This window comes from Heptranchias perlo, chromosome 23 (genome assembly GCF_035084215.1).
Source record: "Heptranchias perlo isolate sHepPer1 chromosome 23, sHepPer1.hap1, whole genome shotgun sequence".
Taxonomy (NCBI): Eukaryota; Metazoa; Chordata; class Chondrichthyes; order Hexanchiformes; family Hexanchidae; genus Heptranchias; species Heptranchias perlo.
Genome location: NC_090347.1, coordinates 31,250,727 through 31,309,136, shown reverse-complemented (window position 1 = coordinate 31,309,136; position 58,410 = coordinate 31,250,727). Strand labels below are relative to the sequence as shown.

At 41.4% G+C, this 58,410-nt stretch overlaps 1 protein-coding gene across 2 annotated transcripts; it reads right to left on the bottom strand.

Annotated features, from left to right (window-relative positions):
* Positions 1–5,618: 5,618 nt before the first annotated feature.
* On the bottom strand, positions 5,619–57,503 carry wdr45b (WD repeat domain 45B). 2 transcript variants are annotated; one of them, XM_068004299.1, is made up of 10 exons: positions 57,331–57,503; positions 32,298–32,393; positions 31,236–31,337; positions 25,414–25,501; positions 24,740–24,834; positions 21,106–21,296; positions 20,457–20,542; positions 15,635–15,736; positions 14,423–14,544; positions 5,619–8,086 (listed from the first exon to the last, which is right to left on the bottom strand). In XM_068004299.1, the coding sequence occupies exons 1-10, from the start codon at positions 57,395–57,397 to the stop codon at positions 7,980–7,982; spliced, it is 1,056 nt and encodes a 351-aa protein (XP_067860400.1). In that variant the 5' UTR covers positions 57,398–57,503; the 3' UTR covers positions 5,619–7,979. The 2 variants fall into 2 exon arrangements, with proteins under 2 accessions (XP_067860400.1, XP_067860402.1); XM_068004301.1 differs by having other exon boundaries at positions 32,319–32,393.
* Positions 57,504–58,410: the final 907 nt, after the last annotated feature.

Here is a 58,410-nt window from a genome sequence, read left to right as displayed (position 1 = left end):
GTAGCAGAATGGATGGTCTTATGACAAAGACTGTGAACTCCTCGCATTTGTTGAGGATGGAAGGACCAGGGAACAGAGGTTTAAGGAGACAGTTAGTAGTAAAATTCTGCAGAATGATGCTGAAGTAGTGGGTGCTCTTGGCAGAGGAGATTGAAGTGAGATGGCACTTGATGTGGTCTAGCCAGATCTGGTGTTAGATGGCTCATCCAGTTCTGCATCAGATACACTCATGCCTGCATCACTTGTACTTGAGGGAGCTAAGTTGGGGTAATGACTGGGATAGGAGAGAGTAAAAGTTTTGCTGGGGACAAGGGCATCAAAGATAGAGGTAAGGAAGTGGTTGAGCAAATCAACAGCTGCAGGAGTATCTTGGCAAATGGAGGGCTAAAGGTTACGCAGTTGGGAATTTGAATGTGCAGTCGTAAGTGACTTTGGGAAATATTTTTTTTCTGGGGCCGATATAGGATGAAATTGGGTGGGTAGGGGGATTTGAGTGGAGAAGGATACAAGGAAGTGGTCATTGATAGCCTTATCAGTGATAGAGACCATAAGCATAGAGTCCACAGGAGATAGCAAGATCAAGGGGGTTGTTGTGAATAGGGGTTGCAGAGTTTATATGGAGAGGATAGGTTTAGAGGACAGGAGGGCAGTTAATTCAGGGAAGAGAGGGCAAGGCGGGGGCTGAGATGGAGATTGTAATTACCAAGGATGAGGCATCACTCAGTGCAGAGGCTGAGGGAGGATGTCTTAGCAAAAAACACTGCGAGTGTCCAGAACAAATTAGAGATGCTCTGGGGTGCTATCAGAAAGCACTTCTTCACACAAAAGGTAGTGGAAATCTGGACCACTTTCCCCAAAAAGCTGTTATGGTTAGATCAATTGAAAATTTCAAAACTGAGATTGATAGATTTTTGTTACGTAAGGGTATTAAGGGTTACAGAACCAAGACAGGTAGATGGAGTTAAGATACAAAGCAGCCATGATCCAACTGAATGGTAGAACAGGTTCGATGGGCTGAATGGCCTACTCCTGTTCCTATGTTCCTATATTCCGAAACTAACACACACACACACATATATATATATAAATATGAACACTTTACCTACGCTTACCCAGTTATTCCCTATTTCCTGTGCTTTATTATTCTCTTGCTGTCCTATTTTACTTACATTTTTTTCCACTGGAGTTTAAATATTGGATTACCTTTATTCTTCTGTCTAGCTGCTCTCACCATCCATTTTTGGAGATAAAAGAAACATTCTAAAGGTTAGTTTTCCAGTCACCAAAATGGTGATCATTTCTGAAGATTGACATTATATTGGCAATGTGACCAGGTCAATCTTTGACATGGAAATCTCATCAAGACCAGGAAGTAGTTGCCATTGATGAACACTCCATAGAGCAACTGTGCCTGGACAAATAAAATTTGTGGTGCTCAGTGTTAAAATTCATCTGGTATTCCTTAGCTCAGCTGCTTGTTTGGGTTAGAGCTGTTTTTTTACTGTTTATTCTTATCAAGTTATGTGGTCAGCTGACAAATATATCAGCAAATAACCCACCTTTAAGCCACTTCTAAATAACAAGGGCCCAGTAAAAGCCCCTTTAAAACTAGCTGCTACCTCCCAATAAAGTTTGATCAGTCCCTTCTGTTTCCTATTTCAAGAACAGTTTACAATACAGCTAACAATACCCCTAATACACAATTAAGCCCATGAGCCTTCTGAAAATGGAGGGAAATTATATCCATTGAATAGCCATCATCTACTAAATTGTCCTACATAACAGTGACTACACTTCAAAAGTCATTAATTGGCAACAAATGCTTTGTCTATTCAGTAATTGCAAGTTCTTATTTCAGTTACCTGCTTAAAAGAATTCCAGCAGATTAGTGAAAAAGGAGCTTTTAGTTTCCAGTCCACATATTGTTTAGCTGAACAATGATCAGGCTGGAAATTGCTTGTAAAATAACAGTGAGCCTATCAGTGTTCACAGTTATTAATGGGCAAATAGAAGAGCAAGTTCCGGCGACTACACATGCAGTTAAATGCGGAAATCTGGAACGTGCTCTTCCTGATTCATCCGTGATGTGAAAGCTTCACGTTAAAGGGACCTCGCTGGCTACAATCAATGGACCAGTGTGAACTTGCTCTCTTGCCCAGCTGGAAACTAACTAATCTCACCACAAAAAAGGTACGGAGTTTTTTTTTTATAAGGTCTAAACTAAATTTTAACGGAGTGGTAGGTATTAATGACTTCCAAACAGCCTCTCTGGCATTTAAAATTAACTTTCCAAAATGTGGAGTCTCGTATTACTCCTGATTTTAATAATTTTTGGACATTTAAAAAAAGTTAATTTTTCTTTACATTTTCTTTGTCTCTTTTATCTCAAGTCTTTTAATCTTACCCTTACTTTAATCTCATTTTATAGTACATTCACTTCCTGGTTTTCCATCTGCATGGTTTGTCAGAGTTTCACTTCCTGGCTCTCACAGCGTGGCCTGCTTCAAGCTGATTGTTTGAGGGGACATCGAGCTCCTTTCCCCACTCACACAGCCCGGGAAAGAACGCTGCAGTTTTTTGAACTCTAATTTCAAGGAACGCAGTAACTTAGTGTATGAATTTAAATCTTATGAGCAGCGAGCACTATTGGTTCACTGCTCTGGAGCAATTTACGGGTCGATTAACTCCCATACAATCCTCTTGGATATTTTCCCCAATACCGATGTTGGACTAGCTGGTCTAGAATGTCTAGACATATGGCTCACTTTTGTTTTTGGATAGCAGGATGCAGAGACACATTTAATGCATTGAGGATTTTTTTTGATAACATACTTCGATTTCTATTTTTTATAGAATTTAACCAGTCTTAATTTGGTGACAACAATGTGAACAATTCTAACACATCACCATTTTCTGATCTGCTATAGTCTTTTTCAATATATTCCTTAAAGAAACTTTGTCTTTAACATGCTGTCTACTCTGACCTTTAATCGCTCTTGCTATTTTCTACAATCTGCCCTTCTAGTGCCGCCTTACCTCAGACCTCTCTTAGTTAACCGCCGATGACTTTCGTATAGGTCCACTTAACACTAAGTTCATTGTATCTTTTAAACTGTGTTCAGAAGTCTTCAAGAATATTTTCTTCCATATTGGGATAAGAGAAGCTGCAGGTTCAATTGGGAGTAAACTCTTACCATGTTTTCCCATTGGCCTAATGTCTTTAACCAGAAAACTCATGTTTGCAGTGGCAGCTTTTATTTTACTCTGACACCTTTTTATGTTTTTCTGTATCTCAATTATTGACTCATTCAAGTTCCCACTCCTGTTATTTCACAGATGGCATTCCAGCAGGGCCCAAACATAATGAGCCATGGGCACCTCCACCAGGGCTTGAAAAACAAGTGAAAAGTGGCAAATATCCTGCCAAGGTATGTAATATTTCCTTTTTACTTATTGTCCATCAGTCACAATAAACATTTCTCTATAGAATCGTCTTATGCACTAGTAGCCCAATGATTTATAATTCAATTTATCTTATATGACATTATGATGTCATTAAACAGATGTAAGGCACTGGTTGATATTTTCAATAGTTTAATGTGATGTGGGTTGGTTTGGTTCTGAGGAGTGGAGTGTCCCATTATCAATTAAGGGTAGGAAATTGGAGAGAATTACAGGCCAGTAAGTTCAATTTCAGTTGCAAGGAAGACATAACATTTTATACAGGCAATTGTAAAGATACATTGGAGAATACTGCAGTTATTCAGGGTGCACAACATTCCTCACTAACATCATGAGTGAGTTTTTTTTTAAGGAAGTGACAAGGCAGTAGTTGAAGGAAGCCTGGTTGAATATTATCTACATAAACTTCCAGAAATGTTTTTGATAAAACTCCACATAAACAAGTGTCATAAATAAATGTAGAGATTATTAAGAAATAGTATAGAAGATTAGAAATTTGTTCAAATTAGAGATTGCATATAACAGGAAGGTTTATATTGGGAACTAGTGACAAGTGCAGTCCTTCGGAGCTCTGGGGTGGGTCTTGTACTAATATTATTAATGGCTGACAGAAAAAGTACTGTCAAATTTGCAAATCATTGGCAATAAAGAAATTCTTAGGGTGTAAGCTATTCCATGCATGAGTGTCAATTAGAACAGAGCAGGAAAAAGACTTGAAGTTGTGTGGACCTTTATTGCTACTTCACATTAATTAGGCACTAGAGAAAACAAATAAGGATCTTGAAAGTATCACAGTCAATAAAATACAAAACTAAAAGTAGATTACTTTTGAAATAAGGTCTAATATATTGTGTCCAGTATGGAGCATCTGGAGAAGGTGCAAAGGCAAAAAGGATGAAACCTAAACTAAAGTGTAGAAGATATAAGGCTTTGGAAAAATATGGGGCATTTAACTGATTGAGATTTGTAAAGTTATGGAACAATTGTACATTATAAAGCAAGGTAACCTGTTCAAAATTAAGTGATTTTGAGAGAAGTCCTACCTATACAATAAGAGTCTGGATATAGATGAAGATCTTTTTCTCAGTAGGACGCCACCCTCCAACAGGTTAGCACTAAGTACGAGTCGCCATCGCTCTGCTCATTGCAATCGGTCAACAGGTTTCCATTGGCGGCTGCTACAGGACCATTTGAGGGCTGGGTGTCTTTACTCTGTAGTTGCTTCACTGTTGCATTTTTTTTTGGGGGGGGGGGGGGAAAAAAAAAAAAAGAGAAATCGTGCTGTGCTGTCGGTCTCTTCTGATAGTCGTGTCAGGTACTTGTCTCGCTAAACAGCTGTCTTTTTCTGTTGTCTTAGCTCCCTGAGCTGTGGCAGCTATTTAATTGAAATTTCTTACAATCTTAAAAAGGTAAATACAGTATGGCATCTTGAACCCACAACCTTCTGACAGAGGCAAGAGTACTACTAATGAGCCAAGGCTGACACTTTCCAGTCATCTCTTCCGCTGTCTAACATTCAAATGTTATCTTGTAAATCGATGCAGAATCTACCCCTCAAACTTGGGGTATTTCCCGTGCTGACATCATTTCCATCCTGTTTCTAGGAACCCAAGATTCAGAAACTTCACGCTTCTGAGCAACTAGTTTTTGAATCTTAATGTGCTTGTGCTTTTTTGTTGAGCTATCTAGTAAAGCAATTCAACTGCCATACACTAACATTATAGATGACTGCAAACCAGGTCAAACCAGTTTTTAGGCACGGTTGACCAACAAACCTAATCAGATTGAAAAGGTGCAAAGGTGACAAGTCTAGTTAAAGTGGGATTTCTGTGTGCCACACTTACATGCCAGTGGGAATTGCAATAAAAATGGGACTACAGAAATGACTATATTAAAACAGTAATTGTGAGTTGCAGATAAACAGGTATAACAATAACTCATGCATTTACTTAATTACTTTTTTCAATCCTTATGCTATCCTGCACTATCATCCAACTAAAACCATAAATGAAGTGTTAAATGATCTTTTAGTAATTAGTACACAAAGGGTGACTAAGCATTACAACAGGTAATTGGATCATGCATTGCACTAAATGTACTTTAGTATTAAAATGTTGCATTTTTGCTGTAATAACAGACCTAATTAGCAACAACTGTTCTTGAAGCTTACTACTTATGATATTTTATTAGTGCATTGAAACATCAAATAAAATACAAAAATGAATGACATGGGGCAAAGTTAATGTACATGTGAAAAAATTTAATACAATTAAACATTTTTAGTAAAAAGGACACAACTGTGAGCTTTTTTCATTAACAGAATTTACACACACCTGTATGTACATCATTTTTACTTGATTTTAATTTACAGCACAGATTTCAGAAGTGATTGAACAGAGGTGCTCAAAACACTAGTAAATATTAATAAAGGAAGGTGCATTATGAAAGTTGTTCTATTAAGAACTCATCACATGAGCCCAGTTCAATAGCTGTACAATAACTGGGGAGGGGAAGGAGAGAGAAAAAAGTGACCTGTTCAACATACCTATTTATCCTAAAAGCAGTAGTGCCTGTTGTTAACTACACATGACAGTACACTAACGCAATGCAGTTTCAATTGTAAATCGCCTGAAGGGTACGAGAAGCATTTTTCTTGTGGAAAGCTTAAGCTGAATTCTTCAATATGTCTACATGCAGTTGTCCTATTAATTACAATTTCAAACTGTTACATTTGAGGTACAGTGCTGCACATTAGATCAGATTTCAAAATCTGCAATAAAGCAGGAAAAGAGTATAATGTAACTTTTCTGGATAACAGTGGGTATGTCAGTTACATTTGTGTGCCCTCTGTCCATAAAATGTAGCACACAGATTACTGGACCACTTCCAAGTATGAACAGAATCTCCATACATACCAACAGAAAATCCTTAATAAATCTACATCAGTCTGGTTAAATAAATAGATAATGTTAGCACTTGAAAGAAAGCAAGTCAGTTTTCATTTAAATCTGCTCCAACAATCTCTGGGCAAAAGCCTGTGGGGTAACAATCACTTTAGATGATCCTTTCCTACAAGATAAATCACTGATTTAAAAACTGCCAGAAATATTTAACAAAATGGTATGCATTTAATGAGCTCATTTTTATTAAAATCTTTAGCCAGGCTGAGTGTTTGAAGAAAATATTTGCACAAAATAAGTTCTTACTGGCTAGCCTTTAATCAAATTAGAACTCAAACTGGATGCTTTTGTTAAATCAGGTCACTGGGAGGATTTTGCGAGAGAGTTTGTGAGGTTCCAGCGTGATCATTTCATACTATTACATGGATTAGAAATTAGACTTTTAAAAAATTGTCCAATTTAGTGGAAATTAAGAGAAGAAAACTTTTGAAATCAGAAAATTGCTTACCCTTTGAAAACAAGATTTAACAAAAAAAAGCAACCAATACAAACTTTGTTTTAAAGCACTCCATTTTATGTACAGGTCTGTACTGGTTTGTTCTGCAAAAAACTACAATGATTTGTTCCCTATATTTTAAATTTAATACAATGTTCTCAACCTAGATGCCAATTTACTCACTTAAGTGCACTAGATACAGACAAATACAAGTGTTTGAATCTACCCCATTAGACACAGAAAGAAATGTCCTCTTTCCTTTTAAAAAAACTATATCAAGCACTCTGGGAAAAAAAATGATCAGCAATATACAACTTAGACTTGTGTGTAGTTTACATTAACAGTATTTTGTAACTACAAATGGGTTTGTACTGTATATATATTTAGCACAAAACTTAATGCTAACAAACTGGGCATCTTGTTTTAAGCAGACATCACAGTTTATAACTTTCTGTACTCATGAAATCCAAACTGGAAAAAGCAAAATTCACTGTACATCTATTCCACAAACTGACCTCAACAGTTCAGCTCTTAACAGTGTTGTGCAATTTGATGTCTGACCCATCTAAGCTTTTATCACATTCACAGGCCTCAATACATAGTTAGAATGAAACAGATGTGATGACTGGATCATCCTTTGGGCTTGTGTACTTGACAAGCAATTGCCCACATTAGGCAATGATAATTTTCTCCACCAGAAAGAATACCAATCATTAAGGAAAAACCTGCAGCTTCAAAATTCATACTGTAAACATCCAGTCACAAAGAAACAAGTTTGAACAGGCACAATTAGTGTAAGAGTTCTTTTATAAAGCAAAGGTTTGACGGTTTGGTTACTTTCTTGTGGTCACTAAGATTAAAGTGTTTCTATTCATTTTAATAAGGAGTGGATCTCCCCCAACCCAAAACATTCCAGAACAGAATTAGAAAATGGCAAAAATAATATACGGAGCCATCTGTATGCTGTCCTTCCAGTGGTCCATCGCCAGAGGTCCATTATATTTCCTCAGTTTATCACTGTTTAGTCATGTAACACTTTGTCCTCTTGTAGGTGGCAGGCTAAAGCACAGCAACACTCAGATGTGTTTGAAAAGTATTATTTGCAATCATATCCCTCATAGTCATATCTTGTCATCGGTCATTTCCAGGAACTGAGCATAGACATCCCGGGTGCATTCACCTTTGGTGTTGAATAAAAATTTGTAGTAGCTGCCGTCTGCACAAATTGCTGTAACAAAACAGGCCAGGTTACTGAATTTTATTTTGAGAGAAAATCTGTTTCTGTTCAGTTGTTATATACTGAATGTACAACACAGAAACCAGCCATTTGGCCCAAAAGGTCCATGCCAGTGTTTATGCTCCACACGAGCCTCCTCCCTCCCTCCTTCATCTAACCCTATCAGCATATCCTTCTATTCCTTTTTCCCCTTGTGTTTATCTAGCTTCCCCTTAAATGCATCTATACTTGTCGTCTCAACTACTCCTTGTGGACAAATGTAAGGAATCTTACAACACCAGGATATAGTCCAACAATTTTATTTTAAAATCACAAGCTTTCGGAGATTATCCCCTTCGTCAGGTGAATGAGTGGAAGGTTCTCAAATCTTATATTTGGTGTGATGCTGTCCCAGCCTATCAAAAGGTGTCGTTGTCGTTCAAACAGGCCAGTCACGGAGAACAGCACGTCCCAGTACACTGGATATACATTGTGTCAATTACACAGACAGAAAGAAAGAGACCCAAATGGCAGAGAGAGAGAGAGAGAAAATATTAAAACGCATAACTTTTTTTCCCTTTTTGCTGGTGGGGTTACGTGTAGTGTGACATGAACCCAAGATCCCGGTTGAGGCCGTCCTCATGGGTGCGGAACTTGACTATCAACTTCTGCTCGACGATTTTGCGTTGTCGTGTGTCTTGAAGGCCGCCTTGGAGAACGCTGACCCGAAGGTCGGTGGCTGAATGTCCTTGACTGCTAAAGTGTTCCCCGACTGGGAGGGAACCCTCCTGTCTGGCGATTGTTGCGCGGTGTCCGTTCATCCGTTGTCGCAGTGTCTGCATGGTCTCGCCAATGTACCATGCTCCGGGGCATCCTTTCCTACAACGTTGGCCGAGTCACAGGAGTATGAACCATGTACCTGGTGGGTGGTGTCCTCTCGTGTGATGGTGGTATCCGTGTCGATGATCTGGCATGTCTTGCAGAGGTTGCCGTGGCAGGGTTGTGTGGTGTCATGGACGCTGTTCTCCTGAAAGCTGGGTAATTTGCTGCGAACGATGGTCTGTTTGAGGTTGGGTGGCTGTTTGAAGGCGAGTCGTGGAGGCGTGGGGATGGCCTTAGCGAGGTGTTCGTCGTCATCGATGACATGTTGAAGGCTGCGGAGAACATGGTGTAGTTTCTCCGCTCCGGGGAAGTACTGGACGACGAAGGGTACTCTGTTGGTTGCGTCCCGTTTGTCTTCTGAGGAGGTCTATACGATTCTTCCCCGGAGCGGAGAAACTACACCATGTTCTCCGCAGCCTTCAACATGTCATCGATGACGACGAACACCTCGCTAAGGCCATCCCCACGCCTCCACTACTCGCCTTCAAACAGCTACCCAACCTCAAACAGACAATCGTTCGCAGCAAATTACCCAGCTTTCAGGAGAACAGCGTCCACGACACCACACAACCCTGCCACGGCAATCTCTGCAAGACATGCCAGATCATCGACACAGATACCATCATCACACGAGAGGACACCACCCACCAGGTACATGGTTCATACTCCTGTGACTCGGCCAACGTTGTCTACCTCATACGTTGCAGGAAAGGATGCCCCGGAGCATGGTACATTGGCGAGACCATGCAGACACTGCGACAACGGATGAACGGACACCGCGCAACAATCGCCAGACAGGAGGGTTCCCTCCCAGTCGGGGAACACTTCAGCAGTGAAGGACATTCAGCCACCGATCTTCGGGTCAGCGTTCTCCAAGGCGGCCTTCGAGACACACGACAACGCAAAATCGTCGAGCAGAAGTTGATAGCCAAGTTCCGCACCCATGAGGACGGCCTCAACCGGGATCTTGGGTTCATGTCACGCTACACGTAACCCCACCAGCAAAAAGGGAAAAAAAAGTTATTCTCGCTCTCTCACAATGTATATCCAGTGTACTGGGACATGCTGTTCTCAGTGACTGGCCTGTTTGAACAACGACACCTTTTGATTGGTGTGATGCTGTCCCAGCCTAATATAAGATATGCGATTTGAGAACCTTCCACTCATTCACCTGACGAAGGGGATAATCTCCGAAAGCTTGTGATTTTAAAATAAAATTGTTGGACTATAACCTGGTGTTGTAAGATTCGTTACATTTGTCCACCCCAGTCCATCACCGGCATCTCCACATCACTCCTTGTGGAGGAAGAGTTCCACATTCTAACCACTTTATGTAAGGAAGTTTCTCCTAAATTCTCTATTGGATTTATTAGTGATTATTTTATATTTATAGCCCCTATTTCTGGTCTTCCCCACAAGTGGAAACATCTTCTCTACGTCTACCCTATCAAACCCTTTCATAATCTTAAAGACCTCTAGAAAAAGGAAGGCTGAGGGCTGACCCGATAGAGAAAAGAGCCCCAGCCTATTCAATCTTTCCTGATGGGTATAACCTCACAGATCTGGCAACCCGATGCAAAAAAGATTTACTTTCTCCAGTGCCTCTATATCCTTTTTACAATATGGAGACCAGAATGGTTCACAGTACTCCAAGTGTGGTCTAAGCAAGGTTCTATACAAGTTTAACTTCCAAGTAGTATGTGGCCTTGTTATTTTTCTTACCAAAATGTACCCCTCACTTATCTATATTAAAATTCATTTGGCCAATTACACACCCAATCTGCAAGTTTATTAATGTCTTCCTGCATTTTGTCACAGACCTCCTCAGTATTAACTATACCCCCCCAATTTGGTGTCGTCCCCAAATTTTGAAACTGTACTTCCGATTCCAAATCATTTATGTAAATAGTAAACAGTGGTCCCAGCACTGAACCTTGTGGAACACCACTTCTCACCTTTTGCTAGTCTGAGTAACCACCTTTAACCCCTACTCTGTTTTCTGTTTTGTAGCCAGCTTGCTATCCATTCTGCTACTTGTCCCAACTCCACATGCTGACCTGAGTCATGAGTCTACTATGCAGTACCTTATCGCAGGCCTTTTGAAAATCCAAATATATTACATCTACTGCATTACCCTTGTTCACCCTTTCTTTTACTTCTTCAAAGAATTCAATAAGGTTGGTCAAGTATGACCTTCCCTTTTGAAATCCATGCTGATTATTCTTTATTATATTTTCGGTTTCTAGATGCTTTTCTATTACGTCGGAGTAAGGATTCCATTATCTTTCCTACCACCATTAAGCTAATTGGTCTATAGTTCTAGTTCCCTTTTTAAACAAAGGAATCACATTAGTTTGGATGCAATCCATCCAGACCAGGGGTTTTATCCTCTCTAGGTTTGATTAGTTTATTTCCTCCCTTTCTATCTTAAATGTCTTTATATCATTTTTGATCTCCTCTTCTACTAATGTCATGTCCACCATCTTAGTCTCCCTGCTAAACATAGTGAGGCAAAATAATTATTTAATATTTCTGCCATTTCACTGTGGGTTTATCGTGTCTATCCCTTAGCGGCCCCATCCTGATTTTTGTTACGTATCTGTAGACTACTTTACTATTTCTTTTTATATTCCTTGCTAATTTAATTTTGTAGTTGCTCTTTGCCTTCCCAATTGTTTTTTTGACTTCTTTCCTAACCTTTTTGTATTTCCTTTTGTCATCCTCTCTGATGTCTATGTACTTAGTTTCAATTTTGCCCTTATTTGCCTATTCATCCATGGTGTCATTATTGGCTAGTTTGTTCTTGCTTTTTAGTGAGATGTATTTCTCCTGGACTCTATTGATCACCATTTTAAATGTTTCCCACTGCTGTTCTATTTCTTTGTTGGTCAGTAAATGTTTCCTGTTTATTTTCCCTAGTTCCATTCTCACCCATTAAAATCAGTTTTTTTTCCCCCCAATTTATTACTTTGGTTTTTGTCTTACTTATGTCCTTCTCAATCTTTATCTTAAACCTTATTATCTTGTGATCACTATTGCCTAGATGTTCCCCTACACTTAGTTCTCTGATCTGTTCTGGTTCATTTCCCATTACTAGATCCAGCAGTGCTTCCCTTGTTGGGAAAGAAAGGAGTCCTGCACATACTGCAAAAACTCCATTCCCTGTACCCCTTTACTGACCTCTTCTTGCCAGTTTATTTTGGGGTACTTAAAATCTCCCATGATTATTATTCCATGTCCTTTACTCATTTCATGAAATTGCTTACATATTTCTTCCTCCACCCCCTTTCCACTATTAGCGGGTCTGTAGTATACCCCTATTAGCAGGATCGATCCTTATTTTTTATTTCAATCCATATGGATTCTGTTTCTATCCTTCTCTGTCAGTTATGTCACTTTTTTCTACTGCCATTATATTATCTCTAATTAGTGCAGCTACTCCACTCCCCTTCTTCCTTCCCTATCCTGTCTGCTTACGTTATATACAGCAATATCTTGTTGCCAGTCCTGTTCGTTACATAGCCATGTTTCAGTTATTCCCACATCTGGTTCCTGGCTATGGATTAGTGCCTCCAGTTCCCCCGTTTTATTTCAGACGTTGTGTACCTTGCTGTACAGGCAATTTAATTCATGTTTAATAGCTGTTCCTTTTACTTTATTTTTAAACGGTCCTTTTATAATTCAGTTTTATAACTTTGTTCTTCGACCATTTATCTTATCTTTATTCCTCACCCTGGTCTGGCCTTTTCTCCCGTTTCTTTTATCTTTAGGCTTTTGTTACTGCTACCAGATCCCTCCCCCCATTGTGCTGGTTTAAAGCATTATGCACCGTTCTGTTTATCCTTTCTGCTAGGATTCTGGTCTGGTTCAGATGGAGCCTATCCCAGCAGTACAGCTCCATCCTGTCCCAGTACTGGTGCCAGTGTCCCATGAAATGGAACCCCCCCTTCCCACACCACTCTTTCAGCCACCCATTTACTTTTCTGATCTGCCTATCCCAATTAGCTCGTGGCTCGGGTAGTAATCCTGAGATTACCACCTGTGTGGTCCTGCTTTTTAAAATTTAGCTCCTAGCTTCGGATAATCCCTTTGCAGGACCTCCTCCTTGGTCATGTCATTGGTGCAAAAATGGACCATGACAACTGGATCCTCCCTCTCGTTTTCCAAGTTCCTCTCCAGTTGCTCGGAGATGTCCTTTACCCTTGCACCAGGTAGGTAACACACCCGCCTGGACTACTGGTCGCGACTGCAGAGGACGCTATCCATCCCCCGATTATAAAATCCCCTATGACTACAACCTTTCTCTTCTGATTTCCCCCCCCCCCCCCACCCCGCTTTGATTGCCTCATGCTCCACGGTGCCATGGTTAGCATTCTGGGCATCCTCCCAGCAGTTTTTAATCCTTATCTTCACAGTTATCAAGTACCTCGTTTAAAACTATTCGCAATGAAATAAATGTCAAAAATATTTATGATTAACCACAAAACATGAAATAGAAAATCATTGTTGGTTAATACTGCAACCATACATTTGTAGTGTAATTAGTTCAACTACAGATATTTGACTTTCAAAGAAACTTCTGATGTGAAATTGTAGCTTTTCCTAGTATGCAAACTTTGAATAGCTAAAGTATTTCAGTCTGATTACCGATCAGGTTTAACGTTGCCAACAATAGCGGCATCTATCTTAAAAGCTGTAAACTCAGCTTTGAACGTTTAAAAAAAAATCATGGTGAATGCAGGATAGTATCTAATCTAAAATGGTGTCCACATCTCCCAAGAGAGAATTTAGAAATAACTTCGGCATGGAGACAATAAGGCAAGTGTTTTTTTGATTGGTTCCTGGAAAGTAAATTACATCTACTGCAGCTGCATAAATCTTTCACATTTTCAATACAAGCAAAATAAAAAGCACAGGTGCTGTAATCACGTATACGTGAGATATGTAGTTGCTTGATAAGTCTGCCTGTGAAGCTACCTAAAAAAGTGCGCTAAAATGCATTCTCCAGCTGGTTTTAAAATAATTTGGAAAAACAAATTCAAATATTGTAGTGCAAGGGAAGACTTGCTTCAAATTTTGCATTGAGAAAACAACCTTTATGAAAACAAGTTCTCAGCAGAAACAAAGTACAGTGCACATGCTCTAATCATCCACTCATCTTTTTTCCTTATAAAGATTATAAAAAATAGCTGTTGAAAATAGTGAAAACTCAAATAAAATTCTAGCTTTTGATATTTAAAAAAACCCACAAATACTGCTACAGTTTGAGAAAAAGCACCCTTCTAGTTGTTTGAGAATTATACTGGCACAGGCTGGAATATTCTCCATACTGACACGCTCAGACTACAGTATTCTGGGAATTGGAGGCACAGGTGTAGTTGGTAACTCTACACATACATAACATACACACGCACGCATTTCAATAGTCACATAATTGACACTTGGATGGACTAGAACAGAACTTACCTATGACAGCGTTTGGCTCAGTACCAAAGGCACAGATACAAGGCGAGCCAGAAGGAACCTGAAACTTGGAGAAGCTCCACTTAGAGCTGAAGTATTTTGGAAGGAAGCTTGCAGATGCCAAACTGCAATTACAAGTGGAACAAAAAAAAAAAAAATTAACTACTGCTAAAGCTCATCTTTAAAATTATTAAATGCAACATTCCCCAACCATTATAAATTTTAGCAGCATCTCTTGAAAAGTATCTTGGATCCAGAGTTTGTAAAACATACCATGGCTTCGTGCAACGCTGGACGAGTAATCTGCAATTTGGGTAATCTCTGTCCAGAGTTTGCAACTGGCCCCAACATTCCTAAACAGGTACAAAAAGTAATCAAAAAGGCCAATGGAATGTTGGCCTTTATCTCAAGGAGATTGGAATTCAAAAGTGAGGAAGTGATGCTTCAGTTGTTAGACCCCATCTGGAGTACTGTGTCAGTTTTGGGCATTGGAAGGAGTATGGCGCAGATTCACCAGAGGACTACCCCCAAATAAAGAGGACAGCTTGCATAAACTTGGTTTGTATTCTCATAGATGTTATGGGGTGATTTAATCAAGGTATTTTATTTGATTAAGGGATTCAAGCACTATAGAGAATTACTCTGGTGAGAGAATCCAGAATAAGGGAACACTATCAGAACTAGAGCTAGGCCATTTAGGAGTGAAATCAGGAAGCACTTTTTCTACACAAAGGGCAGTGCAAATCTGGAACTCTGTCCCAAAAAGCCTGTGGATGCTGAGTCAATTGAAATTTTCAAGTGAGATCACTAGATAGGTAAGGATATCAAGGGATATGAAACAAAGGCGGGTAAATGGAGTTAAGGTACAGATCAGCCATGATCTAATTGAATGGCGGAACAAGCTCGAGGGGATGAATGGCCTGCTCCTGTTCCTATACAATACCGCAAATTCAGATTTTCTGAGCAAGTTCGATATTCTTAAATCAGAGCACAGGGTGATTCAAGTACAACAAGCTTTCACTCATTTGTTTGTGTTCAAAACAAACTTATTCTTAAATCAGCTAGTCTTTGCTCAAAAGAACTGAATTGGTCAATTTAAGCAAAAATAGTACAGGAGGTGTTTTATGTAATGATTTTGATTAACAAATAATTCAAATTAAGCAATTTCAAATGAAGAAGTTGTACAACCATTTTAAATCTCTACGTGTTATTTACCTGGATTGCTTATTCCTTTTGGGATCCTCAGCAGCAAAAATGTGAACAGTCCCATGATCACTTGACACACAGATTAAGGAAGCATCTTGATTAAAATTTATGCTGCAAGACAAAAATGCTCATTAGTGTTGCAAGAGAAGAAAATCTTTCAACAGAAATAAATGATTTTAAAAAAACCTGGACCGTCCCGAGCAAAGAGAGCAATTGCTGATAGCAAGCTGTCTATGACTAGTTGTGTGCTCCGTAGCTGAATTGCACAGAGCTTAAAAAGGAGCAGGAGGTAATCATGGAAATGAATCTGAGGTGGAGATAGAATGCTCTATAGCTTCTCTCCTAAGATCAGAACAGTGGTAGGGGTGGAGCTGGAAATATTCAGGGAAGGCACAAGGGCTGGTGGAAATTTACATAGTTGAGCAAATAACCCTTTTCTTGCATTTAAATCAACTATTCGGTCAAGAAATTGCTCGAGACAAAAAAAAATCAAATCAATTTAAGAGCACCGCATCAGTAAGAAATTTCAATTTCCCACAAATCAAGTCCTTATAGCCTTATCAAGGTTGTCAATTTAGTGCCAACATTGATGAATTATGTGAGGTACTAGGACCAAAGCTGAAATAGCCCCAAACTTACTTCATTCAGGACTGAAGTATTGTATAAAATGTTATGTTGGTTCATTATTTCATATAAGACGGGGGAAAAGGGAAAGAGAAAAAATGTGAACAGAAGGTGGAGAAAAGGAAAGAAAAAAGCAAAACAATTCTAGTCTAACCATTCTGCTTCAGTTGCCATAAACAAGTTGTCCTTAGTGTAAATGAACACAGGAAATGGGGTGACTTAAATAAACATTATTCTACTGCTTTTCCAGCTCTTGCCTGTAGATGGCAGGAAAGTACTGAAACAATGAGGTAATGTGTATTATTTCCAGTGCTTTTCTGGTGGTCCAGGTTCGGTTTTCCACCATACACATCAGTCATTCACCACAACCAGTGTCATTCAAGTCACAAACTAAAACACATGTTTGCAATTGTTTAGATGACAGAAGATGCAAGTCATACAAGATGACAGGCAACAATTTGCTCAGTATTATTCAATTTGCTGGTATATGAAATCTGAAGCTCAAATTGAAACAAAGTAGCTAAGAGACTTGCTTCTAAAAAGTACTGCAATAGTGAGCTTCATCTTTGAACAAATGCAGCAAATGTGCTTTCATATTACCCTCTACAGTTTCTGAACATCCATCACTATTTTTAAACTGTTAATGTTACAGCCATAATATTTTGAGCTACTGATTAAATATTGTAAACAATTTTACAACACCAAGTTATAGTCCAGCAATTTTATTTTAAATTCACAAGCTTTCGGAGGCTACCTCCTTCCACATCGTTCACCTGAGGAAGGAGGTAGCCTCCGAAAGCTTGTGAATTTAAAATAAAATTGCTGGACTATAACTTGGTGTTGTAAAATTGTTTACAATTGTCAACCCCAGTCCATCACCGGCATTGCCACATCATGATTAAATATTGCACAGTTCGCCTGCAACTTGAATCACAAAAATATTTGACTAGTTTCACAGATCTCAGACAATAAAGTTCAAAGTCAAAATTTAATCCAACTGTTTCCATTTAAAAAAAACTGACCAGTGATCTTTCACCAAGATGTACTGCAACTTTATGCCATGGTTCTATTCAAATGGAATATGGGACAAAATCATGAATGTGGTGTCAGCATATCCCAAAATTTCACCATTCAGCTGTGTGGTCTGTTCAGTTAACATTTTAGGTGTACAGTTGATGCACTCAAATTTCCTGAGGTACAATTAAATAGCATGCACAGCAAATACATAGGAGAGAATCACTTTCGTGGCCCTTGGTTGAGCATCGTTTCAACATGAGTTAGCTTGGCCTGTGGTCAAATCAAGAACCTTTTTAAAGCTTGTCTGAAATGCACTGCTAAATACATTATCCAGTGGAGGAAGCAGGGAATCACCACTTTTGAATTGGTCTGAGTGAGTGTGACTGCTGACAAACACTTCTATGTTGGGTTGGGAGGAACTATATAGAGGTCACCAATGCAATACAAAATACTAGATCCCAAGTCCTTCAGTTGGGCAGCTTCTGCAACACATTAATGATAGAAACTACAAAGCAAAACGTTTGTTTGCATAAAATCCCATACACATCTGTTGGCGTCAGCCTTGGCTCAGTGGTACCACTTTCAGAGACACAGTCTTTCGGATAAGACATTAAATCGAGGCCTCCTCTGTCCTCCCATTATACTATTCAAAGAACAGGGGAGCTCTCCTGAAGTCCTGGCCAATATTTATCCCTAAACAATCTCAAACAGATTATCCGGTTATATCTGTGGATTATGGGACCTTGCAGTACACAAATTGGCTGTCATATTTCCCAACACTTCAGTGGCTTTGAAGGACTTTGGGACATCCTGAGATTGTGAAAGATGCTACATAAATGCAAGTTTTTCTTCTTAAGCATCTTGCACTCCGAAAAATCAAAAGGAGAACCTGTTCTTTTCCAACAGCTCTTGCTGTGACCAGTATCTACTATCGTTTGTGAAGGAGTTTTGGGAATGCACATTTTGTTAAAAGGTATTAACCTTTGTTTTAACAGTCTTTTGACTAGAGACTAGCCCGACTCCACACGTCCTGAGCTTCATCACGAGTCTCTTATGTGGCAATTTATCAAAGGCCTTCTGAAAGTCCTTGTATACCACATCCACTGCATTGCACTTGCCTACTCTTGTTTCTTCAAAGAACTCAAAGGTTGTGAGTTTACATTGCTGATCCCCAGTGGCCCTAACCCTATTTTAATTCTCATGTTACTTATGTACCTATAAAATGCTTTACTATTTCTTTTTATAGTCTTAGATATTTTCATTTCATATTTTCCGTTATCCCCCCGATTATCTTTTTAACCTCAATTCAATTTTATCTATGGCATCTCATTCCTGGCTAGTTTCTTATTTTTTTTTAAGTGGACAGTAGTGGAGAGTTTACACACATTATTCTAAATGGATAACCCAATGAAAAGTGAAAAGAATGGCCAGAGGAGTCCTGGTTTGACAACAAACAAAAACATTTTGACTTGTAAACAGAGTTCAACAGACAGGGCCCACCATAGAGTGGTTTAGACTTCTGTAGCTACAGCTTCCAATATTCGGTGGTGGAGGGCAGATTAACAGAATTGAAAAAGATATGTTCTTGTAGCAATGTGATTATAAGAAATAGGAGCAGGAGTAGGCCATATGGCCCCTAGAGCCTGCTCCGCTATTCAATAAGAACATGGCTGATCTTCAACCTCAACTCCATTTTCTTGCCCAATCCCCAAATCCCTTGGTTTCCCTAGAGTCCAAAAATTTATCTCAGCTTTGAATGTATCCAACGACTCAGCATCCACAGCCCTCTGGGGTAGAAAATTACAAAGATTCACAACCCTTAGTGAAGAAATTCCTCCTCAACTCAGTCTTAAATGGCTGACCCCTTATCCTTCAACTATGTCCCCTGGTTCGAGACTCTCCAGCCAGGGGAAACAACCTCTCAGCATCTACCCTGTCAAGCCCCCTCAGAATCTTTTATGTTTCAATGAGATCACCTCTCATTCTTCTAAACTCGAGAGTATAGGCCCATTCTACTTAACCTCTCCTCATAGGACAACCCTCTCATCCTCGGAATTAATCTAGTGAACCTTCGTTGTACCGCCTCAAGGGCGAGTATATCCTCCCTTAGATAAGGAGACCAAAACTGTACACAATACTCCAGGTGAGGTCTCACCAAAGCCCTGTACAACTGTAGTAAGACTTCCTTCTTGTACCCCAACCCCCTTGCAATAAAGACCAACATGCCATTTGCTTTCCTAATTGCCTGCTGTACCTGCATGCTAACTTTTTATGTTTCTTGTATCAGGACACCCAGATCTCTCTGAACACCAACATTTAATAGTTTCTCACCATTTAAAAAATGCTGTTTTTCTATTCTTCCTACCAAAGTGAATAACTTCACATTTCCCCACGTTATACTCCATCTGCCACCTTCTTACCCACTCACTTAACCTGTCTATATGCCTTTGCAGACTCTGTCCTGCTCACAGCTTACTTTCCCACCTAGCTTTGTATCATTATGTTATGTTAAATAATACATTCTAGAATTGAGTAAATACTTTCATAGCTCAGTATAAAAGATAAAAAGCCTGGGCAAAAGCAAGTCAGCTATAAATGTAGATGGTGATCCAATTGGTTGTGTATTCACTAACATTTCTTTATGCAAATTCCACTGGCATTGAATGAATAATGCACAAAGACATTTTTGTAAATGTGGACCTAGGCATTTAGCCAAAGTCACATCCTCCCCCTCAAATCAGATTGGCCCCAGTCTGAGGATGCATTCAACTGGCTTGATTTAGAATGATGTATGGAAGTGCACACTTTGAATGGAAGAAGATGACATCATTCAGGATTAAAAATCTATTCCAGAAATAAATCAGATTAAACTTTATTCTCTGAATCAGAGCTTAGAAGTCTAACAATAAGTGTCTGAATGCTCCTGCAAGCTTTTCCTGGTCAGTATGTTTCTGTCTGTGACAGAACTGGTTTTGAGGCACTTTGAGAAATAGCATTAGGAAAAAAATCTCAATGAAACAATTTATTTCATCAGTCTGATCAAAGGCATAAATTCTATTTAAATGCAAATTGGGGCAGCAGCTTTGCATCTCAGAGAAACACACTATCCCTAAAGGACAAAACCACACAGTTAGAACTAGTTAATTGATGCTAGATGATGCTGACGCAAGCTGCAGTGTTTTGAACATACCAATAAATGTTTGCTGCTTGTGATCCTCTTCTCAACTCTTGGATGAGTTGTCCCGTGGTAGTGTCAAAAACTCGGACCAAGGTTCCCTGTACAAAATATAACAGGAGTTCGATAGATTTATTCATTAAGTTACAATTTTTAAAACTTTTTAAAAAGCACATTGACTTAAACTCAGGTTCTGACAACTGAAGAACAAACAACTGCCCACTCGTTGGGGGAAGGAGGCAAGAAAAATGAAGGGTTGGTTTACATTGGACCAATCATGCCCAGCCCCCACAGGTTTGAAAGACAGCACTGGCAGAGAGCTACAAACAAACAGTCTTAACGAAGACAAACTAAACAATTTAATCTTTTGAAAAATCCATTTTAAATACTAGATTTAAAGAAGTCAATTTGAAAGCTATCTGGATCCTAATGCTGTGCTTCAATCAGTAAAAGAATCATTCTGTATGAACTTTATTAAAACGCTGAGTGATAAAAGCTATAACTGTTCCTTTAGCCTTGCTACATAGGAAATTAATTGAAAAGTCAAGCTGTTAATCAATAACCTTTTGATTAGTTGCCTGGAGAAGCAAAACAATGTTTAGGGGAAAAAAAAAACTTTACTTTTAGGACATTAAATTGTCAAAATAAATCACTGTTTACATACCTTTTCTGAAGCTGTGGCAATACGTGTCCCCTGAAGGTTTAAAGCGATGCAGCTCAGAGCTCCTTCATGTGCAGGTATATCAACTGGAGGTTTCTCAGTGCTGGCGAGGTCCACTATCTGCACATGCCCAGTATGTGTAGCTGGAAATGCTAGGAGGGAATTGTTGCTGTTTGGACAAAGGACGCATAATCCTGGAAGAAAGGAAGTGGAGATAGGGAGAAACAATTGTTAAGAAGGATTATATTTTTTTGCCAACATCTTTAAAGTAAGCTGGATGTTTAGCCTGAATTCCAAACACATATTGTATATGTATTGCACCATCAGGGAACACGATATACTTTGAAAAGAGCATTTATCTATATTGAACTTCATCGGTCACTCCTCTGCTCATTTACTTAGCCTTTCCAGATCCATTTGGATGATGGCAGATTGGTTATCAATGGCCGCTGCATCCATTTTGATGTTACTTATAAACAAACACCTTGGTAACATTCCACCCTACAGCAGTTTCTAAAAATTTCATACACCACTGGCCCCAACACCAACCCATGTGGGACTCCACTGACATGTAGCTACTCCTCTTGGATCTCTCCACATACCACCACCCTTGCTGTCTCCCTTTCAGCCAAGCATCAATCAGCCTAATACTTTGCATCTATCCCATAGGCATATGCTTTGCAAATCAGTCTGATGTGGGAAATGTAATGCCTTTCCAAAATCCAAGTGGACAACATCCACTGCCTCACGCTCATGTGCCACATCTGTAACCACTTAAAAGATATCCAGTAAATTGGTCAGATATAGTGTTTTAAATCACTAACAGGGCCCTCTACACCAGCCTATCTCATGGGTCACATTAATGTAACAACAGTAATTAAACTTCTTTGAGCTCCTCCTACCTCATTTGAAATTCACAAAACTCAAGTCATTAGGTAAACTAATACATATCTACATTTTAAACTTCACTGGAAGCAGATGAATGTCATAGTACTTTTGGCACAAATCAGTTTACACAAGAACTGACTTATTTTAAAATCATATTTTAAAATCTAGTCAAGTTCTTAGTATACTAGGTGTCAAAAGAGGCAGAAAATGGGCTTTATATTACATTAACTTCAAACAGCTTTGGGAATTATTTCCCTTCACACGATCATAAATCTAAACTGGTTTGAAAAATATTGTTGCTTTGTTATAGATTACAGGTGAGTGTCATTGCTGCCTTGGAAACCTAGTTTCGAAAGGAGCAACATTCAAGGCCAAAGCACGACAATGACATTATAATTTGACAACTTAGCAATCTAATTTGTAAATACACATTCTTTCATGTAGTGCTATACCTAAAAAAAATCCCTAGGATTTCATCACGTTTTGGCAAAAGCAGGAGAAAACTTTTAAAAAGATATCAAGTTGATGAAAAATTTGCAAGTACATTTAAATTAGGACCTCAGCTGCAGAAGGACAAGGCAAAAATTAGGGCAATGGTCTGTGTGTACCATGATGCAGGTTTACAGTCATCAGAGCTGAGGAGTTCAGACAGGCCATCATTGTGAATACTGTTTGCTAATCAAGGAGCCGAGGGTGGAGGAAGGCTGGTAGGCTTGGAGAATAGAGTTTGATGCTCATCATAAGTGTGAAAAGTTAATAAATTAACATATCGCTGGTACTGGACTCAGTAGGAGAAACATCCGAGATGCAGGTATGTAAAGACCCTGTTCAAGAAGTGAGCGTGCAGGGAGGAGGCAAAAGTTTGGGTTACAGTAAGGAGGTGGTAAGGCAGCAAGAACAAGTAACAGGAAATAACATCAAGTGGGCTTTGGGTACTGGATAACACTAGGATATTAGGAAGGAAAAAAAATCAGAGCAATGTTGTGAACCTAGGGAAAAAGCTATGGTGAGGAAAAGGCATACTGTAATAGCAAATTCAAATGGTGTAACTGGTAGACAGTCACTGTTGTCAAAGTTACAATGAATCAGGTGGTGATCATTCCACTAGGGGCTCATGTTGTAAATACTGAGAAAGAAAAATGGGCTGTGCATTCAGGGTTACAACTGGTCATTGACTGGTAGCCATATGCATCCTTGTAAATGTTCTACTTTTTACACTTTCAAGTTTTCACAATAGTTTTAATTGTCAAATCTATAAATCAAGAATTAATTAACATGCATTTCAGAGCATATAACTTTCATTGATGCTAACTAATGAAGAACACTACTAACTTCATGGAATGACTCCCTTTACAGATCATTTTATTTTAATCTGGTAACACACTGAATTACTGAAATCTGCATTGTTGAAAGACTGGAAATTAAAATGAAAAAAAAAACAGCAATTCTATTAGGCAGAAGCTAGCAAACAATGACGTCATATCTTGCTAGTTTGCTCCCACAAACCAATGTTATGGCTGGATTTGGATAATTTAGGGCTACCTGGAGGTCTGTTTTTGACTGTAGTATATTTTTTTTATAAAGTCACTTATTCCAAATATGAATTCAAAGAGAATTTTTATAAAAATTCACCAACCGTAGCAGTTTATTTGTTTGCTGCTGCTTTCAGTCTTCTATAAACCAATACATGTATGTTATATCTTATACATGGAGGATGTGCAAGACAAGATTGTTTTCTCTAGCTTGGTATGTATTCCCTTTATACAATGTTGGGCAAGTGATTACAATAAGTTATACTTAGTGATCTATTAGCTCACCCCAACACATGTATCATAGCTCATTATGCAGTTAAGAATGCAAATGTTTTTTGTCTATTAATTGGTTTACTACAAAAGACAACATCTGGCAGATGCTGTTCTTGGAAAGATTTCACTGAAGTTAGAGGATTCCACAGTGGCAAAGACAGCATATAATAAATGATTTACATAAAAATAAAAAGCCTGCTTACATCAGCCTAAAACAAATACATTTTGTGGTTTTTTTTATCTCTTCTCCCTGTTTTGGTTTCCTTGCATCATTACACTCACCCAGATGGGCAGATAATCCAGTTTTCTGCCAAAACCCTTTTATAACCAGTTAGGAGGTACAAAACAACAGTTTAACTCTAATTTTTGCTCCACGTGGACAAGCCCTTCACCTCCACCCCTCAGGCAACACAGCCAAGATTAGAAATTCACATAGTAATGCCTTGAGCAGCCATCGAGCCTACCCTTCCAAGCCTCCTATCAGGTTCCTTATCATGGTTCTTAAACCTGAATCCTATTTACAAACAGCAATTCATCCAGTCCTTCTAAAAAAAAAATCTGGTTTTCCATTCCCCCGCTAAATCTATTCTACATTTCTACCATCTTACTGGAAAAAAAACCTTGCCTAAATTTATTTTCATTTGACACCCTTAACTTTAAACTGTGTGCCCTCGTCCTTCAATCCTGTGCTAATTGAAAATCTTTCCTGGATCCAATTGCTCCATAACCCTGAAAATTGTAACAGGACCTCTATCAAGTCACTCTTCAACCATTTCTTCGAGAGTAAAGTATATATATATATATATGTATCACATTTTCACTTTGTACCCATTCTCAAATACACTTATCTTTGTTAGAATCAATTTTACCATTGAGCTAGCCTGTGTAAATCCCTTTGGATTTTCACACACTGGTTAATGCCACTGCACCCAACACCAACTCACCTTTTGGATTGTAGCAGGTTTCAAAGACATGTAGCTGGTGAGGATTGTGAGTGAATGTGAAGACTTTAATCATGGAATCCAGTACCACTACAATTCTGCAACAAAAAAAGTGGGGGGGGGGGGGGTGGTGGTTAAAGAGCAGGATGGGAAAATAAAAAAACAAATTCAATGGTTCCATTTATAAACAAAGGTCTCCAATGAAATTATATGATCTGTACATTAATAACCTATGAAAGGGTAAGATCCTGTCTGACCAACCTCCTGGAACTCTGAAGAAATAATAGCTCATGTCTATTGTGGAAAACCCCATGGCATGATATACCTAGATTTCCAAAAGGCATTTCACAAAGTTCCAGAAGAAAGTCTAGTAGTTAAGCTCAAAGCTTTGAGGATTCAGGGTAAATTTTGGGAATGCATAAGCCAGAAGGGAAAACTTAAGGGTCTTTCTAGGAGCATGAACTAAGATGAACATGAACAGCCTTCCTTATCTGTAATTATCTGGTGATCCAATGAAGTACGAAATGTAAAATGCTGACTGGAAATGGAGCATGGTCTTCAACACAACTAAACTTCAATTAAAAAATACATTTCTAAGATTGTACAATACATTTGGGAATATGAAAACAGTAGTGAAACTAAATTCCAAGGAGACAGATTTCATTTCCTAGAGTTACCTGTCTCTCCGTAGTTTAACTGCTTTGACCTCTGTGGAAAATTCGATTTCAATAACAGTCTTCTTCTTTAAATCATCCCATATCATCACTGCAAAATACCACAGCATTTCATCACTTCCTCTCAATATGAAATCGAGTCAGTTGCTTTTAAATTCCACAACATGAGCTTAATAAAATTATCCATCCCTTCTTCAGGACCCTATAACAAGTGCCATTGCTGACCTTACTCCAGAACTGTGCCAATGCTACTTTATAAACAGTTATGAAAAAGTACACTACAAAATGACAAGCTTCTTCTGGGAAAACCCAGGTATCAGCCCATTCTATGACTTCTTAGTACCACATGTTAGAGCACCTTCACACTGCCCAGTGAACAGCCAAGTATAAATTATTTTCATGGATGAAATCACAAAAACATAATAGCACACAGATGCCAATGGAATCATCGACAGCCAGTGCTGAGATGCCAGGAGGGTAGCCTTTACAATGCTTGCTACCCATGCGGTTTATGATGAGACTAGGGCAGGTTGTCTAGAAATTTCTGAAGTTTACAAACCATACGCCAAGAATCTTTTTTCTTTAAATTAAATAAAAACAATTCCCTTCCCCCATCCCCATTTATATTTTTTATTATATGGAGACAACTTTACAGTTTTTGAAATTAATTTTCATCAGCGGCAAAGCAAGTTCAAAACTCAAGCCATGATCCACTGCAATGTGGCAGGGGACTCCTGTTGTGTGTCCAATTTTAGACTTGCAACCCGAGCTTCCAAAATTTACATGTTTTAGTTTCATGGCCGCCTTTGCGAAAAAGTTTATTTTTGCTTTCCATGTTGCTCTAGCAATAGTGCACAACTAATTTCAATACAATTCAGTTTACCAAGTCCTAGATTAATAAGGTTAGTCTGCATTTCCATGGTAACTAACTGTAGAGAAAAAGTACTGCCACTAATACTAAATGTATAATTCCATCTATTCAATGAGCTTGTGAATATAAAAATTAAATTCTAATATTTAAAGTTTGTGACATAAAAATGGGTTTTCTTGTGCATTATTGAAGTCAGCTTAAATGTTTTGAATTATCTTAGCCACCAGTGTTTTGAAAAAAAGATGCAGGTCACTAAGTAAATTTTTTCTTAAAAAAAAGCAATGAAAATTACACTGGCTAAAATGCTAATGGTCTAGGTACTGAAGCTGTTACCCCAAAGACTAAAAGCAATTAACGATTCATTAGCCGGTCTTGATAATCAATAAACACCTTAAATCCACAGTTAGAATCATAGTTAGTTCCCACCAACAAGTTTAGGGTCCTAGATATTCTCTGTGGTACAGCAGTGCTAGTCACTCATGTAAGTGGGTGGAGCATCTTACATTTAGGGATGCGCCCAATATTTAACTATACAATAGCATAATCAGTGCGTAACAATAGTACCCCCTTATATGATATGATCTGACCTGGATATTCATGTTTTCGCCATATGCCCCCACATGCTTCTCTCCAATCTTTGCGGAGGCAGTCCAAGAAAACACTTGGTAAGAGGACAAATATGATTTTTTTAAAAATTCGTTCATGGGATGTGGGCATCGCAGGCAAGGCCAGCATTTATTACCCAAACCTAATTGCCCTTTAGGTGGTGATGGTGAGCTGCCTTCTTGAACCGCTGCAGTCCATGCGGTGTAGGTTCTCCCACAGTGCTGTTAGGTAGGGAGTTCCAGGATTTTGACCCAGCACGATGAAGGAACGGTGATATATTTCCAAGTCGGAATGGTGTGCGACTTGGAGGCGAACGTGCAGGCGGTGTTGTTCCCATGTGCCTGCTGCCCTTGTCCTTCTAGGTGGTAGGGGTCGTGGGTTTGGGAGGTGCAGTCAAAGAAGCCTTGGCGATTTGCTGCAGTGCATCCTGTGGATGGTACACAATGCAGCCACTGTGCACCAGTGGTGGAGGGAGTGAATGTTTAGGGTGGTGGATGGGGTGCCAATCAAGTGGGCTGCTTTGTCCTGGATGGTGTCGAGCTTCTTGAGTGTTGTTGGAGCTGCACTCATCCAGGCAAGTGGAGAGTATTCCATCACACTCCTGACTTGTGCCTTGTAGATGGTGGAAAGGCTTTGGGGAGTCAAGAAGTGAGTTACTCACTGCAGAATACCCAGCCTCTGACCTGCTCTTGTAGCCACAGTACGTGTGTGGCTGGTTAGTTAAGTTTCTGGTCAATGGCGACCCCCAGGATGTTGTTAATGGGGGATTCGGCGATGGTAATGCCGTTGAATGTCATGGGGAGGTGGTTAGACTCTCTCTTGTTGGAGATGGTCATTGCCTGGCACAAATGTTACTTACCACTCATCAGCCCAAACCTGAATGTTGCCTGGGTCTTGCTGCATGCAGGCACCGACTGCTTCATTATCTGAGGGGTTGTGAATGGAACTGAACACTGTGCAATAATCAGTGAACATCCCCATTTCTGACCTTATGATGGAGGGAAGGTCATTGATGAAGCAGCTGAAGATGATGGTTGGGCCTAGGACACTGCCCTGAGGAACTCCTGCAGCAATGTCCTGGGGCTGAGATGATTGGCCTCCAACAACCACTACCATCTCCCTTTGTCCTAGGTATGACTCCAGCCACTGGAGAGTTTTCCCCCTGATTCCCATTGACTTCAATTTTACTAGGGCTCCTTGGTGCCACACTCTGGCAAATGCTGCCTTGATGTCAAGGGCAATCACTCTCACCTCACTTCTGGAATTCAGCTTTTTTGTCCATGTTTAGACCAAGGCTGTAATGAGGTCTGGAGCAGAGTGGTCCTAATGGAACCCAAACTGAGCATTGATGAGCAGGTTATTGGTGAGTAAGTGCCGCTTGATAGCACTGTCGACGACACCGTCCATCACTTTGCTGATGATTAAGAATAGGCTGATGGGGCGGTAACTGGCCGGATTGGATTTGTCCTGCTTTTTGTGGACAGGACACACGTGGGCAATTTTCCACATCATCAGAAATGAATAATTTAAGTGGTTGTATTTCACAAAAAGTGAACATGGAGTAACAGTTATGTGCAGATGCACAGTTGACATCGGTACCACTTGTCTTTGAATAATAATAAATAATAAATAAAAAAGTACATTTCCCCACATCAATGGTTGTCTTTCAGGTCCAGTGACGACCTAACACAGTCGGTTTAAGGGTTTATTGTTAATCAAGACAGGCTAATAATCTTGTTGTTTAGAGTTTGGGACGACCGAAGCCATTCTTTGGTACCCGCCGCAAACTCTGTTCCCTAGCCACCAACTCCATCCCTCTCCCTGGCCACTGTCTGAGGCTGAACCAGACCATTCGCAACCTTGCGTCCTATTTGACCCAGAGATGAGTTTCCGACCATATATCCACTCCATCAACAAGACCACCTACATCCACCTCCGTAACATCGCCTGTCTCCGCTCATCTGATGCTGAAACCCTGTGTTACCACTAGAATCGACTATTCTAATGCTCTCCTGGCTGGCCTCCCATCTTACACTCTCCATAAACTTGAGCTCATCCAAAACACTGGTGCCCATATCCTAACTCACACCAAGTCCCGTTCTCCCATCAGCCTTTTGCATTGGCTCCAAGGAAACGCCTCAATTTTAAAATTCTCATCCTTGTTTTCAAATCCCTCCATAGTCTCACCCCTCCCTATCTCAAATCTCCTCCAGCCCAACAACCCACCGGGATCTGCACGCTCCTCCAATTCTTGCCTCTTGCACAGTCCCAATTCTAATCGCTCCATCATTGCCGGTTGTGCCTTCAGCTGCCTATGCCCTTAGCTCTGGGATTCACTCTCCAAGCCTCTCTGCCCCTCCTCCTTTAAGAAGCTCCTTAAAACCAACTACTTTGACCGTGTTTTTTGTCCTAATACATAATTTTTTAAAATTCGTTCATGGGATGTGGGGTCGCTGGCAAGGCCAGCATTTATTGCCCATCCCTAATTGCCCTCGAGAAGGTGGTGATGAGCCGCCTTCTTGAACCGCTGTAGTCTGTGTGGTGAAGGTTCTCCCACAGCGCTGTTAGGTAGGGAGTTCCAGGATTTTGACCCAGTGACAATGAAGGAACAGCGATATATTTCCAAGTCAGGATGGTGTGTGACTTGGAGGGGGAACGTGCAGGTGGTGTTGTTCCCATGAGCCTGCTGCCCTTGTCCTTCTAGGTGGTAGCGGTCGTGGGTTTGGGAGGTGTTGTCGAAGAAGCCTTGGCGAGTTGCTGCAGTGCATCCTGTAGATAGTACAAACTGCAGCCATGGTGCGCCGGTGGTGAAGGGAGTGAATGTTTAGGGTGGTGGATGCGGTGCCAATCAAGCGGGCTGTTTTGTCCTGGATGGTGTCGAGCTTCTCGAGTGTTGTTGGAGCTGCACTCATCCAGGCAAGTGGAGAGTATTCCATCACACTCCCAGCTTGTGCCTTATTGATGGTAGAAAGGCTTTGGGGAGTCAGGAGGTGAGTCACTCGGCGCAGAATACCCAGCCTCTGACCTGCTCTTGTAGCCACAGTATTTATGTGGCTGGTCCAGTTAAGTTTCTGGTCGATGGTGACCCCCAGGATGTTGATGTTGGGGGAATTCGGCGATGGTAATGCCGTTGAATGTCAAGGGGAGGTGGTTAGACTCTCTCTTGTTGGAGATTGTCATTGCCTGGCACTTGTCTGGTGCGAATGTTACTTGCCACTTATCAGCCCAAGCCTGGATGTTGTCCAGGGCTTGCTGCATGCGGGCACAGACTGCTTCATTATCTGAAGGGTTGTGAATGGAACAGAACACTGTACAATCATCAGCACAGATCCCCATTTCTGATCTCATGATGGAGGGACAGTCATTGATGATACAGCTGAAGATGGTTGGGCCCTGGTATGGCTCGGTGTCAAATTTTGTTTGATAACGCTCCTGTGAAGTGCCTTAGGAGGTTTTACTACGTTAAAGGAGCTATATAAACGCAAAGTTGTTGTTGGAGGAAATAACTTCAATCTCTAGTCAGTTAGTATTTTAACTAGCTTTCATCTCTGTGCTCTCTTTTTAAAAAAATGTGTGAATACACTTGGTTTTAAAATACAACATTTAAAATACAACCCAAATCCTACCTGGTCAAAAAAAACCAGCTGCTTTATCAGATTTAATTAAAAAAGGTTAAAAACCAGATGCAGGTCACTACATCAAGTTTCACACATCACTTCATTTTTAAAGAGGTGTTCAAGCCACTTGGAGCAAGAAGGGGTCTTCTTTCTTTTCTTAAAAATTGCCTCTTAATATTTCAAAATGAATCAGTGAAAAAAAAACTTGGCAACTCTGATACAAGGCAAATCAAAAGAAAAAATCCCAGGTAATACTGCAATATCTTTGGGAACAGAACTAAATATTACAAAAAAGGTCACAAAATGTGGGTGACACTGGCAAGGCTGCATTTATTGTCCATTCCTAGTTGCCAGGGTGGTGATGGCCAGTCTTCTTGAACCACTGAATCACAGTGATGGTTAGTTTTACAACTGAGTGGCTTGCTACTTCAGAGGCCATTAAGAGCCATTATGAGATGCAGTTCTTGAAGGATAAGTGTACCAGTTGGGGTTTAATGGTCATTTTCTCTTGCCAGCATGCTTGGGAGTACAATTTTACATGGTTGGATTTGAACTCAGGATTGCTAGTCCAGCAGCATAACTACTACACCGCTGCACCCAAAAGAAGTACATCTGCATTTTAATCTAAATTCACATTCCAGCCTTCCAACATTTTTTCAATATGGTATAAATGATTAGTCCTCAGAAGGGTTAATCCCAATAATATCACATTTCCACTGACCAAGCTATACCTTTATTGGGAGGATACTTGGGCTTTTTACCACCTCCAACCAAAGCTAAGTAATTGCATCGAAAAAGCATTTCAACATGACCAACTCCTCCTTCCATAAATTCTGTAAAAGGGAAAAAAAATCGTAATTGCCCAAATGTATAATGGTGCAAAACAGTCAGCATTACCAAAATAGTGTCCAAATGAGTGTAGTGTAAAATCAAGAAATACAATGTAACCTTACCAGCACATTATGTTGTGACAAAGTTCTATCATGCTTTTGCTCACTGGTATATCATTTTGGAATATATATAATATAACCTCCAAACTAATATTTACACCTATTTATCTTACACTAGAAGGCAGTCTAAACATTAAATGCACCTGTAGGCAAGTGCCAAAGAATTTTATTGTTAATACTCAAATGCTGCCACTCATAAAATGAAGTGTCAAATTGCACTGAAACCTCCATTCTAGCTTAAAAAGTATCGTTAAATGTCAATTAGTAAAGGAGTCATCAATGTTGGCAGTCAAGCGAGCATTACTCGGCTTCTCCTCTTCTCTTCAAATCATACAATGGGACCTTTTACGTAAGCTTGGAGGGCTTGATTTAACATTTCATCCAAAAGAGGGCACTTCTAACAGTGGAGCACTTCCGCATTACTGCGCTGTAGGTCAGCAAGCAAGAAAATCGAATTGCTGGCCTGTACAGTGGGGTTGAGCACTTAGCCCAACCTTGGCCAGAAGAGAAAAAAAAATAGCAGGTAGCACTGCAAGAGGCAAATACTTCTATTGTTGCTGCCAGTGCGGTTGTCTCCGGAGAAACCTCTCAAGATCCTTGGGACACAATTGTCTCTCGGCCTGAACATTATTTCCCACATTCACCTCTTGCTAAAATGTTCTTACATCATTGATCAACTCAGTATTTTAAAAATCCTTAACTTCTCACGTGTAATTTAGACCCTGGAAACAGAAATCAAAAGGCAAACCTCTTATTTACAATAAAAATGAATCTTAAATTCAACAACTGAGGCTTCAATTGTAATGGTTGTAAAAGCAATAGTAAATCACAAATCTGCATTACCTGACTGGCGATACGCCTCACCTTGTTTTTCCTTCTCTTTGAGTGGATCAGTGTTATAGACTCGGAATCCATTTTCCATTCCACATGCAAAACAACCTGCAATTAGGAAACAGAAAGCATTGAGAACCTTCACGCAACTCCTAGTGTTGAGAGGAAACATTTTAATTTTAACTACTGCTCATTTTTAAAACCAAGCATAATGGTGATGTTCTGCCTCAATAATTAGAACAAAAGTATCAAAAGAACATTAGTAAGATGGGTTAAATAGCCTTCCTCAAAAAATTTATCTTGTCACCTACAGTCTTGCAAACAGCACTACAGAGAAGCCCAACTCAATTTCATGATAACCTACAGAAGAAATCTAGAATTTTAAAAAAAGGAGACGTAAAATACTGTACAAGGTTGTGTATAAGGTTACAAGTGAAATATTTTTATTCTAGATCTATATTTTTAGTCTTTGCACAGTATCCATAGAACAGTCCACAAAGTTGCCTGGGAGGGTAGGAATATTCAGGACAACAGTTTAAAAAAAGTACATCCTCCACTTCAACATCTGGACTTGGATTCGCATTGGTCTCAGACTAAAGTCTGGAGGTGTGTTATGCTAGTTAAGAGTTTACAGCATTCAAATTGCAAAATTGGTACTGGGCTCTTTTCTTCTTCATCCCCACCTTAATTTTCTTCCATTCTCTTCTCTCGCGCAAGGTGATTAACAGTCACGTCCTTCCATGGCCGTAACCAGCTGATAAGATGGCTAATCCCACAACTCATCCTATGAAAAGGGAACATTCCACACCCAATGGATGTCAACCCAGAATTCAGAGCCCAGACTGTCTGGAGCGGGGTCCGAGCCAGGCACCTTTTGACTCTCAGGAGGCAGGAATGCTATCACTAAGCCAAAGGCTCACTCCAGCTAGCTGAGTGATAGAGACTAACTGCAGTGCTCCCTGATTAAGAGGTAAACAATGCATACCTGGGACTATAGTTTAGAACATACTAAACCATTGGGTGAAAAAAAGCACAGGTATTGCAATTCAGCAAAATTAGCAAGTAAATCTAGTATATGTTTGGAACACCAATTGTCAATATGTAGTACTGATTTATGAACATCCATTTGGCATTTTCACTTTCTACCCATACGTATGGTGTTTACCTCAACAGGTTTGCTTCAGCTGTGAATCACTATTATTGGAATATTCTGCTCCCCCCTCAGGTTGCATGCCATCAAGTTAAAAGAATCATCGAAAGGTTACAGCACAGAAGGAGGCCATTCGGCCCATCGAGTCCACACCAGCTCTATGCAAGAGCAATCCAGCTAATCCCATTCCTCCACCTTTCCCCGTAGCCCTGCAAATTTTTTCCTTTAAAGTACTTATCCAGTTCCCTTTTGAAGGTCATGACTGAATCTGCCTCCACCCCCCCCTCGGGCAGTGCATTACAGATCCTAACCACTTGCTGTGTAAAAAAAAAGTTTTCCTCAAGTCACCTTTGGTTCTTTTGCCAGTCACCTTAAATCTATTTCCTCTGGTTCTTGACTCTTCCACCAATGGGAACAGTTTCTCTCTACCTACTGTTGAGACCCTTCATGATTCTGAATACCTCTATCAAATCTCCCTCGCAACCATTTCTATTCCAAGGAGAATAACCCCAGCTTCTCCAGTCTATCCACGTAACTGAAGGCCCTCATCCCTGGAATCATTCCAGTAAATCTTTTCTGCACCCTCTCTAAGGCCTTCACATCTTTCCTGAAATGCAGAGCCCAGAACTGGACACAATACTCCAGTTGTGGCCGAACCAGTGTTTTATAAAAGGTTCATCATGACTTCCATACTTTTGTACTCTATGCCTCTATTAAGCCCAGGATCCTGTATGCTTTCCAAGCACTTTCTCAACCTGCCCTACCACCTTCAACAATTTGTGCACATATACCCCCAGATCTCTCTGCTGCTGTACCCCTTTTAGAGTTGTGCCCTTTAGTTTATAGTGATAGACCGCGAGGATATAGACAGGCTGGTGGCATGGGCAGACACGTGGCAGATGAAATTTACCGCAGAAAAATGCGAAGTGATACATTTCGGCCTCGCTCTTCCTACCGAGATGTATCACTTTGCATTTTTCTGCAGTAAATTTCATCTGCTACGTGTCCACCTATGCCACCAGCCTGTCGAGATCCTAGAGGTCTATCACTATCCTCCTCATTGTTTACTATCCTTCCAAGTCTTGTATCATCTGCAAATTTTGAAATTGTGCCCTGTACATCCAAGTCTAAGTCATTAATATATATTCCGACACCAGGGAACACCACTGTACACCTCCCTCCAGTATGAAAAACAACTGCTCACCACTGTTTCCTGTCCCTTAGCCAATTCTGTATCCATGTTGCGACTGCCCCCTTTATTTCATGAGCTACAATCTTGATAAGCCTACCATGCAGCACTTTATCAAGTGCCTTTTGAAAATCTATATACACCATATCAACTGCATTGCCCTCATCTACCCTCCGTTACCTCATCAAATAACTCGATCAAGTTAGTTAAACATGATTTGCCTTTAACACATCCGCGCTGGCTTTCCCTAATCATGATGTGGAGATGCCGGTGATGGACTGGGGTTGACAATTGTAAACAATTTTACAACACCAAGTTATAGTCCAGCAATTTTATTTTAAATTCACAAGCTTTCGGAGATTTTCTCCTTCCTCAGGCACATTTGCCTGAGGAAGGAGAAAATCTCCGAAAGCTTGTGAATTTAAAATAAAATTGCTGGACTATAACTTGGTGTTGTAAAATTGTTTACAATTTCCCTAATCAATCCACCCTCGTCCAAGTGACTGATAATTCTGTCCCGTATTATCATTTCTAAAAAGGTTTCCCTACCACTGAGGTTAAACTGACTGGCCTATAGTTGCTGGGTTTATCCTTAAACCCTTTTTTGAACATGGGTATAACATTTGCAATTCTCCAGTCCTCTGGCACCACCCCCATATCTACAGACGTTTGGAAGATTATGGACAGAACTTCTGCAATTTCCACCCTTACTTCCCTCAGCAGCCTAGGATGCATCCCACCCGGACCGCATTTATCTACTTTAAGTACAGCTAGCCTTTCCAGTACCTATTCTGTCTCAATTTTTAGCCCATCCAGTATCTCAACTATATCTTCTTTTACTGAGACTCTGGCACCATCTTCTTCCATGGTAAAGACAGATGCAAAGTACTCATTTAGTACCTCGTCCATCCCTTCTGCCTCCATAAGTAGATCTCCTTTATGGTCCCTAATCGGCCCCACCCCTCCTCACTACCTATTTACATGCCTGTAGAAGACTTTTGGATTCCCTTTTATGTTGGTTGCCAGTCTATTCTCATATTCTTTGCCCCTCATTTCCTTTTTCACTTCCCCTCTGAACTTTCTATATTCTGCCTGGTTCTCACTTATGTTATCAACCTGACATCTGTCATACGCCCTTTCTTTCCGTTTCATCTTACTCACTATTTCCTTTGACAACCAGGGAGCTCTGGCTTTAACTGCCCTACCTTTCTGCCTCGTGGGAATGTGCCTAGACTGTATCCGAACCATCTCCTCCTTAAAGGCCGCCCACTGTTCAACTATAGTTTTGCCTGCCAATCTTTGATTCCAATTTACCTGGGCCAGATTTGTTCTCATCCCATTGAAATTGGCCCTCCTCCAATTGAGTTTTTTTTAAAACTTGAGTGGTCCGTGTCCGTGGAGTAGCAGCTATCGACGGAGTCTGGTTTTGACACAGTCTATAATTGGGAATTTGGTGAGTGAGGGGATTCGGTGCCGTAAGGGGCGAGATGCATTTCTTTAGACAGTGGAGGGTACAGAGAGCAGGACACAGCAAGAACAAAACAAAACTGCAGTGTGACGTCACAGGTAAGTGGTTGGTGGTGAGTATCTCTTCTGTTTTCTTCTTTCTTAGGACTGTGGGCTAAGTAACATAGCATAAAGCCAAATTTTTTTTTTTTAAAAACTAAAAACTTAATTTAGTTATAGCAAGGAGCGTTTTTTAGTGAATCAAGGTCCCTAGTGTAGTTTACTCCTTTAAATTACTCTTAATTTAGAGAATGTTAAGTCCTTAAACGGAGTAACTAACGAGCTTAATCTAAGGCGAGTCATGGCAGCATGGCTCACACCCGTGAAATACTCCTCCTGCATTACGTGGGAAGTCATGGACACTACCAGTGTCCCTGGCGACCACGTGTGCAGGAAGTGTGTCCAGCTGCAGCTACTGGCTAACTGCATTTCAGAGCTGGAGCTGCGGGTGGATTCACAGTGGAGCATCCGCGATGCTGAGATTAGCATGGATAGCATGGTCAGTGAGGTGGTCGCACCGCAGGTAAAGATTACGCAGGCAGAAAGAACATGGGTGACCGTCAGGCAGAGTAAAAGGACTAGGCAGGTAGAGCAGGAGTCCCCTGGGGCCATCTCCCTCTCGAACAGATGTTCCGCTTTGGATATTGTTGGGGGAGATGGCTTATCAGGGGACTGCAGCAAGAGCCAAGACTGTGGCACCACGAGTGTCTCAGCTGCACAGGAGGGGAAGAAAAAGAATAAGACAGCAATAGTGATAGGGGATTCCACCATAAGGGGAACAGGTAGGCGTTTCTGCCACCGCAGACATGACTCCAGAATGGTATGTTGCCTCCCTAGTGCTGGGGTCAAGGATGTCATGGAGCAGCTGCAGGGGGAGGGTGAACAGCCAGAGGCTGTGGTCCATATCGGTACCAATGTCATCGGTAAATAAAGGGATGAGATCCTGCAAGCAGAATATAGGGAGTTAAGAAATAAATTAAAGACTAGGACCTCTAAGGTAGTAATCTCAGGATTACTCCTAGTGCCACATGCGAGAGAGAGCAGAAATAGGAGAATAGACCAGATGAATGCGTGGCTTGAGAGATGGTGTAGGAGGGAGGGGTTTAAATTCCTAAGGCATTGGACTGATTCTGGGAAAGGCAGGACCTGTACAAGCTGGACGGGTTGCACCCAAGCAGAACCGGGTCCAATATCCTCACGGGGGCATTTGCTAGTTCTGTTGGGGAGGGTTTAAACTAGTATGGCAGGGGGATGGGAACCAAAAGGCAGGTACAGATAGGACAAATTCCGACCAGGAAATGGGAAGTAGGAAAGCACTTAGTGACATAGTTAGCGACTCAAAGGCAAAAGAAGCAAAGGTTAAATAGTGTTCAGCACAGGAATTTGACGGGGGTTAAAGGGTATATACTTGAATGCAAGGAGTATTACAAACAAAGCAGATGAGCTAAGGGCACAGATAGACACATGGCAGCAGGATATCATTGCTAGAACGGAAACCTGGCTTAAAAAGAGGGGGATAACTGGCAGCTCAATATCCCAGGATATAGAGTTTTCAGGCAGGATAGAGTGGGTGATTAAAAAAAAGGAGGGGGGGTAGCATTATTGGTTAAATTACAGTTGTGAGAAGGGAAGATATGCTAAATGGATCATCAATCGAGGCCATATGGGTTGAGCTAAGAAATAAAAAACGGGGCAGTCACACTACTAGGAGTGTACTATTGACCCCCGAATAGCGAAAGGGAGGTAGAAGAACAAATATGTAGGCAAATTTTTGAGTGCAAAAATAAGAGGGCAATAATAGTAGGGGACTTCAACTACACTAACATCAAATGGGATTCAAACAGTGTGAGGGGCACAGGGGGTGCAAAATTCTTGATCGGTGTCCAGGAGGACTTTTTTAGCCAGTACGTGATAAGCCCAACAAAAGGGGATGCAATACTAGATTAAGTCCTGGGAAATGAAGATGGGTAAGTGGGTGAAGTGACAGTGGGTGACCATATTGGGGTTAGTGACCACAATTCAGTTAGTTTTAGCATTATTATGGAAAAGGAGAGTTAAATCAGGAGTAAATGTTTTAAATTGGGGGAAGGCAAATTTTACAGAATTAAGAGATGATTTGGCAGAAGTGGACTGGACACAACTACTTGGAGAAATCAGTAGCAAGCCAATGGGAGGCATTAAAAAGTGAAATTCTACATCCCCTCAAAGAAAAAGGGTGGCACTGCCAAATTTAGAGCCCCCTGATTGTTTAGAAGTATCCGGGGCAAGATAAAGCAGAAAAAGAAAGCTTATGACTGTCACAAAACTAAATACTGCAGAAAGCCTAGAGGGGTATAGATAGTAAAGAGATGACGTAAAAAAAGGAAATAAGGAAAGCAAAGAGAGGGCATGAAAAAATATTAGCTAGTAAGATTAAAGAAAACCCAAAGATGTTTTATCAGAACATTATGAACAAGTGGATAGCTAAGGAAAAGGTGGGAACTATCAGGGATGATAAGGGTAACTTGTGTGTAGAAGCAGAGGATGTGGGAAGGTTTTTAAATGAATATTTTGTCTCCGTAGTCACAAAGGAAAGGGATGAGGGACTGGAATCCTTGAAAGTTGATAAGTCACCAGAGCCGGATGGATTGTTTCCTAGGCTTTTGAAGGAAGCCAGGGAGGTAATAGCGGATGCTCTGAGGATCATTTTCCAATCCTCACGAGATACAGGGGAGGTACTGGAAGACTGTAAACGTAGTAACATTGGTTAAAAAGGGTACGAGGGAAAGGCGGAACAGTTATAGGCCGGTCAGTCTTACCTCAGTGGTGGGCAAACTGTTAGTTATCCTATCTCTCAGTATTGATTCTGTCACTTGGAAAGGCATGGTTTAATCAGGGATAGTCAGCATGGGTTTGTTCAGGGAAGGTCATGCCTTACAAATCTGATTAAATTCTTTGAGGAAGTGACAAGGAGGATTGATGAGAGTAGTGCAGTGGATGTTGTCTACATGGATTTTAGTAAGGCATTTGACAAGGTCCCACATGGCAGACTGGTCAGAATGGTAAAAGCCCATGGGATACAGGGAAATATGGCGAAATGGATCCAAAATTGGCTCAGTAACAGGAAACAAAGGGTAAAAGTCGATGGATGTCTTTACGAATGGAAATCCATTTCCAATGGTGTGTCACAGGGCTTAGTGTTGGGTCCCTTGCTGTTTGTGGTATATATTAATGATTTGGACTTGAATGTAGGGGGCATGATTGCAAATTTGCAGACGACACAAAAATTGGCCGTGTAGTTGATAGTGAAGAGGATAGCTGTAGACTCCAAGAAGATATCAATGGGTTGGTGGAGTGGGTGGAAAAGTGGCAAATGGAGTTCAACCCGGAGAAGTGTGAGGTAATTCACTTAATAAGGGCAAACAATAAAAGGGAATATATTGAGAGGGGTAGAGGAAGTGAGAGACCTTGGAGTGCATGTGCACAGGTCCCTGAAGGGGGCAGTACAAGTAGATAAGGTTGTGAAGAAGGCATATGGAATGCTCTCCGTTATTAGTCAAGGTATAAAATACAAAAGCAGGGATGTAATGATTGAACTGTACAAAATGCTGGCAAGGCCATAGCTGGAGTATTGTGTGCAGTTCTGGTCACATTACAGGAAGGAGAGAGTGCAGAGAAGATTTACAAGAATGTTGCCAGGGCTTGAAAATTGCAGCTGTGAGGAGAGATTGGATAGGCTAGGGTTGTTTTCCTTTGAGCAGAGGAGGCTGAGGGGAGACTTGATTGAGGTCTACAAAATTATGAGGGGCCTAGATAGAGTAGACAGGAAGTACCTGTTTCCCTTAGCGGAGAGTTCAAGAACTAGAGGACATAGATTTAAGCTGATTGGCGGAAGGATTAGAGGGGACATGAGGAAAAACTTTTTTACCCAGAGGGTGGTGGGTGTATGGAATGCGTGGCCCAAATTGGTGGTAGAGGCAGGGACCCTCAACTCTTTTGAAGAGTACATGGACCTGCAGCTAAAGTGCTGTAAGCTGCAGGGCTACAGACAGAGTGCTGGAAGATGGGATTAGAATGGGCACCTGGTTGTTCTTAGAGCCAGCGCAGACACGATAGGCCGAATGGCCCCCTTCTGTGCTGTATCTTTTCTATGGTTCAGTGTGTCCTTTTTCATTGCTATTCTAAACCTTATGATACTATGATTGCTGCTCCTTAAATGCTCTCCCACTGACACTTGCTCCACTTGGCCCACCTCATTCCCCTGAACCAAGTCCAGCAATGGCTCCTTCCTCGTTGGGCCGGAAACATACTGGTTAAGAAAGTTATGCTGGACACATTTCAAAAATTCCTCTCCCTCTGTGCCCCTTATATTGTTATCCCAGATCTATATTAGGATAGTTGAAGTCCCCAGTTATCACTACTCTATAGCTTTTGCACCTCTATAATTTCCCTGCAAATTTGCTCCTCTATATCCTTCCCACTAGTTGGTGGCCTATAGAATATGCGAAATAGCTTAATTATAAAGCCAGCCTTTTTTTCTTATAAATACTTGTGCTGCACAAATTAGGTCACTTTAAAACAGAATCTATCAAAATATATCAAATATTAAACATTTCACAAAACAATTTTCCATTGCAAATAGAAGTATACAAGAAACTGCTACAGAATACCCTAATATTTCACTGCAAATTCCACATAAGTAGGCAAATGTGGCAAGATGGTCAAATACTTCAATGGTCTTGCTAATACTCAAGTCAGAAATCAACAATGATCACATGGTACAATATGTAAATATAGCTTGAACAGAAAGTGGCAGTATGTAATGGGGAGGCTTGGTAATGGAACATGCACTAGTGTGATAATCATCGTAGTCCAATATGTGAGCAACTAGCCACATGTGACTAATTGGGAATCCAGATATAGCTAATTGCATTTTTCATTAATAAAAAAAGTAATAGATACTGTCGTTGGGCATATGATCACAATACTCAGTCACATGGTGCACAGGTGTACTTCAACTTTATCAGCTTGATCGGCACGTCATCCACCCCCCTTCGTCACCGGCGTATCGTGGCTGCAGTGTGTACTTACTACAGGTTCAGCAAGTCACCACGGCTTCTTCAACAGTACCTCCCTAAACCATGACCTCCACCAACCAGAAGGACAAGGGCAGCAAGTGCATAGAATCATAGAATGGTTACAGCACAGAAGGAGGCCATTCGGCCCTTGGAGACCGTGCCAGCTCTTTGTAAGAGCAATCGAGTTAGTCCCATTCCCTCACTCTTTCCCTGTAGCCCTGCAAATTTTTTCCCTTCAAGTATTTACCCAATTCCTTTTTGAAGCCATAAATGAATCTGCTTCCACCACCCTTTCAGGCAACACATTCCAGATCATAACTACTCGACATATGAAAAAAGCTTTTCCTTATGTTGCCTTTGTTTCTTTTGCCAATCAGTTTAAATCTGTGTCTTCTGGTTCTCAACCCTTCCACCAATTGGAACAGTTTCTCTATTTACTTTATCTAAACCCTTCATGATTTTGAACACTTCTAGCAAATCTCCTCTTAACCTTCTCTGCTCCAAGGAGAACAACCCCAGCTTCTCCAGTCTATCCATGTGACTGAAGTACCTCATCCCTGGAACCATTCTAGTAAATCTTTTATTTTATTGATGGAACACCATCTCCTCCAAGTCACACTCTATCCTAACTCAGACATGTATTGCCGTTTCTTCATCATCACTGGGTCAAAATCCTGGAACTCCCTAACCAACAGCATTGTAGGAGTACCTTCACCACACGGACTGCAGCAGCTCAAGAACAAGGCCTACACCATCCTTTTAAGGGCAACTAGGGATGGTGGCCTTACCAGCGCCACCCACAACCGAAAAATGAAATACTCATTGTTAAGTGAGTTTATTAGTAGATTTAGATCTAGGACTTCACTTGAAACATCAGTATTGTATACATTATTAACACAAAAGAAACTTGACTACCCTATAAAAACAAGCATATAATAACATTCCATTAATATAAACTATTGAATATCATTTCACTTCTGATTTAAATAAGGTTTGATCAAAGAAGAATTTTTGTTAACAGCTGAGGGATAAGCATTTTCAATGTATTATTCTTCTACCCAAAATCATTTTTTAATATTTAAAAAAAGAACTGCTATTCCTTACAGACTTGGTGAACAAGCAGCTCCACTGTAAAGTACATAAGTTAGTATCCCACTTGATTTAGGTCCCTACTACAGGTTTCCAAACTTGAGTGACAGCCATTTACTAAAGTTTACCAACTCACACAGCTCCTGGTAGACTTCCTAGTCCAAGATGCCAAGCAGCACTGCATAGATGGGTTCCTGCAGCCAAGCTTGCCCGAGTGGCTCCCTGCTAATTCAGATGATCTAAAATGGAGGTCCCTGCAGCAAGGGAAAACTTATCATTTCCTACAAAAGGTAGGGATTTTTAAGTTTTATATATAAAATTACTTGCTAAGATTTGAAGGAAATTTTCAAAAGTATTCCTTTTCCAAGTACATGTACTCATCTTCCTTTAATAAACAGCTATTTTCAAAACCAGTTACAACATTTCCTGTACATCTTATCAGTTTCCCCAGACAGCATGTGTCATGCACAACCATTTCCCAACTATTTTGCTGACTAGCTTACTTATGGTGGGATTTTATTTAACTTACAAGGCTAGTAATTAACAGAATATTTCCTGTACTTATGTAAAACACTGAATCAGCCCAATTAGCCCAGCAGCTGAAGCAAAAAAAAACTCCTTTGCACAATACACAGCAAGTAAGCTTCAAATGGAGCTGTATCAATTTGTGCTTAATACCTGCATGAGCTCAATGTAGTGTCGGTACCACATAAAAGCACTGAACAGCTAACACATTGCAATAGTTCAAGCACATGTACTACTTCACAGTATGCAATTGGGAGAAGGAATCAAGACCAAAATGCCAATAAATATTTGTAATTTTTAATAAACATATGAAATTGACACATTGTATAAAAAGATTACTGCACAGAGGTTGTTGAATGTAATGTTGCTTATTTTGAAGACTTGTGGAAATCACTTATGACTCAATTGCTCAGGAATTATGTGGTTTCCTTCACTTAGGAACAAGAGTAGGCCATTTAGCTGATCTGTACCTCAACTCCATTTACCCACCTGTGATCTCTATCCCTTGATATCTTTACTTATCAAAACCCTTTCAATTTCAATCTAGAACATTTCAATTGACTCAACATCTACAGGTTTTTGAGTCAGAGTTTCAGATTTCCACTACAGTTTGTACAAAAAAGTGCTTCCTGATTTCACTGTTAAAAATGGCCCACCTCTAGTTTTAATATTGTGCTCTCTTGTTCTGGATTCCTCCACTAGAGGAAATAGCTGTCTTCACCTTATTAAATCCCTTTATCATTTCAAACACCTCAAATCATATCACCCCTCAACCTTTGAAACTCGAGGGAATACAAGCCAAGTTTATGCAACCTGTTCTCATGATAAGCCCCCCTGTATCACTTGTGCAATAAACGTCAGCAACTTCCTCTGCATTATCCTCCATCTATTTCAGGTCTTAGTACAGGAACATCCTGATCACAGTCCAAATTAAACACAATGAACTGCAAAGAAATAATCTTGCTGTTTTCAAGGTACTAAAACAAATTGTCAGTTTTAACCCAATATTGGCATTACCAGGTTTGGGGTGTGTGGAGGAAGACGACAAAAATATCAAAGTTACATTTATTCTATGCGTCTACAATCTGGAGGAATGCTGGCTCGGAATTCGCTGAAATGGTGATACTGGGACGAATGCCATAAGTGAGACCACTGAGCTCCCCGATCCTCCAGTGGCGAATTCACGCCACAATTTGCTGAATAAAGGGGCAGAAATCACTCCCAAAATAACGATGAGTTCAACAGCGTTCTCCTTGGTAGTACCGAAATGGAGGAGCATGCGTTTGCACATGCACGGTGAAACGCAGAAATCCAAAACTTGCTGCTAGTGGTTCGCCGGCAATATGACAGCTTTGAATTAAAGGGCCATCGCACAATGCAATCATTGGAAAAGTGCAAACTTATCTGCCCAGCTGGAAAGTAATTAAGTTTTAACAGCACGTTAAGTCTTAATAACTGCCAAACAACTAAAAATTAACTTTGAAAAATGTGGAGTCTCACTACTCATTATTTTAAGAGTTTTTTTTTAAAAAAACTTTTCCCTTCTGTCTCTTATTTAATTCAATTATTTCTTACCATCTTTCTCTCCCCCCCCCCCCCCCCTTTTGCTGTCTAATTGTTTTTACATGTGATTTAAAATGTTGTACCTTTCACTTCCTGGTTTAATAATTCAAAGCTAGCAAAGAAAGTGAATGCAGCTATCAAAAATGCTGCGATCCGATAGGATTGATCTCTCCCCTCAACCACTCGCTTCTCCCAGGGTCCTAGCTTTGCCTGAAGTGACGCTGGGCTCTTCTCTGCTTCCTATTAGAGGAAGTGCCCGAACAAAAGATCGCAGTAAGTTTGTAGGTTAGTATAAATCTATGGAGCGGCAAGGAGTGTTGGTTCACTGCTCAGAGTGATTTCTACCCTAGTAATTAGAATACACTGCAGTGAACATAGCAGCGGATCAGGAGCAGCACATCCACTGGCCAGGGTACTTTTCGTTCCTCCATAGATGAATCATATTTTTGAATTCTGATAGACCAAAAGAAATGTTTTGAAAAAGAAAAAAAATCACAATTGGGATTTTTTTTTAATAACACTAATACTTTGAAATATATTGGATAACCATGGCTACGAGTAAATGCATTTTTTCTTTCCCAACATATATTTGTAAGGAGTCAACGATAGCAGAGCTCTACAGTCCGGGTTAATTTGAACAGAACGCTTAAATAGTAACTTTGTTTTAGTGAAATATTTCGGACTTAGCACAAGTGCGTGTTAGAACCTTTGCAGGGAGCAATCGGCCGAGAATAACGGCACTTTCCAGTTGCGGAAGGTTCTTGGGGATTGATCAGCTAATTTATCTATTTTGTCTCTGTGGCTGTGATACTAGAGAGTTATCATTTTCTTACAGCCTGTCACCTCTGATAAATTAATGCAAGTAACCGATATGGGGAAAATAATCTCCCCCAGATACTGAATGTTGTTGATCACTGAAACGGTGATTAAGAGATTCTTTTAGATGGGTCCCCTGCTGTCTTTCCATGCTTGCACTCTTTTCACAGGGCTTCTTACATAGTTAGAATTTTAATTTCTTTAAAACATTGGTTTCCTTGGGCTACACCATGTTCAAATTGGTCAAATCTTGCCCATTTCAGAAAAAACAAATAGAAATGGATTTCATAGAAAATTTTCATTTACGTTGTACAATACATATCTCTGACAAGACTTTGGGACTTGTCAATTGTAAAAGTTTTAGATTGGTTTATTGTGTTGTTTGAATGTTCAATTGTTACACGGGTTTTAATAATAAAATGTACATTTCCATCCTGTTGCCTCTCCATTTCTCCTTCCTGGTTTCTCGAGTCTCACGTTCAATTTAAGCCCTGTTTATAGATGGCAACAGTCGGCTACAATGAACAAGTGCAGTTTGATTTTAAAAATGAAGAATTAAATGGTAATTTGTTGCATTCAAAATTAATCAAACATTTGTAAATTTGAGTGATCTGATTATTGCAATGTAACAAATACATTCAAGATATAAGTGGATGAATTAATTACAGGAATTACAGGAGTTTGAACAGCTAACATGTCATACTTACAATCACCTACAAGAAACCCAGGAGTAAAACCAGCAAATTGATGATCACCATAGACTGCAATGGTGGGCTGAGTGGCAACACCAAACTTTTAAAAATGGCAGAGTAGCGCAAATGACCCAGCAAATTATGACACAGCAAACTAATGGCATAACTCACTATTATTTCCGAGAACCTTCATGTTTAAATAATGCATCGTTACTATGGTGCAAGTTTCTAGCAAATTCAAGTCATTTTTTCCCCCCCAACTGATTGAAGCAAATAAATGGAGAGATTAACTACCAGGGGGCATAAAGTAGCTTTGCTTTCCATTTGTATTGGATTCAAGTCTGTAGCCAAAAACACTGATCTGGAGCCAGCATATTTCAAAAAGATAGACGTCAACTATCTGTGGACAACTGACCCTGCAGTCAGGGACACTCCCTTTTTGCACTGGTCCTGAATCAGGAATCCTGAAAAAAAACATTTCTGATGCTGCTTAGTTAATTGGAGCATGGCAAGTGCATGAGTTAGGATACAGATCTTTAAAGGTGTATTAATTGTCTCTTGCTATAATGTTCTATATTTTTGACCTGCTGTTTAGAAGCAACCCAAAAGTTGAGTTGAGCCTGGTGGAGCCAGATGAATACCAGAAATTTCTTTGCACAGACGACAATGGATGCCTTCAGGTATAGTCCAGCAGTCCAAAAGATGGTTAAGAGATCATAAACCATGACGGCAAACCCCAAAATTCAAATAGCATCTTTAAATCACTTCTATATGATAAAAATTGGTGAAATTTTAAGAGCAGTTTTCTTACTGGTGCAGTACAGGATGGTCATCAGTTTGAATTGATACTATTCTAATTCCCTTCAAATTTGAAGAAGACATGGATATGATTTAAAACCAGAAAGTTTTTATATCAGTTAGTTTTAATCATGTAAACTAACTACATTGATAGTGGCCACAGAGTTGAACAGACTGACCAGTAAATCTACATTCCAATTAAGAGGCCACGCAGCACTTAGGAGGGGAAGGGAGGTTTTCAAACAACTTGCATCTATATAGCACCTTTAACTTAAAAAAAAATCCCAAGGCGCTTCACACAAACCTAATCAGAGAAAAAGCAACACCGAACCAAAGAAGGAGACATCTGGAGGGGTAACTAAAAGCTTGGTCAAAGGGGTGGGTTTAAGGAGGGTCTTAAAAAAAGGAGAGGGGTCAAAAGGCAGAGAAATGTAGGGAGGGAATTCCAGAGCTTAAAGCAGAGACCAGGGGTGTCAAAATCAATTTACATGGTGGGCCTGATCCGACATCCTGGCTCTTGGCATGGGACACATTCAGCACAAGTTATTTGGACACACCGGAGTAGAAATTGGTATGCGCTTCGTTTTTTTTTTAAGGCATAAAACAGGCGCAGTGCATACTAATTCCTTGGCACGAGGTCCTGCACTTAATCTGCTCTGGCAGCATGGCTGCCATCATATTGGTCCTCACTGTTTGTCAGAGCACCTGGCAAATGCCCGAAACCAGCATTGGATCAATTTAAATGTTTCAGGAACCTTCTGCAAAATTAGTGAAGAACTAGATGGAGCATGCAAGTGGCCCTTAAAAAGGCATTGCTGGAGATGTGCGAGGGAAAGTTTTTTTTAAAAAATTACTCCTTCCGTGGAGCTGGGAAGAGGAGGAGTACTCCCCGCAGCTCCAAAGCACTACAGTGAGCTGCTGCCGGCCCCTACTCAACCCTCCTGCATTTCTCTCCACCCCATCTTGCGGGGCTACCAGCAATGCAGCAAGCCCAAATTTGAACCCCTATTAAAATGAGGCCTGAGGTCCAATTTTGGATGAGCCTCAGGCCCCACTGTCTGGCGCACGTTCGAATTTCAACCCCACTACTTTGGTATGCAGTTCTTCAGAAATTCACGATCCGAAAATGGTTTTGATGACACAGCTATTTCACAGGCAATCACACAGCATGTCTTAGCAGCATCATTTATATGGCAAGCATTAGCAAACAATAATTTGCTGCTTTTTAGATGATGGTGCCAATTCAGAAAATGCATCTTTTTGTAAGTTTCCTGTGTACTTACCATATTTCTCACCGTGGTTTGCTTCATAGTATCTTCGAAGGTTGTATTCTTTCACCACAGCTATCTGTTGCTTACAAATCAAGCACATTGGCTAAAATCCCAGTCACCATGACACACTCTCCTTCCAATCCCATCTTTCAGCGGTTCCCCTTTATCAGACCCTACACCACTGTCATGAAGTCATAATAAGTGTACTTGTAACAAAAGCAACGATTAATCAGCATTTTTCCTTTCAAACTACAGAGTCCAACAGTAGCATTCTGTATATTAATTATTTGTTGAGGTTTCTGCTTCCATCTCTCTCCCTGGATTCTGTTTCAAAGTGTGGGCTTATTGGGCTACCAGACCCAAATTACTTTAGCTCAGCCTGACCTAGATGGTTTTACTTTATAAATTCACCTTTCCTTATTGCTCCAAATCAAAACAGAAAATGGAAGCACCTAGGAGTGCAGTGTGCCGCTAATCCGATATACTGTACAATACCTTGCTACATACTGTAGGATCCAGATCTTTATCACCTACTCCAAAAACAACTTACACCTCGACCTAACAAGACAACAATCCAGAACCAAGCTAATTTGACTTTTTAAGCAGGCTATATAGGAATGTCATACACATGAAATAAAAACCAAATTCATTCACAATACATTTTTGAGAAAGGTATTAAATCTATCTCACTATTGTTCCAAACATTTAAATACAAAATACATGGAGGAGTGACAGGCTATAGAAATAATTACAAATATGTTGCTCAGAAATAATTTAGAAAAATAATCCTCCCCACCACGACAGCCAGTCTCCCCCTCAAATCCCATTGTACAGCTGTTCCCCTTGTTGCTGATTGTAGCCAGAGCTCAAACCTAAGCTTCAAACTCTGCGAGATCCCAAGCGAGGACCCGACAGGTGAGATGGGGGTGTATGGTGTAAGGCGAATTGCTGTATTACACGTCAGTTATTGGTGGTGGAAGCAATTTGAGTTGAAGAAAAAGCAAAAAGGATTACATTTAGGTACAAAATTACCAAAGGAGTGTTGTCTGTACAGTAGACATTTACAGAGCAGTATTAGCAAAACGTAACAACTTGCATTTATATAACACTTTTAACATAGTAAAAGGTCCCAAGGCACTTCACAGGAACATTATCAAACAAAATTTGACATCAAGCCAACAAAGAAGATATTAGGACAGGTGACCAAAAGCTTGGTCAAAGGAGTAGGTCATAAGAGTCTTAAAAAAAGAGATAGATGCAGAGGTTCAAGGAGGAAATTTGAGAGCTTAGGGCCCAGGCAGCTGAAGGCACATCCACCAATGGTGCAGCAATGATCATGAGGGATGCACAAGAGGCCAGAATTGGAGGAGCGCAGAGATCACAGAGGGTTGCGGTACTGGAGGAGGCCACAGAGGGACTCCAACACAAAGATTTGAGAATTTTTAAAATCGAGGCATTGCCAGACTGGGAGCCAATGCAGGTCAGCAAGCACAGGGGCGATGGGCTAATGGGACCCAGTATGAGCCAGGATATGGGCAGCAGAGCCTTGGATGAGCCCAAGTCCACAAATCCAACTGTAATTTTACTGTACAAAGCTATTCTAAAGTGAACATTTATGTTTGCAACACTAGTTGCCACAAGAAATTTTGAACACATTGCTTGAAAAAAAGTCACTCATTAATTGTCAGGTGCTCCAATCATTTTTAAACAAATACACAATTACATATGCAATGCACTGGCTAAATAACCATTCACAATTAAACCCAGTCAACATTTACCCAAAGCAATAAAAACAAAAATTAACCAACAGAAACATTTATCCTAAAATATAAAATAATTGAGGCATTGAGTACTGCCCAGGTCTTTGCATTAATCATTTCTTCCAGACAAGTAGGCAACAGCTACCATTTCCAGTGAAACAAACACTTGAGCAGGCAAAAGACCTAAATCTGCCATCAAATTTACATGCAAACTATTTTTAAAATCACATAATTAATGCCAGTTCTAAATAAAAATTGGCACTAATTCAGCACCTTCAATGTAACAAACGACCCAGAATCACTTCACAAAAGGAGATGGGGAGGAAAAGATATGGACAATGAGCAGGAGTTCGGAGAAGTAGGTAGGAGAGATAACTGAAAACCTATGGTTTTGACAAGATTTTTGAAGGTAGGGAAAAAGATAAAGCTTCTCTTCATTGAATGATACAGCACAAAAGGAGGCCATTCAGCCCATCGTGCCTGTGCCAGCTCTTTGAAAGAGCTATGTGGATAACATGTTTCAGGGAGGTGGTCAGCCCGCAGCTTAAGAGAGTGCAGGCAGAGAGGGACTGGGTGACCGCCAGACAGACAAGGACCACCAGGCAGGTAGTGCAGGAGTCCCGAGTGCATCTCGCTCACTAACCAGTATTTAGTTCTGAATACTGGTGAGGGAGAGGGTTCCTCCGCAGAGTGCAGCCAGAACCAAGTCCATAGCACCATGGGTGGCTCGGCTGTACCGGGGGGGGGGGGGGGGGGGGGGAGGAAGGAGGTCAGGAGAGCAATAGCAATAGGGGATTCTATAGTTAGGGAAGCAGACAGACATTTCTGCAGCCACTGACGTGATTCCAGGATGGTATGTTGCCTCCCTGATGCCAGGGTCAAGGAAGTCACTGAGCAGCTGCAGAACATTCGGGGGGGGGGGGGGGGGGGAGGAGAGAGAGAGGGTGAACAGACAGAGGCCATGATCCATATTGGTACCAATGACATAGGCAGAAAGAGGGATGAGGTCCTGCAGGCAAATTTTAAGGAGTTAGGAAAGAGATTAAGAAGCAGGACCTCCAAAGGTAGTAATCTCCAGATTACTCCCGATGCCACGCACTAGCGAGTATAGATATAGGACGATAGAGCAGATGAATGTGTGGCTGGAGAGATGGTGCAGAGGGAGGGCTTTAGATTCCTGGGGCATTGGGACCAGTTCTGGGAAGGTGGAACATGTACAGGCCGGACAGGTTGCACCTCAACGGAGCTGGGACCAATGTCCTTGCAGGAAGGTTCGCTAGTGCTGGGGGGGGTTAAAACTAATTTGACAGGGGGATGGGCACCAGGATGTAGCATTGGAAAGGAGAAACAAGGGGCACAAAGGAGTGGGAGAGACAGGTAGCACTAGAATATGAAATAGTACAGTATTAGGTGGGATCAGACTAAGAGAGAGTACAAGAAAGTCTAAGACTAGTTCGCAGTGCAAGTGTGTAAACGCACAGAGTGTGGTAAACAAGGTTGGTTTGCTGCAGGCTCAAATAGCCACATGGGAATACGAGGTCGTGGCGATAACGGAGACCTGGCTCAAAAAAGGGCAGGATTGGGTATTAAATATTCCTGGATACAAGGTATTCAGGAAAGATAGGGAAGGAAAGAAAGGAGGGGGATGGCAGTATTAAGGAGAATATTGCAGTGCTGGAGAGAGAGGATGTCCTGGAGGGGTCAAGGACAGAATCTATTTGGTTAGAGTTGAGAAATAATAGAGGTGCCATTACACTACTGGGTGTATTCTATAGGCCACCAACTAGAGAAGCAAATTTGCAGGGAAATTACAGAGAGGTGCAAAAGCTATAGAGTAGTGATAACTGGGGACTTCAACTATCCTAATATATAACACACGGAACAGCCATGGGGACCAAATTCGCACCCCAATACGCCAACATTTTCATGCACAAGTTCGAGCAGGACTTCTTCACTGCACAAGACCTCCAACCAACACTATACACCAGATACATCGACGACATTTTCTTTCTATGGACCCACGGCAAGGAATCACTAAAGAGACTACACGATAACATCAACAAGTTCCATCCCACCATCAAACTCACCATGGACTACTCCTCAGAATCAGTTTCTTTCTTGGACACACGAATCTCCATCAAAGACGGGCACCTCAGCACCTCACTCTACCGCAAGCCCACGGACAACCTCACGATGCTCCACTTTTCCAGCTTCCACCCTAACCACGTCAAAGAGGCCATCCCCTATGGACAGGCCCTGCGAATACACAGGGTCTGCTCAGACGAGGAGGAACGCGATGGACACCTACAGACGCTGAAAGACGCCCTAGTAAGAACGGGATATGACGCTCGACTCATCGATCGACAGTTCCGACGGGCCACAGCAAAAAATCGCATAGACCTCCTCAGGAGACTAACACGGGACGCAACCAACAGAGTACCCTTTGTCGTCCAGTACTTCCCCGGAGCGGAGAAACTACGCCATGTTCTCCGCAGCCTTCAACATGTCATCAATGAGGACAAACACCTCGCTATGGCCATCCCCACACCTCCACTACTCGCCTTTAAACAGCCACCCAACCTCAAACAGACCATCGTTCGCAGCAAACTACCCAGCTTTCAAGAGAACAGCGTCCACGACGCCACACAACCCTGCCACGGTAACCTCTGCAAGACATGCCAGATCATCGACACAGATACCACCATCACACGAGATGACACCACCCACCAGGTGCATGGTTCATACTCCTGTGACTCGGCCAACGTTGTCTACCTCATACGTTGCAGGAAAGGATGCCCCAGAGCATGGTACATTGGCGAGACCATGCAGACGCTGCGACAACGGATGAACGGACACCGCGCAACAATCGCCAAACAGGAGGGTTCCCTCCCAGTCGGGGAACACTTCAGCAGTCATGGACATTCATCCACCGACCTTCGGGTAAGCGTACTCCAAGGCGGCCTTCGAGACACACGACAACGCAAAATCGTCGAGCAGAAATTGATAGCCAAGTTCCGCACCCATGAGGACGGCCTCAACCGGGACCTTGGGTTCATGTCACGCTACACGTTACCCCACCAGCGAACAAATGTTATCTGTTTTTAATATAATGGGTCATTTGCTGGCTCTCTCTGCCTTCCGGATGTTTCTGCCTCTCTCTCTGTTTTTTTTTTCTCCTTTTTTTTCTCTGTTTTTTTCCCTGTTTGTTTTTTTGTTGAATGTGTATTCGGGGGTTCTGCAGATGACACCTCTCTGTCTGAACACGGTGATTGCCTTGGCAACGGGCAGTTGCAGAGGCAGTCTGTAAACACCATGTATTATTCAATATGTATAAATGCGTAGGCTTCAAGGAGATCTTGAAACATTTACCTGAGGAAGGAGAAAATCTCCGAAAGCTTGTGAATTTAAAATAAAATTGCTGGACTATAACTTGGTGTTGTAAAATTGTTTACAATTATCCTAATATAGACAGGGATAACAATCTAAGGGGCAAAGAGGAGAAGAGTTTTTGAAATGTGTTCAGGATAACTTTCTCAACCAGTACATTTCCAGCCCAACGAGGAAGGAGGCATTGCTGGACTTGGTTCTAGGGAATGAAGCGGGCCAAGTGGAGCAAGTGTCAGTGGGGGAGCATTTAGGGAGCAGCGATCATAATTTTAGGATAGCTAAGGAAAAGGACACGGACCACAAGTAAAAATATTCAATTGGAGGAGGGCCAATTTCAATTGCATGGACAAAAGAGCTGAATTCCAGAGGTGAGGTGAGAGTGACTGCCCTTGACATCAAGGCAGCATTTGACCGAGTGTGGCACCAAGGAGCCCTAGTAAAATTGAAGTCAATGGGAATCAGGGGGAAAACTCTCCAGTGGCTGGAGTCATACCTAGCACAAAGGAAGATGGTAGCGGTTGTTGGAGGCCAATCGTCTCAGCCCCAGGGCATTGCTGCAGGAGTTCCTCAGGGTAGTGTCCTAGGCCCAACCATCTTCAGCTGCTTCATCAATGACCTTCCCTCCATCATAAGGTCAGAAATGGGGATGTTCGCTGATGACTGCATAGTGTTCAGTTCCATTCGCAACCCCTCAAATAATGAAGCAGTCCGAGCCCGCATGCAGCAAGACCTGGACAACATCCAGGCTTGGGCTCATAAGTGGCAAGTAACATTCGCGCCAGATAAGTGCCAGGCAATGACCATCTCCAACAAGAGAGAGTCTAACCATCTCCCCTTGACATTCAATGGCATTACCATCACCGAATCCCCCACCATCAACATCCTGGGGGTCACCATTGACCAGAAACTTAACTGGACCAGCCATATAAATACTGTGGCTACGAGAGCAGGTCAGAGGCTGGGTATTCTGCGGCGAGTGACTCACCTCCTGACTCCCCAAAGCCTTTCCACCATCTACAAGGCACAAGTCAGGAGTGTGATGGAATACTCTCCACTTGCTTGGATGAGTGCAGCTCCAACAACACTCAAGAAGCTCGACACCATCCAAGATAAAGCAGCCCGCTTGATTGGCACCCCATCCACCACCCTAAACATTCACTCCCTTCACCACCGGCGCACTGTGGCTGCAGTGTGTACCATCCACAGGATGCACTGCAGCAACTCGCCAAGGTTTCTTCGACAGCACCTCCCAAACCCGCGACCTCTACCATCTAGAAGGACAAGAGCAGCAGGCACATGGGAACACCACCACCTGCACGTTCCCCTCCAAGTCACACACCATCCCGACTTGGAAATATATCGCCGTTCCTTCATTGTCGCTGGGTCAAAATCCTGGAACTCCCTTCCTAACAGCACTGTGGGAGAACCGTCACCACACGGACTGCAGCGGTTCAAGAAGGCGGCTCACCACCACCTTCTCGAGGGCAATAAATGCTGGCCTCGCCAGCGACGCCCACATCCCGTGAACGAATTAAAAAAAAGAACAAATCTGGCCCAGGTAAATTGGAATCAAAGATTGGCAGGTAAAACTATAGTTGAACAGTGGGCGGCCTTTAAGGAGGAGATGGTTCGGATACAGTCTAGGCACATTCCCATGAGGCAGAAAGGTAATGAAACTAAAGCCAGAGCTCCCTGGATGACAAACGAGGTAGTGAGTAAGATGAAATGGAAAATGGGGGTGTATGACAGGTGTCAGATTGATAACACAGCTGAGAACCAGGCAGAATATAGAAAGTTCAGAGGGGAAGTGAAAAAGGAAATAAGAGGGGCAGAGAGTATGAGAATAGACTGGCAGCCAACATAAAAGAATATCCAAAAGTCTTCTACAGGCATGTAAACAGTAAACGGGTAGTAAGAGGAGGGGTGGGGCCATAAAGGAGATCTACTCATGGAGGCAGAGGTACTAAATGAGTACTTTGCATCGGTCTTTACCAAGGAAGAAAATGTTGCCAGAGTCTCAGTAAAGGAAGATATAGTTGATATGCTAGATGGTCTAAAAATTGATAAAGACGAGGTACTAGAAAGGCTAGCTGTACTTAAAGTAGATAAGTCACCCGGTCCAGATGGGATGCATCCTCGGTTGCTGAGGGAAGGGTGGAAATTGCAGAGGTATTGGCCATAATCTTCCAAACATCCATAGATACAGGGTGGTGCCAGAAGACTGGAGAATTGCAAATGTTACACCCTTGTTCAAAAAAAGGGTGCGAGTATAAACACAGCAACTATAAGCCAGTCAGTTTAACCTCAGTAGAAGGGAAACTATTAAAAACGATAATCCAGGACAGAATTAAAAGTCACTTGGACAAGTGTGGATTGATTAGGGAAAGCCAGCACAGATTTATTAAAGGCAAATCATGTTTAACTAACCCAATAGTTTTTTGATGAGGTGACAGAGAGGGTAGATGAGAGCAATGCAGTTGATGTGATGTATATGGACTTTCAAAAGGAGTTTGATAAAGTGCTGCATGGTAGGCTTATCGTCAAGATAAAAGGGACAGTAGCAACATGGATACTGAATTGGCCAGAGCAGTGGTGTACAGTTGTTTATCAGACTGGAGGGAGGTGTACAGCAGTGTCCCCCAGGGGTCGGTGCTGGGACAACTGCTTTTCTTGATATATATTAATGACTTGGGCTTGGGTGTAGATTTCAAGAGGATATAGACAGGCTGGTAACATGGGCGGACATGTAGCAGATGAAATTTACCGCAGAAAAATGCAAAGTGATACATTTCGGTAGGAAGAACGAGGAGAGGCAATATAAACTAGAGGGCACAACTCTAAAAGGGGTACAGGAACAGAGAGATCTGGGGGTATATGTGCACAAATCGTTGAAGGTGGTAGGGCAGGTTGAGAATGCGGTTAAAAAAGCATACGGGATTCCGAGCTTTATAAATAGAGGCAGAGTGTACAAAAGTATGAAAGTCATGATGAACCGTTATAAAACACTGGTTCGGCCACAACTGGAGTATTGTGTCCAGTTCTGGGCACCACACTTTAGGAAAGATGTGAAGGTCTTAGAGAGGACGCAGAAGAAATTTACTAGAATGATTCCAGAGATGAGGGACTTTAATTATGTAGATAGACTGGGGAAGCTGGAGTTGTTCTCCTTGGAACAGAGAAGGTTGCAAGGAGATTTGAAACAGGTATTCAAAATCATGAAGGGTCTAGACAGAGTAGATAGAGAGAAACTGTTCCCATAAGCAGATTCAATCACGGCCTTCAAAAGGGAACTGGATAAGTACTTGAATTTGCAGGGCTACAGGGATAGGGTGGGGGAGTGGGACTAATTGGATAGAATCACAGAAAGGTTACAGCACAGGAGGCCATTCAGCCCATCAAGTCCATACCGGCTATATGCAGGAGCAATCAGTCAATGAATATATTTAACAGGAATATGATGTTTTTACAGACCTCTTAGGTATCACTCATTTGTAATGAGACTTTTGATTTATCTCACTCCTAAAAAAAATTACAGCTTTACAAAGGTTACTCTTTGATGATAAATCGCACTCTCAGCATTTCCTGGATTGTGACCGGCCCCTCCGACTGTACATCCTCTGAAATTCAGTAGGAAACCAGCAGAACATCAGGAGGCTGTACCATCTGATAGGTGCAGCGGCTCATTTGTTATTGAGCACAGAAGATAAACATTAATTTTAAATGAGAAACTGCATTCATTTGTGTGGGGAGGGGGGTAAGGGGTAAGTGTTTTACAGCAGGAAGGAACCCCTGCTGGTACCACACACCTCACTGCTTTTTAAAAACCAGATCCATTAACATGGAGAAAGGGAAAAAGAAAAGAATCAGGACTTGAGAGGGAGAGATCACCAAACCCATTTAAACACGTGGAGCTTGTTTATCTTCCACAGTGAGGCGCATCCAAACTGGTTACACTTTAACCCCTTGAAAACCTATAAAGTGCCCCGAGACCCAACAGGCCCCAATTACCGCTGGGACTGGGAGTAGGGCAGAGCCAGCCCACCTACCTACCTACCTACTTGGAGCTCGCTCCCTGGCGGAGGCTGAGTGAAGCCCCTCCCCCCTCTGCCCCCCTCTTCTTGTGGGACATTTTCCTGCCCAAGACTCGGGGCCTGTGACTGAGTGAAGCGACTGACAAGACTCTCAAATCACCCCCCCCCTCACAGTCAGTGAGAGAGAGCGGGCCCGAGCCCTGCCACTCACCGTGGTCCTGGTTGAAGCCGGCGTACAGTAGGCCGTTCCCGTGCGGGTTGGCCGGCAGCAGGTTCATTGCTGCTCCGCCTCCTCCTCCTCCGCCGCCGCCGTCCCTCAGCTTCTCGCGACCATTCCCTCCGTCCGCGCGACCACTTCCGGTGCCAGCCGCTCAGCCAGGACACCAAGTCGACTGACGAATCACAGGACACGCAATGGAGCGCCGAACCACTCGCTCTCTTTAAAGGCGCACACACACTCTCACTCTCACTCACTCACCAGCATCATTCAGGGTGGGGTCTAGCTTTCAGACCTGCTAGGAAGTCTGGCTTATTTGAGTTTAAAGATGTAACCTCATCTGATATATCTCACTCCTAAAATTAAGCATTGTTCCATTTATTTAAGTGGGTTTGCAATCTGTTCCTTGAGCAGACAACTCGCTCCCAACAATCCTCTTAGTGTTTCTGCAGTGTTTTGGAGATGAAAAAATAATTTTGTATACACTGTTTTATCGAATTTCATTCATGACTACAGTAGCGTGCATTTATGTAAAGCCTTTAACATAGAAAACATCCAAAGGTGCTTCGCAGCAAGGCCTGGCAAAAACTGCCATTCGTAGGTCCAGGATGCAGAGGAACACCAAGCAGGATTGCTCTGACCACTTGCCTCTTTTTGGAGCTCTACTGCACACCATGGGTGACCATGGAAGAAGATTACATTGTGTCCACTAGTTTGAAGCTTTCCTGTGGGCACCACAGGACATAGGTGATCAGAATTAAACTACCATTTAATTTAATATGCACACATTTTTAGTTGCTGGGTCACTTGTCCTGTATTAGTGAGGCCCTCCTCCCTGGGAGGTAGTTGTAGGGATATTTTAGAAAGAAGGTGCTTCACAGGGGAGAGATAGATACGGACCAGTGATGGAAAAGTTAGGAATGGTGATTGAAAGCATAGTAGAAAAGAGATTTTGAGGAGACCTTTAAAGTCCAGGAGAGAGCAAGGCAGAAAAGCTTAGGAGGGAATTCATGAAAGTAAGGCTGAGAAAGCTGAAGGCTCTGCCACCAATGATGGAGCAGAGGAGGAGCGGGA

Coding starts and splice junctions, on each gene's coding strand:
- wdr45b (XM_068004299.1), bottom strand. CDS start 57,397: ATGAACCTGCTGCCGGCCAACCCGCACGGGAACGGCCTACTGTACGCC. Junction 31,338..32,297: donor TGAGGCGTATCGCCAGTCAG/GTAATGCAGATT, acceptor TCCCTTTTACAG/AATTTATGGAAGGAGGAGTT. Junction 24,835..25,413: donor GTTAAACTACGGAGAGACAG/GTAACTCTAGGA, acceptor TTTTTGTTGCAG/AATTGTAGTGGTACTGGATT.